Source organism: Nicotiana tomentosiformis, chromosome 2 (genome assembly GCF_000390325.3).
Source record: "Nicotiana tomentosiformis chromosome 2, ASM39032v3, whole genome shotgun sequence".
Lineage (NCBI taxonomy): Eukaryota > Viridiplantae > Streptophyta > Magnoliopsida > Solanales > Solanaceae > Nicotiana > Nicotiana tomentosiformis.
This window is the reverse complement of record NC_090813.1, coordinates 192,068,544-192,140,632: the sequence shown is the minus strand read 5'-3', so window position 1 is coordinate 192,140,632 and position 72,089 is coordinate 192,068,544. Positions and strand designations below refer to the sequence as shown.

Here is a 72,089-nt window from a genome sequence, read left to right as displayed (position 1 = left end):
TTACTTAGCTGTTTTTTTTTTTAATTATTATTTGTGAATATTACTGCACAGAATAGAAGGGATCTCTTGTCATTCATTCTTGGGCGATGCTCGAGCTATATAGGCTGCTAACACCAATGAACATTTATGGTTTTACTTAGCTGTTTTTTTTTTTAAATTATTATTTGTGAATATTACTGCACAGATTGAATATTGGAGAAACTCTTCTAGCCATTTTCATATTTTTATTTTACAGATTTTGACATAACACAGAATTCACATGCATGTTGCCTCTATATGAAAAAGTTCTAGTCCAAACATGTCGACAAATAGCTAATGCAAGGTGCAGTTTTTGACTAAAATTGCCGCTCCGTGATTTCGTTCCATTCGTCCGAACCATAAGTCGTGCTGATGGAATAGTTGAGTAGCATGAAAGTTTGCCCAAGCACAACAATTATTAAAAGAAAAATGCAGTTTATTTTAGTAAGATCTTGACCTCTTTCACCGGGCCATGAAAATAATAAAATCAAGACACACCCAATACCAATCCGAGAAGAATTACAATACACTGTATAAGAACTCGACGCTGAAGGTAAAACTAGAACTGGAGATGTGGTCAAGGCACTCTTGACCTTCTGAAAGCTCTCCTCACACTTATCCCACCACCTGAATGGAGCACCCTTATGGGTCAACCTGGTCAAAGGCGCTGCAATAGACGAGAAACCCTTCACGAAGCGACGATAATATCCGGCCAAGCCGAGAAAGCTCCGAATCTCAGTAGCTGAAAATGGCCTGGGCCAACTCTGAACCGCCTTTATCTTCTTTAATTCCACCTTAATCCCCTCGCTGGACACCACGTGCCCCAAGAATGCCCACCGAACTGAGCCAAAACTCATACTTGGAGAACTTGGCATAAAGCTTCTCCTCCCTCAACCTCTGTAGTACAATCCTCAAATGATGTGCATGCTCCTCCTGGCTACATGAGTACACCAGGATATCATCAATAAATACTATGACAAACGAATTAAGATATGGCTGGAATACATTGTTCATCAGATGCATGAATGTTGCTGGGGTGTTGGTTAGCCCAAAAGACATCACAAGGAACTCATAATGACCATAGCGGGTCCTGAATGCCGTCTTCAGAACATCCGAGTCCCGAATCTTCAACTGGTGATACCCAGACCTCAAATCAATCTTAGAGAATACTCTAGCTCCCTGAAGCTGGTCAAATAAATTATCAATGCGCGGCAAAGGATACTTGTTCTTAATTGTAACTTTGTTCAACTGCCTATAGTCGATGTACATCCGCATAGTACAGCCTTGAAGCACCACTTCTTCAGCCACAAACGTCCCCAATAATCGCAGCTTATACTAGCTGTGAAACCTGCCACCAACCATCCCATAACCCACCCCCAAAACACCCCTATTTCAGCTCTAAAACCTCACATTTTTGCACATGAAACCAGCCACCAAACAGTCCTGAATCAACTCCAAAACGCAGCTGAAATCTCTGTCCAAAACAGCTCCAAAACTCAGTCGTAAAGTCATCCCGAAACCACCGAAAATCAGCAGCAAATCTCTGCTCTTTTCCGCCCAGTTCCACCACCAAAATCCAACCAAAAGCACCTCAAAATCAGACCCAAACCCAGATTAAAATCACCTCAAAACAGTCCATCGAACACCACCTAAAACCCCAGCAAAGATCAACGCCAAACACCTTCGTGTTCCTTCGACAAACAGTCGCAAATAGCTCATCTTTCAGCTTCTCCGCTGCATAGTTTCGAGTTTATCAGCGAGTTTTTCCGGTTGAGGTTTCCGATTGGCTGCTTGAGTCTTTGGTCCTTGGTTCGAAAGTCCCTCAAGTTGGTTCGTATTGTCGTTGAGGAGTCGAAATCGAGGTTCTTTTCCTCCCTTTTTGTGTTCTTAAGTTTTTGTAAATATTCATGCCAATTGGTTTTTGATGAGTTTAATGCAATTTTGACGTCTTTGCCTTATATGATTGATCCCTGGATTCTTTACTATGACTCACTCGCTAAGACCCTTTCTAATCTTGAATATCCCTTGAAAAAATTAGTTGTTTCGTATTATTTTGAGGCCCGGCGACTAATGAGTGAATTTGATGTAAAAGGCTAAGTTGGACGAGGTGCTATGTTATTCTACTTCTAGTTTTATCTTGTTATCTTTGTTTATTTATAAATTACTTTTGTCTCGTTTTTGTTAGTCATGAGTATTACATAATTTGATCTCAATTTTGAAGTGTTGATCGGTAGTGTTAGAAACGCAAAGTTTGGATCCTCAAGTTATTTAGGACATTGGTTGTTGTTGGACACTTAAAGAATGAAATGAAACTTGGGTCTAAGGTTGAAAAAATGAATTCAGACTCGATTTTGGGGTTTAAAATGATTTGCACTCTCTGAGCCCTTTAGAAAATACTTCTGATCCATACTTTATATTCTTATCCTTACCAAGATAATCCACATAAAGAGTCATTAAATAATGTGGTTAAGCTATACCATGTCCTTCAATAATTTCATATCCATACCTCATGGCCTTGCAATAATCCTAAACTTAGGAAATAAGTAATTCACATCGTTAGTATGCTTCTAGGTATGCTCTTAATCAAATTATCGTGATTATGTATACGTTCGCGTGACAAAATTGTGATTTCCAAAATATATCAAGGTGCGCGTTCGCGCGACTTTGGCCAAACAACCTTAATAATAATGAAGTGTTATGATTTGTGTATACGTACGCGTGACATTATTCTTGACGCGCCAAACAAAAAGAGTACACGTACGCGTGACTCGTTTCAAGATAATTCCATAATCATGAATAATCAAGCAATTAAAAGCGATAAAAGGTAAAACGCACATATGTTCTAAAAATACGTAATAAAACAAATAATTAAGCCAGGTATATGATTGTAAAGCGACCGTGCTAAAATCACGGAATCCGGGAGTGCCTCGCACCTTCTCCCGGGTTAACAGAATTCCTTATCCGGTCTTCTGATTTTGCAGACTTTAGAACATAGTCAAATTTCCTTGATTTGGGATTTAAAATAAACCTGTGACTTGGGACACCATAAATTATTCCAAGTGGCGACTCTGAAATTGAATAAATTATCCCATTTCGATTAATGTCACTTTAATTGGAAAAACTCCCCTATCCCCTCGGGAAAAAAGAGGGGTGACAAATCCTTGTCCAACTAGACTGGGAGGATCGCCGTGAAACTTCTGGAGCATAGAAACATAGAATACTGGATGAACTCCTGCTAGACTGGGAGGCAAGGCAAGCTCATAAGCAACCTCCCCAACACGTCGCAATACCTTAAATGGACCGATAAACCTCAGGCTCAGCTTGACCTTCTTTCTGAACCTCATAACACCCTTCATGGGTGACACCCGAAGCAAGATGCGCTCTCCAACCATGAATGCAACATCGCGAACTTTCCAATCCGCATAACTCTTTTGTCTGGACTGTGCTGTGCGTAGTCTATCCCGAATCACCCTAACCTTCTCCAGAGCATCCTGAACCAAGTCTGTACCCAATAATCTAGCCTTGCCCTGCTCGAACCAACCCACTAGAGACCTGCACCGCCTACCATACAGAGCCTCATATAGTGCCATTTGGATGCTCGACTGATAACTATTATTGTAGGCAAACTCCGCTAGCGGCAAGAACTGATCCCACGAACCCCCAAACTTCATCACACGCACAAAGTATATCCTCTAATATCTGAATAGTGCACTCGGACTGTTCGCCCATCTGAGGGTAAAATGTTGTGCTCAACTCCACTCGAGTACCCAACTCATGTTGTACGACCCTCTAGAACTGTGATGTAAACTGCGTGCCCCGGTCAGAAATGATAGATACCGGTACGCCATAAAGCCTGACGATCTCGCGGATATACACTCGAGCCAACTGCTCGGAAGAATAGGTAGTCATCACAGGAATGAAATGAGCTGACTTGATTAGCCGGTCCACAATCACCCAAACTGCATCAAACTTTTGCTGAGTCCGTGGAAGCCCAACAACGAAATCCATAGTGATCTGCTCCTATTTCCACTCTGGAATCTCTAACTTCTGAAGCAACCCACCTGGTCGCTGATGCTCATACTTCACCTGCTGGCAGTTTAGGCACCGAGCTACATACTCCACTATGTCCTTCTTCATTCTCCTCCACCAGTAATGTTGTATCAAGTCTTGATACATCTTCGCAACACCCGGATGAATAGAATACCGCGAACTGTGAGCCTCTTGGAGAATCAACTCACGCAAACCATCTACATTGGGCACACATAGCATGCCCCGCATCCTCAATGCACCATCATCCCCAATAGTGACCTCTTTAGCATCACCGTGTTGGACCGTGTCCTTAAGGACAAGCAGATGGGGGTCATCATACTGACGCTCCCTGATACGATCATAAAGAGAAGACTGAGAGACCATACAAGCTAATACTCGACTCGTCTCAGAAACATCTAATCTAACAAACTGGGTAGCTAAGGCCTGAACACCCAATGCCAATGGTCTCTTTGCTGCTGGAAGATATGCTAAGCTTCCCAAACTCTCCGCCCGGCGACTCAAGGCATCAACCACCACATTGGCCTTCTCGGGATGGTACAAAATGGTGATATCATAGTCCTTAAGAAGCTCCAACCACCTCCGCTGATGCAAGTTAAGATCCTTCTGTTTCAGCAGATGCTGTAAACTCCGATGATTAGTGTAAATCTCACAACGGACCCCGTACAAATAGTGTCGCCAAATCTTCAAGGCGTGAACAATAGCTGCTAACTCAAGGTCGTGGACAGGATAGTTCTTCTCATGGGAATTCAACTGGTGCGAAGCATAAGCAATCACTCTAACCTCCTGCATCAAAACACACCTAATGCCGATCCGCGAGAGATCACAATACACTGTGTAAGAACCAGAAGCTGATGGTAGAACTGGAACTGGAGCCGTGGTCAAAGCAGTCTTGAGCTTCTGAAAGCTCCCCTCGCACTCCTCCGACCACCTGAAAGGATCACCTTTTTGGGCTAATTTAGTTAAGGGCGATGCAATGGATGAGAAGCCCTCCACAAAACGACGGTAATAACCAGCCAAACCGAGAAAACTCTGAATCTCTGTGGCTGAGGATGGTTTGGGCCAACTCTGAACTGCCTCTATCTTCTTCGGGTCTACCTTAATACCCTCACTGGACACCATGTGCCCCAAGAACGCCACAGAACTGAGCCAAAACTCACACTTGGAGAACTTTGCCTAAAGTTTCTCCTCCCTCAACCGCTGTAACATAATCCTCAGATGCTGGACATGCACCTCCTGGCTACGAGAGTACACCAGGATGTCATCAATGAATACACTAACGAACGAGTCAAGATAAGGCTGAAACACATTGTTCATCAGATGCATGAACTTTGCTGGGGCGTTGGTCAGTCCAAAAGACATCACAAGGAACTCATAATGGTCATATCGGGTCCTGAAAGTTGTCTTAAGAATATCTGAGTCCCGAATCTTCAGCTGGTGATACCCTGACCTCAAGTCAATCTTGTAGAACACCATCACTCCCTGAAGCTGGTCAAACAAATCATCAATACGCATCAAAGGATACTTATTCTTGATTGTGACCTTTCAACTGTCTGTAATCAATGCACATTCTCACAGTACCATCCTTATTCTTCACAAATATAATTGGTGCACCCCAAGGTGACACGTTAGGCCGAATAAACCCCTTATTAAGGAGTTCCTGAAGTTGCTCCTTCAACTCCGTCGGTGCCATATGGTACGGTGGAATAGAAATGGGCTGAGTGTCCAGCACCAAATCAATACCGAAATCAATATCCCTGTCGGGCGGCATGCCCGACAGGTCTGCAGGAAATATATCCGGGAAATCTCGCACCACCGGAACAGAATCAATAGTAGGGGTCTCTGCACTAACATCCCTCACAAAGGCCAGATAAGATAGACAACCCTTCTCAACCATCTGTTGAGCTTTCAAGTATGAAATCACTCTACTGGAAACATAGTCTATGGAGCCGCTCCACTCAACCCTCGGCAACCCCGGCATCGCCAACGTCACGGTCTTAGTGTGATAATCTAGAACAACATGACATGGAGACAACCAATCCATACCCAAAATCATGTCAAAATCAACCATACTAAGTAACAAGAGATCCACTCTTGTCTCCAGACTCCCAATAGTCACCACACATGACCGATATACATGGTCCACAATGATAGTATCGCCTACTAAAGTGGATACGTAAACAGATGCAACTAGAGACTCACGGGGCATAACCAGATAATGAGCGAAATACGAGGACACATATGAATAAGTGGAACCAGGGTCAAATACTACAGAGGCATCTCTATGGAAAACTAAGATAATACTTGTAATCACAACATCCAAAGCAATGACATCTGGTCTGGCAGGAAGAGCATAGAAACAGGCCTGGCCGCCCCCTGATCGGCTTCCCCCTCTCGGGTGACCCCTAGATGACAAGGCTCCACCCCGAGCTGGCTGAGCGGGTGGTGAAGAAACTAGTGTTGATGTCATAGACTGGCTCTTCTGCTGAGCCGGACCTCCCGTAAGGCGGGGACAATGTCTCCTGATGTGGCCAAACTCTCCACACTCATAGCAACTCCCCGGTGCTGGTGCTGGGAACTGAAGGGAGCCCTGAGCACCGGGATAACTGGTAGAAGGACCTGGCATAGACGAGCCCTGGCCCGATGGAGCACGGGATGAACTCTGAGCTGGGAGGGCACTGAGAGATGAATGGCCCTGCTGATAACTGTGTGAACCATGGTCAGATGATGCACCACGGTGAACTGGGCGAGCCGTCTGAGCATGTCTGAAAGGACGACCCCTACCGTGGTGGAACTGCCCCCAGAAGAAACACCGCTAAAATCAACCCTGTCCACGAGGCCTCTTGGCCTCTCTCTCAACCCGCTCCAGGCTACGAACCATCTCAATCTGACAAGAAATGTTGACAACCTCATCAAAAATAGCACCAGATACTCTCTCTCTCTAGTCATAAGCAATCACAGTTGAAAAGTGAGGCCATCTATGAACCTCTTGATCCTCTCTCTGTCTGTGGGAACCAACAAGATAGCATGACGGGCCAACTCAGAAAATCTCATCTCATACTGCATCACGGACATATCACCTTCACGAAGCTGCTCGAACTGCCTGCGCAGCTCTTCTCTAAGGGACTGAGGCACGAACTTCTCAAAGAAAAGAACAGAGAACTGCTGACATGTAAGGGGTGTTGCACCGACCGGCCTACGCCTCTCGTAAGCCTCCCACCAACTGAAGGCAGCCCCAGAGAATTGAAAAGTAGTAAATGAGACCCCACTGGTCTTCAGAATACCTGCCATACGGAGTATCCTCTGACACTTATCCAAGAAACCATGTGCATCATCTCCCTCTGCACCACTGAAAGATGAAGGCTGGAGCCTTCCAAACCTCTCCAATCTACGTTGCTCATCCTCAGGCATAGCACAAACCACATAATCCTGAGCAGCGGCAATCGGATGGGCTGGTGGTACCCCCGGTGTCTGGATTCTCTGTATCACCTGCTCTGGTGTGTGGGCAGCGGGAGTTTGAGTGCCTCCCCCGGCCTGAGAAGTGGATGCTGCGGCCGGAACAGAGATCGCCTGAGCAAGACTAGAACACGCGGCCAGAATCTGAGCTAAGGCTTCCTGAAGGCCTGGAATCACAAAAGGCACAGGTGGTGTCTGAGCTGGTCCCACATGCTCGTCCACAACTGTTGCCTGCTCCTGAACTGGGGCAACTGGTAGGTCTGCAGGTACTGCCCCAGCTGCTGTGCGGACTGCACCTCTGCCCCTACCGCAGCCTCTACCACGACCTCGGCCTCTCGCGGCCCTGGCTGGAGGTACTGGTGGATGTCCGTCCTGCGCCATAGTACAAGTCTTCACCATCTGTGAGAGAATGAAACAACAAAAGTTTAGTCACCGGAATCAATAGAGTCGCACCACAAGAATTCAAGAATGTGAAGTTTTTTTTTCCTAAGGTTTCTGCAGCCTCTTGAAGATAAGTACAGACGTCTCCGTACCGATCCGCAAGACTCTACTAACCATGCTCATGACTCGTGAGACCTATGTAACCTAGGCTCTGATACCAACTTGTCACGACCCAAAACCTAACCCATCGTGATAGTGCCTAACGTGATACTAGGTAAGCCGACATCTCCAAAACATTTTCAACATTTAACAGAAATGTATTAATATATTTAAAATGACCTGAGTCTTTCATAAAAACGGGGTAAAACCCAAAGCATAAGTGCGAAAAAATAGCCCGACATCTGGGTTTCACTTAGTCATGAGCATCTAGATATCCAGTCTAATACAAATTGTGTCTAAGTATCAATACAGAAAAGAAAGAAAACATAGAAGGAGAGACAAGGTCTGCGGACGCCGGCAGCTACCTTGTAGTCTCCGGTACTCGATCACGCACGAACTCAACGACCTCCGTGATCAAACAAACCTGGCTATGCACATGAAGTACATGGTGTAGCATGAGTACAACCAACTCAGCAAGTAACAGAAATAAATAAGGAATTGAGAAGGTAGTGACGAGCTATACAAATACAGTTCATTTTCAATAATTCCAGCAAAGAATAGACATGCTTTCAAATCCGGCAGTTCAAGTCAAATCAGTTTATACAGTTATAGTGCAGGTAATCCAGATATAGAATCTTTCAGAAACGTCACAACAATGACAGATAGCAACTAAGTGCATCGACAAATAAAAAACAAGTGCAGTCTCTCAGGGCAACAGACACTCAACTCATCACAACAGCTCAATCACTCTGCTCTCAGCCCTCAGTACTCACACTCAATAGGTACATGCGCTCACTAGGGGTGTGTAGACTCTGGAGGGGCTCTTTCAGCCCAAGCGTTATATCGTTGCGGCGTGTAGCCCGATCCCATATAAATAGCCATAAGGCTCGTTGCAGCGTGCAACTCGATCCATATATTTATACAGCCCTGAGGCTCGTTGCGGCGTGCAACCCGATCTATATATACAGCCCTAAGGATCATTACGACGTGCAACCCGATCCATATACACACATATAAATCACAGCTCGGAACTCAAGCCTTAACTCAGTCACCAACCTTTCTAGTCTCTCGGGCTCTCAGAAATCATAAAAATCAGCCCAAACAAAAATAACATAGTGTATCAATAAGAATCAAGAAGATACTGAGATGTGATACGCAAGTAAAATCATAACTGAGTACAAGACAACAATTAGCAAATAATTGAATAAGTACGCGACCTTTGCGGGTCCCAACAGTACCATCACATAGCCTAAGCATGATTTCTAACATGATTTGCAGTCAAATTTTTATAACACAGAGAGAACAGGTAATTAACAATAGGCTATTCGACTTTACAACCTCACGAGACGGACCAAATCACAATACCTCACGGTGCACGCCCACATGCCCATCACCTAGCATGTGCGTCACCTCCAAAATAGTCACATCATACCAAAAATCTGGGGTTTCATACCCTCAGGACCAGATTTAAAATTGTTACTTACCTCAACCCGCACAAAAATCCTACTCAGCAATGCCTTTACCCCTCGAATCAATCTCCAAACTCCCCGAATCTAGCCACAAGCAGTACGATATAATTAATATAGGCTAAAAGAATCAATTCCACAAGAAAAATACGAAACTATAAGCCAAAATTCGAAATAGGCTCAAATCGGGCCCCGGGCCCACGTCTCGAAATCCTAGAAAAGTCACAAAATATGAACACACATCCAATCACGAGTCCAATCATACAAGAATTACTCGAATCCAACCTCAAATAACCTTCCAAAACTCAAAATTTTAGCCTATGAAGTTTCTACCATTTTTTCCCAAATTTACAACTCAAATCCCTAATTAGATAATGAAAATAGCAATAGATTCATGAAATATAGTCCAATCCGAGTTAGAATCACTTACCCCAATAATCTTCTTGAAGAAACCTCAAAAAATCGCCTCACACCGAGCTCTCAAAATCCCAAAATCGAAATGGAAATCAAACCCTCGAAATCCCATTTTCTGCCCAGTTCTTCCGCATCCGCGGACACACTGTCGCACCTGCGACGCCGCTCCTGTGGAATTTCCCTCTCAGGTGCGGAAATGACTTAGAGGGTTGGGTCCGCATCTGCGATGAAGGGGTCGCACATGCGTGTGCGTGCCTGCAGACAATGGTCCGCTTCTGCGTTCACCCCTCTAGCTCACTCTCTGCATCTGTGGAACTTCAAGCACATATGCGGGTTCGTAGATGCGGAAATCCCCTCGCACATGCGACCCCTGACTATCTCCTCAACCCCCACTTCTGCGCTTGGCCTAACGCACGTGCGTGTCCGCATCTGCAGTTCCCCACTCACAGGTGCGAAACACCAGAGCACCAGAAACTCAGCAATTGCACAAGTCCAAATTTCGATCCGTTAAGCATCCGAAATACACCCGAGGCCCCCGGGACCTCAACCAAATATACCAACAAGTCCTAAAACACCATACAAACTTAGTCGAGCCCTCAAAATACGTCAGACAACAACACAAACACGAATCACACCCGGATTCAAGCCTAATGAACTTCTAAACTTTCAAATTTCACAAATGACGCTGCAACCTACCAAACTACGTCCGATTGACCTCAAATTTTGTACACATGTCATATTCAACATTACGGACCTACTCCAACTTCCGAAATTAGAATTTGACCCTGATATCAAAAAGTTAACTCCCCGGTCAAACTTTTCAAGAATTCGACTTTCGCTTATTTCAAGCCTAAATTAGATATAGACCTCAAATTCACAGTCCAGACACGCTCATATGTCCAAAATCACCCAACGGAGCTAATGAAATCAGCGAAACTCTATTCCGGAGTCGTCTTCACATAAGTCCCACTACAATCAAAATTCTAAGACTTAAGCTTCCGTTTTAGGGACTAAGTGTCCCAAATCACTCCGAAACCAAAAGCAAGACCTCCCGGCAATTCACATATGCAGAAACAGATACGGAAAAAATAGTAAATAGGGGATCGGGGCTAATACACTCAAAACGATCGTCTGAGTCATTACCGCTTGGGATAAGCCTAATATTCTCTCGCTTGCGATCTCGCATAAGCTTGATCCCAAGGATATGTGTCGCTTGTCCTAAATCTTTCATATCAAAATGCGAGGACAATCATTCCTTTACTGAATTCAACATGCTCACATTATTTCCTATGAGCAAGATATCATCTACGTACAAAACCAAAAATGTAACTTTATATCCATCCCACTTCTTATAAACACAATACTTGTTTTCACATTGATCAAAACCAAAAGTTTTAATCGATGTGCAAAAACAAGTATTCCATGATCTAGAAGCCTGTTTTAATCCATGAATTGATTTCTTTAATTTACACAACATGTTCTTATTGCCACTTTTTATGAAACCAACTGTTGTGTCATATAGATGCACTCATCAAGACTTCCATTAAGGAAAGTCGTCTTGACATCCATTTTCCAAATCTCATAATCGTAATGAGCAGGAATGGATAAGAGAATCCTAATGGATTTAATCATGGCTACTGGCGAAAAGGTTTCCTCATAATCGATCCCTTCTTTTTGGGTAAACCCTTTTGCAACAAGCTTAGCTTTGAAAGTTTGCACTTTTCCATCCAATCCTCTCTTTTTCTTATAGATCCATCTACAACCAATGGGTTTGACTCCAGTAGGTAGTTCTACAAGGTCCCAGACTTGATTGGAGTACATGGACTCTATTTCAGATTTCATAGCAACAACCTATTTATCAGTGTCTGTATCTTGTAGTAATTCATCGTAATTAAGAGGTTCTGTATTAGGCTCTTCAGGGATTCTATCATATGATTCTCCTAAGAGAGCAAGCCGGGGAGGTTTTCTAATAATTCTCCCTCTACGACTAGTCACTACGGGTGCAGTTTGATTTTATTGTTGAACTGTTATATCATTTCCCGGAACTGAAGCCTCAATGTTATCCTCCACACCTTGCGGTGCTGGGATATCATTAACTTCTTCCTGAAGTGCAGGCTACACAACAATTTCAGGTTGCTCAACAATCTGAGGTTGCTCAACATTACTCCTGCTACCTTGGATAGTGAGATGTCAGACAATTATTCTTATGCGTTCTGTTGCCTATTGATATTTCTCCCACTATGATAATGCAGTGGTATGTCAATACGGGCTTCCGGGATATGTTTCAGAGATGAGTCATTAGTTACTCCATTGCTTAATTCCTGTAAAATTAGTTTACTTCTATGAATATGGTTCATTAAATAATCCTCTTCAAAAAATTTGGCATTTGTCGCAACACTTACCTTCGTTTCTTTGGGATAATAAAATAAACCTCCTTTCGTTCCCTTTGGATATCTAATAAAAATGCACACTTCTGTCCGTGATTCTAATTTATCCGTTTTTCCTTTCAGCACATGTGTTGGACAACCCCAAATCCAAATGTGCCACAAACTGGGCTTGCGCCCAGTCCACAATTCTGCTGGGGTTGAAGGTACTGACTTTGAAGGAACCAAATTCAGAATATAATTTGTTGTTTCTAAAGCATATCCCCAAAAAGAAGAAGGCAACTCGGAATAACTTAACATTGATCTAACCATTTCCCTAAGGGTCTTATTTCTTCTTTCTGCCACACCATTTTATTTTGATGTTCTAGGGGCAGATAATTGAGATGTAATTCCACAATCTGATAAGTATTTAATGAATTTCACAGAAAGGTATTCACCACCACGATCATATCGCAATGATTTGATATGTCTATCATGTCGTTTTTCCGTTTCCGTCTTAAATTCTTTGAATTTCTCAAAGCATTCAGACTTACGGCGTAACAGATAAATGTATCCATATTTTGAGTGATCATCTGTGAAAGTCACAAAATGCTCAAAACTACCTTTTACTTGTATATTCATAGGGCTACACAAATCAGAGTGAATTAATTCTAACTTATCGCTAATCTTTATTTCCTTTTGAGGAAAACTGTCTCTTGGTCATTTTACCTTCTAAACAGGATTCGCATGTTGGCAGTGCCTCCACTTTCAATGAATTCAAAGGTCCATCTTAAACTAATCTTGAAATCCTATTTTGATTTATATGACCTAGATATAAGTGCCACAAATAAATTTGGCTCAATTTAGAAATATATTTTCTTTTATGTGGCTGATTAATGTTATTTAATTCTTTTGATTGTAGTACACGAGGATATATATCAAGAATAAAAAGGTCATGTACTCTAGCAGCAGTGTAGATAAAATGTTTATTAAACTTAATAACAACAGAGTTATTAGCAAAATAAACATTATAACCAGCATTCATTATTTTCGAAACCGAAATTAAATTCCTTCTAATAGAAGGTATATAGAGAACATCTTTTAAAACTAAAACTCTATCACTACTAAACAAAACTCTAATATTATTTAATGCTAAAGCTGGTGATGGCTCGCCATTGGCTTGAAAAATGCAAAGTTCATTCTCACTTAGCCGCCGCGTTTCCTGAAACCCCTGCAAAGTAGTGCAGATATGATTAGTGGCTCCTGAATCTACACACCAAAACATGGTAGAGACAGCTTTACCAGATAGGCAGGGCATTACTTTTTGTGATGCCTAGGTTGCTTGCAATGATATCACTTTCCTTTGGTCTTTTTCATACTAGTAGTCGCACCTCCAGGTGCCAAAACCTTGTGAGCCTTAGTCTTTTCTTATTGCCTATCGGCTTAGAAACCGAAGCTTTCTCAACATTCAGTGCCACAACAGGAGCTTGCTGTTTGATAATAGATTCTACCGCTTGCAGCTCATTCAACAATTTCACTAGTAACAAAACCATTTTGTTCATATTATAGTTCAAGCGAAATTGTTGAAAACTGTCAGTAAGGGTCTACAGGACCATCTCAACTTGAGATTCCTTATCAATCACAGCTCCAAGGACCTCCAGTTCATTCAGAAGACCCATCATCTTTAGAACATGGTCCCTATCCGATGATCCGTCAGCCATCTTGGTATTCAAAAGGCCTTTCATGGCTATCTGCTTAGCCGCACGATTATCTCTTTGAGACTTTCGAGCATGTCATAAGCAAACCCCATAGACTAATGTTGATATTGCAAAACATTCGTCAAAGAGGTAAGAATGTAACATCGCTCCATCTCATCATCCTTGACCCATTTATCATAGGCCTTAACCAGATCATCAGTAGCATCTTCATCAGGGTTTTTTGGGCACTCCTTAGTGATTACAAATTTGTAACCTTCAGAAGTTAGTACAATATCAAGGTTCCTTTTTCAGTCAACATAATTCGGTCCTTCTAACTTGTTTTAGTTCAAAATTGAGGTAAGTGGGTTGAATGAAGACATGGTTAATATGAGAGATATTTACATTAAATAGATCATTAGTTATGCAATTAGAGTAATAAAATTTATAATAACACATTACGCATATAGCCATGCTCACTGAACAATTAGATTCGATAGAGAAACTTAACTATTCATGTAAAATATATGAGTTATGTAAGATATTTATCCCATAAATTAAAACAGGATCAACTCAGATAAAGAGTAAACTGTCAATTTAAGATAGGTAAATATCACTTTTATAAACCTTAGTTTTATTGAATCAACATGTAACTCAGTTTGAGAGTTAATACAAGTTATCAAACAACTAAAGGCAAAACTATAGTAATCAACTATAATAAATTTATCTGATGTGGAAGAAGACCTATGTCAACATATAAATTCATTATATTACTGTAAAACATGAATGGAAACCATAGGGATTGAACCCTACCACCACCGTTTTCTTATAAAAATATTTAATAAAACAAATTTCCAAAAAATAGAAAAATGGCCAAAAACCCATCTAAACGATCTCGAATGCCTACTGAGTCGTTTCTGATGAACCTACCATATTTGAGGTCAATCGGAGTTTGACAGAATTTCAGAATTCCAAATTCATGACCTATTTGCAAAATCTATTTTTTGGCGTTTTTTTAGGGTACTGTTTATTTTGACTCAGTCATACCACATATCATACTTATGTATGTTATCCATGATTTCAAAACTCAAAATATTATTATAACAGTCTCATTTTTATAAAAGAAATATCACTGTTATCATGGGAAAACCGCAACAAACATGTGAAAAACAACATTATTTTCATGAAATAGAACACCACTGCTCATACTTATGTATTTTAATCCATGATTTCAGAACTAAAATACTACTTAAAATATTCACGTTTTTATAAATAAAAAAAACACCACCGTTTTTATAGAATAACCACATCAAACATGTATAAGTTAACAACATGTTTTAATGTTACTCTATTCATGTTGTATTACATTATCTAGTTAGATGTAAGATGACGTCTGATACCAATTATTAGAACATGCGCAGCGGAAACAAGCATATAACTGTCACACCTCCTTTTTACCGGGGGATGGTGCCAAAGGAGTTTTTTCAATTTAAGTGACATTATTTGAAAAGGGATTAATTTATTTTATTTTAAAGAGTCGCCACTTAAAAAAAATATTTACGGTGTCCCAAGTCACCATTTATTTTAAAATCCCAATTCAAGAAAAATGACTATGTTTAAGTCTGCGAAACACAGAAGACCGGGTAAGAAATTCTGTTAACCCGAGAGAAGGTGTGGGGCACTCCCGAGTTCCGTGGTTCTAGCATGGTCGCTTTAATAATTATACCTGACTTAACCAGTTCTGGATATTTTAGGTTCTAGGGAACTTTATGCACTTTTGTCTTAAATCACTTTTAATTGCTTGATTATTTGTAATTATGGAATTATCTTGAAATGAATCACGCGTACGTGTATTCGTTTTATTTGGTGTGTCAGGAATCATGTCACGCGTACGTGTACACAATTAATAACACTTTAATATTTTTAAGATTGTTTCGCCCAAAGTTGCGCGAACGCATACCTTAGTTTTAATTTTGGGAATCGTAATTATGTCATGCGAACGTATACATAATCACGATGATTCAATTAATTAAGAGCGCGCCTAAAAGCATACTAACGTATTCATTGAGTTATTGTCCTAAGCTAGTTTGAGATTATTGTAAAGCCTGCATTATGGAAAGAATATTATTATGGAAGAAATGTGTGATTTAACTATTAGGATTTACAAGTTATCAACACTTATAAAGCCAATTATAACGTAATTTGTCCTAACAATTAAAACTTGCTGCCAGCCAAATGTCGTGGCTAACTTGAACTTTCGAGGCCTGAATTATCCAATTCAACTAAGTGATTAATGGCCTTATAATGATGAAAAATCCAATAAGTAATTACATCCCCGTCAAATTCATACTTAACTATAAAGAAAATTCAGGAAGTAAAGATACAAATATAAATCAAAAATTCACGTTTAAAGCGAATACATTTAAAGCTAAATAAACAGAATGTTAATGAAAGAAATATTCTCCCAAAAGCATGATTGATTATTACTAGACTACCTTAGCAGGAACTAGAAGAGTAAAATAATATTAAATTTAAAAAAAGCCTACTCAACATTAGAATGAATCAGATTGACGAACCTTCATTTTAGACCCAAGCTAAACCTCATATGGTCCTACTCTCTTCATATTCATCCATTATACATCAAAAGATTTATTTTACTAACAAAAGAGAAAAATCACGGACATGGTATTACACATAAATTAATTTTATGACTTATATTCCTAGTTAAACTAAGCAAGACAGTGAATTCAAAAGATAAAGTTATACATATAAAGAAATATTATCGTAACTCTCACAAACAGACATAAAACTACTCCAATTTCAAAGATCTAAACTAAAGAAATGACTAAACTTAATAGCTGATACTTTATTTTAAATTCAATAAGGATAAACACCAACGAGAGAAAGACATGAAAAAACTTTAATCCTAACACAAAGAAGACAGAGAATCTGTTAAACTAAAATAGACTAAAATTATACTTTCAATCATACATAGTTATGAAGAGTAAATAACTCAAGCATTCAAAAATTAAAACTAATTTAAGAAATGGACCTTTAGGCGAAAATTTCCTTGTAAATTAATCCAGCAAAAATATAAAAATCAGCTACAGTAGAAACAATACTGGAACTTCAACAGAGAATCACAACCGGAACTTCGAACGGCAAAAAAGTGACGATTTGGGTCTGAATACCTCAACTGAGCTCCATTGCTTTGCTATGTATTGTCCTTTTTGAAAGATAAAAGTGAAGGAAAAGCAACTCTAATATTTTGTATGTTTTTTTTTTGTTTTTTTTGTAAAAGCTTAAACCTTTAAGATTTAGAGAAAGAAGATCCAAGAAAATTTCTATCCAAACTCTAAAATCACCCCATGATCGGCAGACTTCAAAACATCTTCCTCCCTTAAAATCTCCAAAGGATGATGTTTATGTGCATGTGATATTTTTCTTTTTGGTTAGATTGCCGAGTATTTTGTGGCTAAGTGTTGTATCTCTTTCTTTGCTCAGTATATGTATTTACTCGAAAAACGGATAGCAATTGAATTTATATATAGTTTTAAGGATACGTGGTATAACTTTGTACAAATTGGGAAAGATAAGTAAATGAATATCGAAATTAGCTATAAAAGAGATGAATGCAAATCAAATGAATTAGTTAGCCTGAGCCTTCAAGTTTTATCACCTTCAAATTGAATGGAGAGTGATTGATAGAAGAACAATATGACTAAATATCAAAGCCCAAAAAGGATAATATTTGCTTGATGTTCTATAAATCTTAATGAATCTGACCTGCTTTCTACAAATGATAACAACCCTTAATATAGTGGGGAAATCTTATTTTGGATATAATTAAAAATACATAGTGGGGATCCCATGATATATTAATTAATTAATCTCTCCTTGATTTGCGTCGTGATTTCCGCCGAGATTCTCCCCCAATTGCGGCTATAACGGCTTTTTTGTTTCTTGGCTCGATCTCGATCTTGGCCAATCTCAATCTTGATCGGTCTCTGGGTCTCGAGCTCGGTCTTCGCCGATCTCGATATTGATCGGTCTTTGGGTCTCGAGCTCGGTCTTGGCCGATCTCGATATTGATCGGTCTCTGGGTCTCGAACTAGGTCTTGGCCGATCTCGATATTGATCGGTCTTTAGGGCTCGAGCTCGACAACCTAACTTTGCATCATGGCTCGATATTACAATGATGAACCTCAGACCATCTTCTTTCCATCTCGATTAGTCATACGAAGAGCAAACTCGATTTTGACCATATACAGATAGTCCCCTCATTTCTCGGAAAGAAGATGACGAGAAACGATATGAATTTCCGAATTCCGACTTGGTGGATGATGATGTCAGCGACGAGCCAGATTATGACGTATGTAACAAATATCCCGTCGGTCCAGTTATCAAGGCATTAAATGCCTGTCAGTCGTTGGTCGGCCACTACCGGTTCTGAACCTTCATTACCAAGCTATAAATATTCAAACTTTCATCCTCATCCAAACTTTTTACTCAAAAGCTTCTTCTCTACTCTTGCATCTTCTTTAGAAAATCCCTTTGCTTCATACATTTTACATTGCATACAACCCTAATTCTCTTTTTCTTTGTTCATCAATGGCGAAAACCTCCAAAATGGTGTCGCAAAAAGAGGCCGCTTCTTCATCATGACCCGTCGGCGGCGAGGATGAACGAGGATGCGGCAGAGCCCCGCCCCGAAGAATTTTTTCTGGTAGGGTGCTCAACTGTCATCAATTTTAAGGTTGAAAAACCTTCTTCGGTACTGGGCCGATGTGAGCCGATCTCGAGGTAACAATGTACAATCACCGAGAAAATTCTTCACAAAGTAAAACAGGAATGCAACTGGGGCGACAAACACGTGGTAGTCCCATTGCATGAGGAATCAATTACTACCCACGTGGAAGGGTTCTTAAGCATTTATACTTATCCTTTCACGTTGGGTCCATTAGACCCTTTCATCGTCGCCTTTTGCAAAAGATTTGATGTGACCTTTGGCCAGATCCACTCTTATTTCTGGAGAATAGTGATTCTTCTCTGATTCTTCTCAAGCAAAATCTAGGGGTGTCTTTTCACCCTCGATCACCTTATGCGCCTTTATAGTCCCCGACTCTATCGAGGAGGGCTAATCAAGCTTGCTCGCTGAGCTACCAAAGTGCCGTTCTCGAGTATAGACGAGACTCGTGATCGAGGTTGGATGGGCCGATCAGTTCGAGTCAAAACCTCGGACCTGATCCCTGCTGATGACATGCCATTTCCTGAGAAATGGAATATGAATCGTGAGTACTATTTCCCTTCGAGCGTTTAATTTGTGACTCTACCTTTCATTTTCTTGATCAATTTTTTCTTTCTTGTTACAGCTGTGGCTCGGATGTCGGAACCGATTCCGAAACTTAAATAATAGGTTGAAGGTCTGGTGCTACAGAGACCGTACTCCGAGCGCGCTTGGATGGAACTATCAAAGGGTCGATGGGAGTCCCGCAGTCATGGTAAGTCTCTTTCTTAGTTTGATTATCGTTTGATCTTCTTCACTTGCTTACCCCATTTTTTCCTTTGTAGGACTTGGGAATGACGTTGCTATGAGGCGCTCATCTGGTGATGAAGAGGTCCCTGCCCCAAAGTAGGTTAAAGAGAAGAAGAGAAAAGATGCTCCGAGTTCCCCGGTCTCGGAAAAGAAAAAACCGGCGAAGAAATCTCACAAGCCCAAGGCAGGCTCCCGTATCATGCCCCCGGACTCGATCCGACGATTAAGGGATGAGCCCGAAGAAGGAAAAGAGGAATTAGCCTGTGTACGGGCTAATGTTGTGATACAACAATCCTCAGAATCGGCAGAGGTAGATAAGGGAGCCCTGGCCATAATTCCTGAACAAGGAAAAGCCGAGACTATTCCGTCTTGAGCTGAGATGGTTGAAGGAGAGACCTAGGGCAAGACTTCTCGGGCAGCAGAAGATATTTCGAGGGACGAGCTTGGGATAATCGATATTACTGGATCCCCTCAGTTTTTGGATGTTATGATCCGTGAGGCCAATATGTTGGAAGGTCGATCTTACGAGGGTATTCAGGAGTCGACTGATATCCATGGATTTTTGGATGGGCTCGAGTCCGCTACTTCGGAGGATATTACCAGGTTCGGTGGATTACCGGTATCGAAAAAAACATCATGGTCGGGTGCTGTTGGATCTTCATCGGGCCCAAAATTGGTGGACCGATTTTCGGCCCCGAGTGTTAATCCCGATCGTAGGTAGAAAATAGTACTCTCCGTTCCGGAGGATGCCCGAGTTTTCTCTCCCCCCCCCTCCCCCATGGGGATTGCTAGTTACCTTCGGTCCTTGGTGACCGAAGAGGATAGCCGTGATGAATGCGGTAGGACCCACTTGCCTTTTCAACGAGGCCCAACATGCTCTGAATCGGGTAACTTCGATGGTATCTCTGCCGTTTATTTTACACTTAGAGTTGTAGACAATTCTAACATCTTTTCCCATGTTTGTAGGCTTCGGTGCTGCATCACGAGGCTTTCCTCCGAATCCGGGAGGAGCATGAGGCTGAAGTTCGGAACCTCACTGAGAAGAGTGACTCCTACAAACTTCTTAGTGAGAAGCTTTGGGCAGATTTGGAAACGGCTCGGGAAGAACACGACGAGATGGCTGAGCAGGTATTCCGAATTCTTTATGATAGTAAAGATGAATTGGAGATAACCACTAACGATCCGATTCTACAGGTTCGGCAGAGGCTCGAACAGATCGGACGACTCAATTCGCAGGTAGATGAGCTACTGTCCGAGGCAAAAAAATTCAAAAAGAATATGGACATCCTCGCCTTGAAAAAGGAGGCCGTTCAAGCGCAATTGGAGTTGGCTGAGGCCTAACTTCTGGCTTCAAAAGAAAATTCCTTGGTGTAGATCGAGAAGATTAAGGAGCTTCAGCATTGGTTGGATTTCGCCACTTTTGATAAGGAAAGCATGGCCGATGAACTCGAAGTGGCCAGATCCAAGGTGGCCATAGCCAGATCTGAAGTGGTGGTAGCCAGATCTGAAGTGGCAGAGGCTAATAAAAGAGCTGATGCTAAAGTGGCCCAGTTCAGGATCGATGTTGAGGCCAACCAGGCAGAGGCCAAGAGCATAGTCGAACATGCTAAATGGCAGACATGGAGGGAAGCTCTCGAGGGGGTCAGTGCTCATGGCTTTGATGTTGTGGCCAAAATTGAAAATGCCAAGGCGGAGGAAGCCAGGGCCCAAAGGCTGGCCTTCCCTGAGGAAGACTCCGAGAGCTCGAGCGAATCTGAAGACGGAGAAAATCCCGAGGACGCAGCCTCCGATGAAGACCAAGCCACTTAGGACATTAAGTTTCTTGTTTTTCTTTTGTATTTTTTTGGGGGCCGATTCGACCTTTTGTAAAAACATTTGAATATAAATATAAGGCTTTTCTTGCCCTTTTGGTTCTAGTATTTTTCCTTTGCTTTTCTGTATTTTACAAAGGTCGAAAATGCCTTAGCATAAAATTGTGTTCGAGGGTGCGAACAAACCTTGCCTTTATTTCCTCTCTGCCTTATAAAATTATGAAGTTGTATTCTAAGTCCGAGGTTTAGACAATTTGATTGAAACCGAACTAGTATAGCCCTTAGGCTTTACGATCGAGTGAGTGCTTGCTCGAACTCAAAGTAAGGTAACCCTTAGGATTTTTATTTAAGTGAGGATAGTCTCTCGAACTCAAAGCAAAAAACATCCCTTAGGCTTTTGTAAAAATATTGTTTATGACTTTCTCCCCTTTTCGGCTTAAAAAAGTTTTTTATCATTTGTATTTGCAAAACTTGTAATGCCTTAGCATAAAATAAGAAATTGTTCGAGAGTTCGAACAATTTTGTACTCATTAGAGTTTTCGAGTCTTGATATTATCGAAGCCTTTTATGATTTTGCCGGGGGTAGCCTTTTTAACCGGTTTATGAAAGGATTCGAAGGCCTGTTTTGTTACGGAATTCGGACGTCTCCGACCCGTGTTAATTCGGCTGTAGCTTCTTTAGTTCGGGATTTTCCCCTTGGGCTTATTTTTCCGTTTTACTTCGAGCTTGCCTGAAGTGTCAGTCCCCTAGTGGGGTGGTCGTGGCCTATAAAAATCGAGGATTGCCTAAAAGGTCTTATGATCTCAGAGTTTTGATAATTCGATCTCGTTTATTTTTCGGACGGAAGTCCCCGAGCGTGGGGGTAATCATCCAAACTCTGGTCATGGTCGGCCCTTAAGCATGTTTACATAATAGATCGAGAGTATGAAATTGTAAAGTAGAAAAAACTTTCTAAGGCACGAGATATCGGTAAAGAAATATACTTCTCTTTATAAATGATTATACATGCATACATGTTCTGTGCCAGGGCTCGAGCAAACTACGCGGGCATAGTTCGTTTGACCGTTTGGCCCTTACAATTTTTTCCTATCGAGACCCTGCTGCCATGAAGTAACTTCCTCGCATCAAAGTTGACATTCGAGGGCAATGCCCCCAAGTATTCGAGGTTGATTGTAAAGAAGCCTCGGATACTGTTGAATTATTCCAAGTTAGCATGATCAATGGTTGCCTCATTAAAAATCTCGTCGGAAAACCTATTTGGGACAAAACCGGTCTAAGGAAAAAAAAGTGCAACGCATGCTTTCAGACCTAAAGGCTTCGTATCGAAGAATCCATCGTTGTTTCTGGTCGAACATCTGCAAGGGTTAGTTTAAAATATAAATAAAAATGGGAGGGGCCGTACCTTAGCAGTAGTATCGTTTTAGGTGCGATACGTTCCAATTGCTCGGCAGTTGTTTGTTGTTTATCATGCCGAGCTTGTAGGATTCTTTTTCGATGATTTCGAGAACCTGGTACGGTCCTTCTCAGTTTGGACCTAGTTTCCCTTCATTTGGATTTCGGGTGTTGAGGGTGACTTTTCTTAGCACCAAGTCACCGATGTTAAACTATCGAAGATTGGCTCTTCGATTGTAGTACCTTTCGATCCATTGTTTTTGGGCGGCCAATCAGACGAGAGCGGCTTCGCATCTTTCGTCCAACAATTCTAGGCTCGTATTCATGGTCTCATTATTCGACCCCTCTGTTGCATATTGAAACATGATGCTAGGTTCTCCGGCCTCGACCGGGATTAGATCTTCGGCGCCATAACTAACGAGAATGGTGTTGCTCCGATACTGGATTTCGATATTGTGCGGTATGCCCATAGAACCTCGGGTAGTATTTCTCTCCACTTTCCTTTGGCGTCGGTCAATATCTTCTTAAGATTTTGGATGATGGTTTTGTTGGTCGATTCAGCTTGTCCGTTCCCGTTGGGATGATAAGGTATTGATAGGATCCGTTTGATCTTGTGATCCTCGAGAAATTTAGTTACTTTGCTGCCGATGAATTGTTTTCCATTATCATATACAATCTCGGAGGGCATCCCGAATTGACATATGATGTGGTCCCAAATGAAGTCTATGACTTCCTTTTCTCTAACTTTCCCGAAAGCCTGTGCTTCAACCCATTTAGAGAAATAATCAGTCATAAATAAAATAAACTGAACCTTACCTGGGGCCGATGGGAGAGGGCCAACGATGTACATTCCCCATTTTATGAAGGGCCATGGGGACAAGACCGAGTGGAGTAGTTCCCCAGGTTGATGAATCATGGGCGCATGCCTTTGGCATTTGTCGTATTTTCGAATGAACTCCCTTGCATCCTTGCCCATATCAGTCCAATAGTACCCTGCTTTGATTACTTTTTGGACCAACGAATCGGTACCGGAATGATTTTCACAAGTGCCCTCATGAATTTCCCGTAGGATATAGTCGGTATCTCCCGGTCCCAAACATATTGCAAATGGTCCATCGAACATCCTTCTAAATAATGTTCTGTCTTCAGACAAAGTGAACCATGCTGCCTTTGTGCGCAGAGCTCTCGACGCCTTTGGATCTGATGGAAGCTTCCCGTTCTTTAAGTATTCTATGTATTTGTTTCTCGAATCCCAGGTTAAACTTGTGGAGTTTATCTCGGCGTGATCTTCTTCAATTATCGATCTCATGAGTTCGACGGTCCATGAGTTGAGTTGATGAACCTAAGTCTGCAAGAGCGTCGGCCTCGATGTTCTGTTCCCGAACAACATGTTACAAGGTCCATTCTTTAAATCGATGTAGAGTCACCTGTAGTTTATCCAAGTACCTCGGCATTCGGTCTTCTCGAACTTCAAAAGTCCCGTTAACTTGGTTTACCACGAGGAGGGAATCACACTTAGCCTCTATGATCTCCGCTCCCAAGCTTCTAGCTAGTTTGAGACCTGCAATCATTGCCTCATACTCGGCCTCATTGCTAGTCAATTTTGTAGTTCTGATAGACTGTCTAACTACATTACCTGTAGGTGATTTTAGTACGATGCCTAGTCCGTACCCCTTCGCGTTCGAAGCACCGTTCGTAAAGAGGGTCCAGACTCCTGAAGATGTACCCGATTTTATTAGTAGTTCTTTTTCAATCTCGGGTACGAAGGCCGGCGTAAAGTCAGCCACGAAGTCCGCCAAGATTTGAGACTTGATGGCAGTTCAGGGTCGATACTCAATATCATACCCACTAATTTCTACGGCCCATTTGGCCAATCGACCCGAAAGCTCGGGTTTGTGCAAAATATTTCGAAGAGGATAAGTTGTTACAACACATATTGGATGACATTGGAAATATAGTTTTAGTTTCCTAGAGGCGCTTATAAAAGCAAGCGATAATTTTTCTAAGTGTGGATATCTAGTTTTGGCCATTTACCGATATCTCTGAGACTGCCAAGTACAGTAAAGTTGTTCGTCCACTTTTGGGGTGTGAAGCAGCGGCAGGCTCGATAAATACCGCTTTATTCCTCCAAGGCCTGCTGGCATTCAATAGTCCATGCAAAATTGCTCTTCTTCTTAAGCAGTGAGAAAACTCGGTGGCTCCTATCTGAGGATCTCGAAATGAATCATCCTAGGGCGGCTATCCGTCCCATCAGCCTCTGCACGGCCTTTACATTATCCACTACCATGACATCCTTGATAGCTTTGATTTTATCGGAGTTGATCTCAATTCCCCGATTGGACACCATGAAACCAAGAAACTAGCCCGAGCCAACCCCGAATGCACACTTTTCGGGGTTGAGCTTCATATTATACTCCCTCAGTATATCGAAAGTCTCCTGCAAATGCTTTAAATGGTCCTCACCTCGCAGGGAATTGACTAACATGTCATCAATATAAACTTCCATTGATTTTCCTATTTGTTCGTCGAACATTCGGTTTACTAGGCGTTGATAAGTTGCACCAGCATTTTTTAGACCGAATGGCATTATATTATAACAGTAGGTACCATACTTAGTGATAAACTAGGTCTTTTCCTGATCCTCTGGGTTCATCTGTATCTGGTTGTACCCGGAGTAGGCATCGAGAAAACTGAGAGTCTCGTGGCCAGCCGTGGCATCGATCATGCTATCAATATTAGAAAAAGGAAAAGAATTCTTGGGGCATGCTTAATTCAGGTCTTTATAATGTATACACATTCTAAGTTTGTTTCCCTTCTTAGGGACTACCACCATGTTTGCTAACCATTCGGGGTACTTTACTTCCCGAATGGATCCTATTTTGAGAAGTTTGGTTATCTCGTCCTTGATGAAGGCATGTTTGACCTCGGACTGGGGCCTTCTTTTTTGCTTCACCGGATGGAATTTTGGATCCAAGCTTAGTCTATGAGTGGTGATTTCCGGTAGGATCCATGTCATGTTAAGATGGGACCAAGCGAAACAATCCATGTAAGCTATAAGAAATTGAATAAACTTTTTCCTGATCTCGGGATTTAACCCTGTGCCCAGGTATACCTTTCATTTGGGCAGATGTTCGATTAGTGTAATTTGCTCCAGTTCTTCGACTGTTGATTTGGTAGCGTCGGAATCATCGGGGACCATGAAGGATCGAGGGATCCCATAATCATCATCTTCGTCAGTCTCCTGCTTCTCTAGTTGGGTCAAGGCTGGTGTTTGTGATTGCTATTTGGTATCCTAATTTTCCTTTGAATTTGACCCCTTTGTCTATGAGAGTGATGATATCGGAATCACTTCGTCGACGGCAAATATTTCCTTTGTGGCTGGTTGCTCCCCGTAGATTGTTTTGATTCCCTCTGGTGGTGGGAATTTTAGAACCTGGTGAAGGGTCGAGGTTACTGCTCTCATGTTGTGGATCCACGTTCTCCCGAACAGGGCGTTATAATTCATGTCACCCTCGATCACGTGGAACTTTGTTTCTTGGATAGTCCCGGTCACGTTTACAAGCAGAGTTATCTTGCCCTTAGTAGTTTCACATTCCATGTTGAATCTATTTAGTACCAGGGCCACGGGCACGACCTGGTCCTGTAGAACGAGTTGCTCTACGACCTTCGATCGAATGATATTGGCCGAACTACCTGGATCAATTAACATACGCTTAACTTAAGTTTTATTCATGAGTACAGATATTACCAGTGCATCGTTATGGGGCTGCATAATTCCTTCTGCGTCTTCGTCGTTAAAGGACAAGCTTCCTTTTGGTATGTAATCCTGAGCTCGAGATCGCTTCTTTCTTACAATCGACACCTTAATGTGTTTAAACACTGGCTCTTGGGGGATATCGATCCCTCGGATAATCATGTAGATAATATGTTGCGGCTCTTCTTGTACATTTTGTCTATTGAACTCTCTATTTTTGAAGTGATTCTTGGCCCGATCACTTAAAAACTCTCAAAGGTACCCTTTATTGAATAACCGGGCTACCTATTCTCTCAACTGCCTGCAATTTTCCGTTCTGTGGCCATGGGTGCCATGATACTTGCACATTTGATTAGGATTTCTCTGGGCTGGATCGGTCTGCAGAGGTCGAGGCCATTTAGTATCTTTGATGTGTCCGATAGCCGATACGATGGCGGATGCATCAATGTTGAAGTTATACTCTGACAATCGCGGTGCTTCCTTAGGTCCGGTATGCCTGTCGAAACCATTCTTGCTCATCATCCCTAGAGACCCTTAGCCTCGATCACTTCTCATTTCACCTCATACGGAGTTGTTCCCTGGTCCGCTACCCTTACGATCTCTAATATACGGCTGTTATCGGTCCCTGTTCAACCTCGGTTCTCAGTCGATGTCCCTTTTGGTAACGAATCCAAAACGGGGGGACCAACTGGTCGTCTTTGACTCTAATTTTCAATTGATATTGATTATGTACATCAACCCAGGTAATAGCCGGGTACTCAATCAAGTTCTGCTTCAACTGCTGTGAAGCCACTAAGCTTCGTTCGTTTAGTCCTTGGGTGAAAGCTTGAACGGCCCAATCGTCTGTGACCGGTGGTAGATCCATTCCTTAAATTTGGAATTGAGATACAAACTCTCTTAGCATCTCGTTAGCTTTTTGCCTTACCTTAAAAAGGTCCGACTTCCTGTTCGACCTTTATGGCTCTGGCATGTGCTTTTACAAAAGAATCTGCAAGCATGGCAAAAGAATCGATAGAGTTAGGTGGTAAATTATGATACTATATCATTTCTCCCTTTGATAGGGTTTCCCCAAATTTCTTTAATAATACGGATTCGATCTCGTCGTCCTCTAGATCGTTCCCTTTAATGGCACACGTGTAAGAGATGACATGTTCATTGGGGTTGGTCGTTCCATTATGTTTAGGAATCTCGGGCATGCAGAACTTCTTGGGGATCAGTTTGGGAGTTGCGCTCGGGGGGAGGCTTTTGTACGAACTTTTGGAATCCAAACCCTTCAATATTGGTGGTGCCCCCGGGATTTGATCAACCCTGGAGTTATAAGTTTCTACTTTCTTGTCGTTTGCTTCAATCCTCTATTCTCCTGACTCTATCCGTTTTGTCAGTTCCTCGAGAATCTTTATAATTTTGGTGTTAGTCCCCGATTCTTGTTCATTTAACCTTACTACAGTTGGCCCCGTTCTGTGGGTCACTTTTTAGGGTGGATCGGGCTCAGGCCTGCTTGGTGCCTGGGTTTGGCTCTGCAACTGAGCTATTGCTACCTGTTGAGATTGCTACATTTCAAAAATCATACACAGGTTGATCCCGTCTTCCTAAATATTTTGGGTATTTCGAACTGCAGATCGAGTTCTACCATGAATGTTATTTTCGGGGCCGGAATGTTGGTTCGGTCCAATGGCCACATGCGAATTAACGTCAATTGGATCCACGGTTAGAGTCCCAACAAGGTCAATGGGTGGCCTTTCATCCCCGGATGTCACGTTGTTATTCTCACCTTGATGGCCACATTTGTTGTCGATAGGTAGGGCCACTAATTGAGAATTCGTCATTTTTAGCCTGAAATCAAAGATACTTCCAAGAGCAAGTGTAAAATAGTGTGTTTACAGAGATTCGTATCAAATAACCACTGTTATCCTTAGCCCCATGGTGGGCGCCAAACTGTTTACCCGAAAAACGGATAGCAATTGAATTTATACGTAGTTTTAAGGATACGTGGTATAACTTGGTACAAATTGGGAAAGATAAGTAAATGAATATCGAAATTAGCTATAAAAGAAATGAATGCAAACCAAATGAATTAGTTAGCCTGAGCTTTCAAGTTTTATTACCTTCAAATTGAATGGAGAGTGATTAATAGAAGAACAATATGACTAAATATCAAAGCCCAAAAAAGGATAGTATTTGTTTGATGTTCTATAAATCTTAATGAATCTGACCTTCTTTCTACAAATGATAACAACCCTTAATATAGTGAGGAAATCTTATTTTGGATATAATTAAAAATACATAGTGGGAATCCCATGATAGATTAATTAATTAGTCTTTCCTTGATTTGCGCCGTGATTTCCTCCGAGATTCTCCCCCCAATTGCGAATATAACGACTTTTTTTGTTTCTTGGCTCGATATCGATCTTGGTCGATCTCAATCTTAATCGGTCTCTAGGTCTCGAGCACGGTCTTGGCCGATCTCGATATTGATCGGTCTCTCGGTCTCGAGTTCGGTCTTGGCCGATCTCGATATTGATCGGTCCCTGGGGATCGAGCTCGACAAACTAACTTCGCATCATGGCTAGATATTACAATGATGAACCTCAGACCATCATGTTCCAATCTCGATTAGTCATATGAAGGGCAAACTCGATTTTGACCGTATATAATATTTTATCTCTTTATAGAGAAGAATATTCGTAGTTTTTTGCTCCTCGAATTTGGAATGGGAGAACGTGGGTTTTTGAAGTGAAGTTGAGGAATTGGGTTTGTGTGCTAGTGTGGAGTCCGTGAAAGACGTGAACAGTGGGGGAAAGTTAGGGAGTTAGGGAAATGAGGGATTGGGGTGAGCAGATCATGGGTGATTACTTAGGATAATATTTTTTGTATCTTTCAAGATTTACCCCTTTTTTTGTATTGTTTTCGTTAGTGTTTTTAGTATTTTTTTTTTAACTTTTTAATCACTCCTTTTATTAAATAAAAATGAAGGTAAAATACATACATATATATATATATATATATATATATATTAACCAACTTACTTTTAGACTTAAAGAAAACTATATAAGTAAGATAACTCAATATTTATACTATAGTTTAAATTACACTAAAAAAAATACCATAGCTTATTTATTAAAATTCCAATTAAAAGAAATCATATATTTTTTTTAAAATTTTATTTTCTCTTTACAAATAAAATATGTTCTATAGGTATTTATATATATCTAATTTTTCTCAAATGAAACCTATTAAAAGTAAGATAAAAGTTTAAAATATTAAGATTAGATCTTAAAGAAATATTTATACTAAAATAGTATAAAATTTCGATGTGGTCAAAAATTAATTATTCACATAACCCAGGTATCACAAACATGTAAACTGGATAATGATTAGATACGGAGATTAGAAGCACTAACCTCTCAAAACGTTGCATAGGTCCTCTACAGAGCAAGAATCCAGGGTTGCAGTCTTCTGTTGTGCTCCTTGTAAGACCTTGGACGAAATTTATTTGAGTGGGCAAATAATATAACTCTAAAGAGTGGGTTATTAGGTGAAACTGGTCTTTCTTTTGTAAACCCGAAATTAAGCCTAAAAAGGGGCTAAAAACATGTAGGATTCTGCTATGTGCAAGTAGAATCCTACTCTAACTCAACAGGATAACTTTTCTCCCAAGTCACTTTTCACCCAAGTCTGTCCAGATTTTTATTAGGTATAGCAGGGACAACATAATTAATAAGAGGCTACCAATTATATCATTAATTCAAAATTCGGATGAATTAAATCCTACTATAATTAATCGCAGTTTATTCCACTAAAATATTGCAATTGAACTCCTCAATATGAATTTCGAAATTCACTAACACTTATTTTAACTCCCCATGTTAAGATTACAAATACAAGTTAATTAAACTAAATCACTGATAATTTAATTTAATCAACTAATTAAATCATTTACAATTCTCCTTAAACCATTTTATGTGACGGTCGGGTTTTCACATAAAAACTTATAAGCTTACAAAAAGGGGTATCATCAAACTCAAAATCGAGTCACGGATTCTATCAACTAATTATTATTTCACAAATGTTATTCATTATTTGTAAGGCCACGTAAAACTTTTACCTAAAATTCGGGGTTTCGTGGTGCCGAAGTGGACTTATGTGTTGATCGGTTCAGATTTTTTGGGCTGAACAGTACGTTGGGGAGTTGAAGAAAATTTTTGGAAGTACAGAACGTTTCTGCGGTCGCAGAACTGATCTGCGGACCGCATATCTGCAGCAGACTGAAGCAGAAATTTGGGCAAAATTTTTGGACCATTATGCGGTCTATTATGTGGCCGCATAATCATTTTGCGGGCCGCATAACCTCTCGCAGATCCAGCACAAAAACAATTTCGGAGGGAAGTTCTGCGGCGCATTATGCGACCGCAGAATAGGTTTGCGGACCACAGACCGGTTGCAGAGTGAGGCAGGAGTGCCCAGTTCTGGAGGGCCATTATGCGGTCCATTTTGCGGACCGCAGATCTGCATCGGGGGTTCATTTTTTCTAATTTTTGACCCGATCCTATTTCGATATATTAAGGCAAAGGGCCACTTTTGAAGAAAAAATCTGATATTTCTAGAGAGGAGGATTGCCATAGAGTGAGAGGGGAAGTTTCTAAGCTTATTGATCATTAACTCTTGCTCCAAGTTGAAGAATTCACAAGAAAATTCACTAGGTGTTCATCCTAGAGGTAAGATTCTACTCCCTAGCCCTCAATTTCGTGATTTTACTGAAAATAGGTAATGAGAAAAGCGATTCTTGGGTGTGAGAGTTGTCCATTATGCATGCATGTACTATCAAGGGTTGGGGAAAGAATGTTGAGCTAAATTGGGTAGACTTTGGGTAGTGGAATGGAGGAACCCACCATAGGAGGACCTTGAAATCATAATACCCACCTAGTATTTGATAAAATGCTCAAATGAGCTGGAACCATAAACTCTCTCCTAATTTGTGTTCAATTTTGATATATTTCTAAATAGATCGAAGAGGCTAAGAATTCCAGAATATTATAGTAATTTTAAAAGCTCGATGCGAGGTATGTTGGCTAAACTCATCTGTTAGAATTGAACCCCACAATATCCTTGTAAGTTCCGAGTTGTTCATTATGAATTGATTATTCTGAATAAGCCTTGTGTTGAAATATATATGTTCAATATGTATTCCAATGTTCTTGTTATGTTATATTCTATTTGAAAATGTGCTCGAAGCATGGGTTGCATATCCAAATGTTATATCTTTAAGTCTTGATTCAAATGACGGCTATTATGCCAAATTATGTAAAAAATCTCAATGTGTTTAACATTCTTATTTGCTCAATATGTGGAGTTAAAGTTTTGAATAGAAATGCTCTGTTGTTGATGATATGTGATAATGTTTGAAAGTGAAAGAGATGAATATGAACTATGAAGTATGAAATACGTCCAACGTGGCAAGAGTGACATCGTGTTATGGCCATTGGTGCCAATGAAACGAATGGTATATAAACGATAATGAAATGAATTGTCAATCCTTTAAATAAATAAACACCCTGGGAATATCGTTAGTCACCGAGGAAGGGTAGGTTGAAATAACCTAAACCCGAAACTATACGTATCAGTGTATGAGCGAAGTATGATTGTATACGGGGATCAGATTGATATGATAAAAATATTCCCCTTTATTGGGATGAGATGATTGCTATAAAAGGGTGATGTCGATCCACATGGCATTGTGGTAAGACGGCCTAGCCGGTCGGGTCGTGATCGGATGCCATGCCACACACATGGTGGTGATTGTGCTTGAGATTACGATTAAAACAATGATTGAGATTGATATAATGATTGTGATTGTGGTTGATGTCTTTGGGTGAGACGACCTAGCCGACCGGGCCGTGATCGGACTCCGTGCTCAAGATCATGGTGGTATATCGGTACTAAGATCTCCCAAACTTAAAATATAAAAATTTACTTGAAAACTTGTCTTGCTCCTAATTTGATGTTTTAGTATTGTTTGAGGCTCCCATTGATTTTATGATTGTCCTTCCTTGTGTTATCATTCGTTCTATTGAGAGAGTGTTTAGTCATTCATACTAGTACTATTCCATATGTACTAATGTCCCTTTGCCGGGGGTGCTGCATCTTCAATGGGGGAGGAGGGGGGCTGCATCTTTATGGATGCAGGTGGTTCCGCAACAGGTGGCATTGATCATTGATAGCAGTACACCCTCTTCTCAGCAGATTTGGTGAGCCCCACTTCATTAGGGGTCGTGTATCTTTCGTCCCACGTGTATTATATTTTGAGGTATAGCTGGGGCCTTGTTGTCGGCATTATCTTAGTATTTTGTATCCGTAGAAGCTCCGTAGACATAGTGTGGGTTGTATATGGGTGTTGGAAAAGTCAAACTAGCCTTGTTGTATTTGAATCACTTGTGCACTTTAACTATGATTATGTATGTATTTTGAGACTATAAAATGAAGCGACTAATGGTAATGGAATTGGCATTGTTCACGGAATTCACTTAATGTTTAATTAATGATATAAATGTATCTTCTCTTTATTCATGGGCGAGTTGGGTAGAAGGCATTGTAAAGGCTTGGTTGACCGGGGTATCTTGGTTGAGTGCCGGTCGCGCTCCCTAAGGTCAGGGCGTGACATTATTTTCCAATCTATTAAGCATACACTAACTCTGAATAGAGTTGTACCTTTTGATAAATCAAAATAATAAGCAAATCACATTGATCATAATAACTATATCAAGATTAGGAGTATAATCTCATATAATAAATCAGAGAAAATATTTTATATATATTCAGTACAAAAATATCTTTTTTCTACTTGGTCCGTTCAATATACACTAAGTATACTAGCACAAGAAGTTGGAGTAAAACTACTCCCATAATCAAGATAAATTCTACTTAAATTTTGTACTACAATTATTAAGATATTTTGTCCAACATAGTTTCTTAATTATGAGAACCGATAATTTAATCTTATATGCATGAGCTAAGACTCCATACACTAAATTGTCTACTGCATAGCTAAAGGGTAAACATGTAACAAATGATCTATTTAAAATAATATTTTATTGAATTGAATAAATCAAATAAATAATTATTTCATAAAGAATAAAACACAATACTATAACTAAACCGCATGGTTAATAGTATATCCCAACAAAATAATGTTGTTCTACGCTTGTCTCATGGGCAACACTTTTAATATTTTACCTTGAAATTTTCTGCTCATTGTTTAAGATTTGCACCCATTTAAATAAGTTTTACAAAAAATAACTTGCGCATCAGAAAATACAAGCGCGAGTCAAAAGTTAAAGACCGCCTCGAAAAATATCATATTTAAGTAATTTTTTGTTCGTTTTTCTTCTTCGCATTTGGCCCACTATTGACCTATATAGGCCCAAAAATAAATGGGTATGGGATTGGACATATAAAACTTGGCCATTAACATATTGAGAAAATGATGATTAATATGCGTCCTCTAATTTCCTCAACTAATCCTTAACAAAGATTATTAACTTTAGCTTTTAACATATCATCGTGATTTAAAAGCACAAAAATTATTTTTCCAAGCTTCAAGAGGCCAAGGTCATGGGGATGAGTATTGATGGATGTTAAATTTTTCTACAACAATATTGCAAATAATTTGACCAGAAAAAAAAAAAGAACAGTATACATAACAACTAAAACAAACTTAATTAAATTCCACGAGTGAGGTATGGGGAGGGTAGTGTATACGCAGACCTTATCCCTGCATTGGGGAGATAGAGAGACTATTTCCGAGAGACCATCGGCTTGAGAGAAAGAATAGAAACAAGTGAATATCAACAATAAAGGCCAGAAAAATGATATCAACAATGTATGATACGAAAAAATAAATGGAAGAAAGTAATAGCAATAGCGATAGCAATAGTAACAAGCAGTAACAACGATAATGTACTAGAAAATCGAAGCGGAAGATAGTACGAAAATAACCATAATACAAGCAATCTAAGAACAACGACAAGATACAAACACATTAGCCCTAATAAACCCGGATCGGGTCAGAAAAGCACACAACTACCTACTACCCTTCTACACTAATTCTCAACCTCCATACCCTCCTATCAAGGTCATGTCCTCGATAAGCTGAAGTCGCGTCATGTCCTGCCTGATCACCTCTACCTAATACTTCTTAGGCCGCCATTTACCTCTTCTAATACCCGCCAAAGCTAACTCATTTACACATTCTTATAGGGGCATCCAAGTTTTTCCTTCTCACATGCCTGAACCATCTATATTATTGGTTTAAAAGCAGTATAGAACATTTTATATTATGAGGTTACTCATCAATCAACTACATGTAGTTGTCTATTATTATTTAAATTACTAGATAGGAAACATGTAATGATATAACCTGTTAAAGCTAGTTAAATTTACTGATAATTAAAATTCTTCACATCATAAATATGTAAAAATTAAATTCATTTAAATTTTAGAATAGGTTGATTGAATAATTCAAGAGTAAATTTTTGCTTAACCCTGTTAACCTCTTGAATTTGAAAAACTTTATTCCTACAATAAGATAATTATTTTCAAAATTTCAAAAGTTTAATAGTATACCACGGTTATACGATTATAACCGTTAAAATGGAATTTATTTTGTAACGACCCGACCGGTCGTTTTGAGTACTACAACCTCATTTCCCCATTTACTGCTCAAATTGGGCTTTACAGTTGTTGTGTAACTTGCCGGGGCAATTGGTTCGGGTCCGGTGAGGTTTTAGAATAAATTGGAACACTTAGTTCCAAGGTTTAAAGCTTAAGTTAAAATAGTATCCGGATGTCGACTTATATGTAAACGACCTCAGAATTTAATTTTGATGATTCTAATAGCTCCGTATGGTGATTTTTGACTTAGAAGCGTATCCGAAAAATTATTTGGAGGTCCGTAGTAGAATTAGGCTTGAAATGTTAAAAGTTGAAGTTTTGGGAAGTTTGACCAGGGGTTGACTTTTTGATATCGGGGTCGGAATCTAATTCTGAAAATTTGAATACCTCCATTATGTCATTTATGATTTGTATGCAAAATTTGAGGTCAATCAGACGTGAATTGATAGGTTCCGGAGTCGTTTGTAGAAACTAGAAATTGCAAAGTTCATTAGACTTGAATAGGGGTGTAATTCATGATTTTAGTATTGTTTGAGGAGACTTGAGGGTACAACTAAGTCCTTATGATATTTTAGGACTTGTCAGTATATTTAGTTGAGGTCCCGAGGGGCTCGGGTGAGTTCCGGGGGTGGGGGGTTAACGAATAATTTTTGGCCTTGGTGAGATTGCTGATATCTGTTGCTGCATTTTTCTGATTTTCTCTCTCGCGTTCGCGAAGAGTGTTTTCTGAGTGTGAGGTTTTGTTCTTCGCGTTCGAGAAGGGGAGGACGCAAACGCGAAAGTATGGTCTGTGTGTGCATCGCGAATGCATAAGAGGTGTCACGTTCGCGAAGATGGCGATTGGGGACCCCGGGTTCTTGTTATATGCGTTCGCGAGGTGGCAGTCGTGTTCGCGAAGGTCCGAGCCGGTAAAGCTTCGCATTCGCGAAGCCGTGGTCGCGTTTGCGTTCGCGAAGGGTAATATTTGCAAAGCTTCGCGTTCGCGAAGCCACGGTCGCGTTCGCGAAGAGTTAAATTTATGGGCAGTCGAGTTGTGCTTCGCGAACGCGGCGTACCTGTCACATTCGCGAAGAAGAGAGGCCTGGATAGAAAGTTTAAGTTCAGAAAATTCTATTTTTAATGATTTGGAGCTCGGATTGAGGCGATTTTTGGGCGATTTTCAGAGGAAACAACAGGGTAAGTGTTCTTAACTCAATATTGGTTAAATTACCCGAATCCATGATTATTTTTATCATTTAATTGGTGAATGAAGTTGGAAAAGTTTGAAAACCCTCTTAGTTTAAATTGAGGATTTGAAGGCCGAGTTATGGTCGGATTTGAGTAATTTTGGTATGGTTGGACTTGTGATTAAATGGGGGTTCAAATTTTGTGATTTTTACCGGATTGCGAGACATGGGCCCCACGGGTAATTTTTGGGGCGCAATTTCGAATTTTTGGAAAATATTAGTATTTTGATATGGAATTAATTCCTATAATTTTTGTGAGCTGAATCAAATTATTTTGACTAGATTCAAGTCGTTTGGAAGTTGATACGCGCATAATGGGATTTCTGGAGCATTGTTTAGCTTGCTCGGCATTGGATTTGGCTTGTTCGAGGTAAGTAACGCTTCTAATCTTGGAGTTGAGGGTATGAACCCTGAATATATATATTTTGTGAATTGTTGGGAAGTGACGTACATGCTAGGTGACGGGCGTGTGGGCATGCACTATAGAAATTGTGACATAATTGTTTCTGTGAAATTTTGTAGTTAAATGATCTTGGCATTTTCCAAGTGATTTTATGAATTAAAGAAATTGAGCTGAAAAGCATATTAAAAATCATGTTGAGGCTATGTGCCAGTATTATTGGGACCCACAGAGGTCATATTGTTGTGAAATATTTATTTTAAATTGACAATTCATACCCAGTCATATTCATTTCATTGCATATCATATCTTAATCTCTTTTGTTATTTATTGATACATCATATCATTATTTTGGGCTATTTTCATTGCATTGTGAGCCCATGAAAGAGAGACTAGAGAGATTGATGTCTGAGGGAGGACGAGAGCCTTGTTGTGAGGATATTTTTTGGGATCGGGCTGCACACCGTAGCAGGCCATGTTGGCATTATATATATTATACTATTGCACGTGAGTTGGCCGTACAGATCTATATATTATACTATTACACGTGAGTTGGCCGTGCGGATCTATATATTATGCTATTGCACGTGAGTTGGCCGTGCGGATCCAGATATTATTATAGCACGTGAGTTGGCCGTACGGATCCAGATATTATTATAGCACGTGAGTTGGCCGTGCGGATCCAGATATTATTATAGCACGTGAGTTATCCGTGCAGCACGTGAGTTATCCGTGCTTATAGCGCTTGGGCTGTAGGAGCCCCTCATGAGTCTGTACACCCCCAGTGAGTGCAGTCGACTATAAATAGGGATCGAGCTGCACGCCGTAACAGGTATTGTATAGCGCTGAGTGATTGAGTGTGCTGAGCACAGTGAGAGAGAATGTGAGACAATGAGATTGAGTACTCTGAGAGCGTGAGTACATGAGTGCAATCTCTGAGATACATTGCATTGACATGCACACATGACATATATGCATAGAGATGTGTTTTCCTCATGCTGTACGGTATCACATTATTCATGATTTCTCTCACATGTTGACAGATGGGCATAGTGATGCATTTGTTTTACACTGGTTATCTGGGAAAGAAAATGAGATATTTTATTTATTATTGAAAGGATTTTGGAAAAATTTCTGTTTTCAAACTTATTCATATTTTTGGTAACTTCGGTATACGTTTCGGGTTTTCATTAATGTACTTGAAAGGCAGAACTATTTTCAGAAGTCATGATTTAGCTGAGCATTTATTCTTGAGTTACTTCTGGTATTACTTATTTAATATTGTTATGAACTATTGTTGGTTATGGAAGTTGGACTCTGACCTTGGTAGAATCTCGTCACTACTTTCAACCTACGGCTAGGTTTGTTACTTACTCAGTACATGGGGTCGGTTGTACTGATACTACACTTCTGCACATTACGTGCAGATGTTGGCTGTTGTTGTTGATGTGCTCGATGGTTGCGGGACTTGAAGATGTACCTGCGTTCCTGTTGTAGCTGCCTCTTCTTCAGGGTAGCCTTAGATTCATAAAATCTCTGTTTATGTATTATTCAAACAGACTATGTATTTATTTCATTTCTGCTTTGTATACTCTATTCTTAGAAGCTCATGATTTGTACTACCAGTTCTTGGAGAATGTATAAGATTAAGATGTTTATTCACTTAAATTACTTTAATAATTATTATTGGAATTGGATAATTAAAGTTGGCTTACCTAACGGGTTGGGTTAGGTGCCATCACGACTAGTTAGATTTTGGGTCATGACAAGGTGGTATCAGAACTCTAGGTTCATAGGTTCTACAAGTCATAAGCAAGTGTCTAGTAGAATCTTGCGGATCGGTATGATGACGTCCATACTTATCTTCGAGAGGCTATAGGGCATTTAGGATATATACTTCCCATTTTCTTTCCTTATCGTGCGGGATTGATTCAGCTTGGGACATAACTCTTTGAATTCCTTCCACGTATTCGTATGCGCACATGAGCGCTCGGTATCAGTTGTGTATCGTCGGGTAGTGATTTCAGGGATGATGTGTGAGATGTTAATTCTATGTTTTGGTGATGGGCCAGTTTGGAGGACTTGAGTCCATGGTTAGACCGCAGTTTAAGCTCGGTAGCTTCTGTTATAACTTGTACAATTGGACTCATGTGTCCGGTAATGACCCTACAGTGAAATTTGTGGCTCGATGAGCGGTGGAATGGCAGTATGATGGGTATGATGTGACCGCGGGATGTGTTAAGATGATTTGAATGTGACGAGAAGTGTTTCCCTGAAATGTAAAGAAATGGCCATTGGATGCTTGATTTTCGTTTTAATGTGACGTACAGTCTCGAGTATGAATATTTTGAAGGATCTTTCATATTGTTAAATTTTGGGGTAAATTAAATTCTCATGTCTGGGTAATGAGTTTGGACTCAGATTGACTAAGTGATTGCATAGAAATTATGACTGCGAAAAGATATAACAAGATGCCAATTTGAGGCTAGGGAGGTGGGTTATCTCCTGGGGAGTAATCTACGTAGGTGTGTTCCTTATATGTGAGCGGAGGGTTATGTTTCCGCCAGCAGGGCATATATGTGGAGATTTGAATTTGAATCTGGCTGAGAAAGTCGACTTGAGTGTCAAGAGAATGATTGCGAGCTTAGCAGATGATTTGGGGTACTTTTATGGTTAGCGTTGTATGAGCTTGGGAAGATTTGTTCGTTGAACTGACGGAAGTATTAGGGCAGTAGTAGAATATGGATATTGTGAGTTATGGAGTGTTTAAATTTATGGCTTTGAGCCAAGTGGGGGAGCCTGCTGCAGACGGCTTAATTTCATGGTTATATATTAAATTTTAGTTTTGGTCTGAGGCATACTTATGGATTAGTTATAACTTGCAGAGATGGAGTTTGAGAATGACTTGAGTAAACGAATTCTTGGATACGGGTTATATTGTACTTTATGAGTATGTGAAAATCATGGGATCAGTGAGTTGTTATTTTCAAAATACGTAGTACGCATGGAGTATGAATTTGATTGGGGATATTAAAATAGAGTTACTTCTTTGAGTATTTTTGTACTAATGGGGCACGTGTCTTTTGACCCATTTGGGCGGTGCAAATAGATTTGAGCAAAGTGGTGACTCCTGAGAAAATTCTAGTGGGTTTGAGAATTTTATATAGCAATTGAGAATTTCTCTAGACTTGTGTACGGATAAAACCTAGGATTTGTATTTGATGGTGCCTGGACTTACGAAAGTTCTGTATGACTAGGAATTCTACATTTTAGTATAAGGAAGGTAAGAAGAACAATTTCAAATTCACATAAGGTATTCTCAGAGTGAGTGTTATAGTTGTGGTATTTTTGAAGGTGCTTAAGAAAAATACAGTTGCTTATGGGCCGTAGGGCATTGTGGTTCTATGCTAAGGTTTGTAGGGTGAGTTGTGGTTAAAGATCATGGTATTTTAGCTAGAAGAAGTATCAATTTGAAGACAAATTCGTAAGGGACTCGGAGAAAATAGGACAACTGGGTAATAGGTTGGATCAATATGGTAATGAATATGATCAGTTCTTTGGGGTGCTTATGATGTGGGGGTTTTCTACATGTGCTTTGTGGAAATATACCTGGACTTGGAGACCTACGTGGCTTGGTCGAGTTAGAGGAATTTAGTTTTAAGGGCTTGATTATGTACAAATGGATTCCAAAGTATTCTTGATGGTTTCTACCGGTGTGGAGAACGTGTTGTGTATTGTGATTTCCTCCTGAAAAGAAGCAAGAGAAAGGTTTCTAACTAAATGGTATGTAAATTATTGGTGACTCAAAGTTGATAATAAGATTCTTGTGCTTTTCACATGATGGCAAGATAGATGTTATGTGTTGTACGAAAGCTAGATTTTCATGTACAAGGTGGCAGTACAGTCTTGAAGAGAAGGTAACGAATGTTGGACAACATGGATGGTTTCAAATAACTAGATGAATACTATTATTACTTTATGCTGTATGAGAAAGGGGCGGACTCCAGAAGATGCATTGTATTTTGACTTACGGATGTATAAGTTAATATTGCGGTACTCACATGGTTGATAGACTGCTCATATTCAAATTTTGTCAAGTGGCACGGAAGAACTTTTAAAGTATTTCTCGTGGGATGATCGTGTATGAGAGAGGTATTAGGCATTCGGGCGGTGGAGATGGAATCAAATATGGTGATTCGCGTGTTCTATAGGTTTGGAGATTGGGAGTTCCCAGGAGCAGATTGTTTCATGGTTGTGGACTGTAAAGTTGTGGCCGGAGCTAGCCAGATGATAAATTGTGTTATGATTTAGTCATTATGGATTTTTGGAGGGATATTTTTATCTATTTATGGGTAACCCGAGTTGATTTGGGGGTCCATAGGTAGGCCCAATTAAGATGTGTATTCTACACCGAGCCGGAATGGTTGGCTCCATACTGCAATTATTGAGGGATGTGTCATTCAGATGATGTTGAACATATTCGTGTTCTCAATGATCTGTGAGTTACTCCTTTATGCCACGAGGAGTTGTGATCCATTGGTTATGTGCACAGATGATGTGTTTCTATTTGAGCTTTATAGCGGAATTTGAGCGTGATGAGTATTTGGGTATTGCATGATCGATAGCGTAATGGTTATGTCCTTTCAGGTTTTGTGTGGTATTTTTGTCATTTGCCTCTCCGTCGTTATTAATTTGGAGTAGGGTGGCTCGGAGTAATTGGGGTGTAATTTATGATTTTAGCATTGTTTGAGGTGACTTGACGGTTCGACTAAGTCCTTATGATATTTTAGGACTTGTCAGTATATTTAGTTGAGGTCCCGAGGGGCTCGGGTGAGTTCCGGGGGTGGGGGGTTAACTAACGGATCATTTTTGGCCTTGGTAAGATTGCTGATATCTGTTGATGCATTTTTTTGATTTTCTCTTTCGCGTTCGCGAGTGGGCCCTCGCGTTCGTGAAGAGTGTTTTCTGAGTGTGAGGTTTTGTTCTACGCGTTCGCGAAGGGGAGGACACGAACACGAAGGTATGGTCTGTGTGTGCATCACGAACACGTGAGAGATGTCGCGTTCGCGAAGATGAGTGAGGCGATTGGGAACCCCGGGTTCTTGTGGTTCTTGTTCTACATGTTCGCGAGGTGGCAGTCGTATTCGCGAAGGTCTGAGCTGGTAAAGTTTCGCGTTCACGAAGCCGTGGTCGTGTTCGCGAAGGGTAATATTTGCAAAGCTTCACGTTCGCGAAGCCACGGTCGCATTCACGAAGAGTTAAATTTGGGCAGTCGAGTTGTGCTTCGCGAACGCGAGGGACTTGTCACGTTCGCGAAGAAGAGAGGCATGGACAGAAAGTTTAAGTTCAGAAAATGGGACTTTTCCATTTTTAACGATTTGGAGCTCGTATTGAGGTGATTTTTGGGCGATTTCAGAGGAAACAACGGGGTAAGTGTTCTTAACTCAATATTGGTTAAATTACCCGAATCCATGATTATTTTTATCATTTAATTGGTATTAAGTTGGAAAAGTTTAAAAACCCTCTTAGTTTAAATTGAGGATTTGAAGGCCGAGTTGTGGTTGGATTTGAGTAATTTTTGCATGGTTGGACTTATGGTTGAATGGGGGTTCGGATTTTGTGATTTTTATCAGATTCCGAGACGTGGACCCCACAGGTGATTCTTGGGGCGCAATTTTGAATTTTTGGAAAATATTAGTATTTTGATATGAAATTAATTCCTATAATTTTTGTAGGCTGAATCAAATTATTTTGACTAGATTCGAGCCGTTTGGAAGTTGATACGCGCATAATGGGATTTCTAGAGCATTGTTTAGCTTGCTCGGCATTGGATTTGGCTTGTTCGAGGTAAGTAACTCTTCTAATCTTGGAGTTGAGGGTATGAACCCTGAATATATATATTTCGTGAATTGTTGGGAAGTGACGTACATGTTAGGTGACGGGCGTGTGGGCGTGCACTATAGAAATTGTAATATAATTGTTTCTGTGGAATTTTATAGTTAAATGATCTTGGCATTTTCCATGCGATTTTATGAGTTAAAGAAATTGAGCTGAAAAGCATATTAAAAATCATGTTGAGGCTATGTGCCAGTATTATTGGGACCCACAGAGGTCATATTGTTCTGAAATATATATTTTAAATTGACAATTCATACTCAGTCATATTCATTTCATTGCATATCATATCCCAGTCTCTGTTGTTATTTATTGAAACATCATATCATTATTTTGGGCTATTCTTATGACATTGTGAGCCCATGAAAGAGAGACTAGAGAGATTGATGACTGAGGGAGGCCGGGGGCCTGGTTGTGAGGATATTTTTTGGGATCGGGTTGCACGCCGCAACAGGCCATGTTGGCTTTATATATATTATACTATTGCACGTGAGTTGGATGTGTGGATCTATATATTATACTATTACACGTGAGTTGGTCGTGCGGATCCAGATATTATTATAGCACGTGAGTTGGGCATGCAGATCCAGATATTATTATAGCACGTGAGTTGGCCGTGCAGATCCAGATATAATTATAGCACGTGAATTATCCGTGCAACACGTGAGTTGTCCGTGCTTATAGCGCTTGGGCTGTAGGAGCCCCTCATGAGTCTTTACACCCCCAGAGAGCGCAGTCGATTATAAACAGAGATCGGGCTGCACGCCACAGCAGGTATTGTATAGTGCTGAGTGATTGAGTGTGCTGAGCACAGTGAGAGAGAATGCGAGACAATGAGATTGAGTACTCTGAGAGTGTGAGTACATGAGTGCAATCTCTGAGATACATTGCATTGACATGCACACATGACATATATGCATAGAGATGTGTTTTCCTCATGCTGTACGGTATCACATTATTCATGATTTCTCTCACATGTTGACAGATGGGCATAGTGACGCATTTGTTTTACACTGGTTATCTGAGAAAGAAAATGAGATATTTATTTATTATTGAAAGGATTTTGGAAAAATTTCTATTTTCAAACTTATTCATATTTTTGGTAACTTCGGTATACGATTCGGGTTTTCATTGATGTACTTGAAAGGCAAAACTATTTTCAGAAGTCATGATTTAGCTGAGCATTTATTCTTGAGTTACTTCTGGTATTACTTGTTTAATATTGTTATGAACTATAGTTGGTCATGGAAGTTGGACTCTGACCTTGGTAGAAGCTCGTCACTACTTTCAACCTACGGCTAGGTTTGTTACTTACTCAGTATATGGGGTCGGTTATACTGATACTATACTTCTGCACATTGCGTGCAGATGTTGGTTGTTGTTATTGTTGTGCTCGATAGTTGCGGGACTTGAAGATGTACTTGCGTTCCTGTTGTAGCTGCCTCTTCTTCAGGGTAGCCTTATATTCATAAAATCTCTGTTTATGTATTATTCAAACATACTATGTATTTATTTCATTTCCGCTTTGTATACTCTATTCTTTGAAGCTCATGATTTGTACTACCAGTTCTTGGGGAATGTATAAGATTAAGATGTTTATTCACTTAAATTACTTTAATAATTATTATTAGAATTGGATAATTGAAAGTTGGCTTACCTAACGGGTTGTGTTCGGTGCCATCACTACTAGTTAGATTCTGGGTCGTGACAAGGTGGTATCACAGCTCTAGGTTCATAGGTTCTACAAGTCATGAGCAAGTGTCTAGTAGAGTCTTGCGGATCGGTATGATGACGTCCATACTTATCTTCGAGAGGCTATAGGGCATTTAGGATATATACTTCCCATCTTTCTTTCCTTATCGTGCGGGATTGATTCAGCTTGGGACAAAACTCTTTGAATTCCTTCCACGTATTCGTATGGGCACATGAGCACTCGGTATCAGTTGTGTATCGCCGGGTAATGATTTCAGGGATGATGTGCGAGATGTGAATTCTATGTTTTGGTGATGGGCCAGTTTGGAGGACTTGAGTCCATGGTTAGACCGCAGTTTAAGCTCGGTAGCTTCTGTTATAACTTGTACAATTGGACTCATGTGTCCAGTAATGACCCGACAGTGAAATTTGTGGCTCGATGAGCGGTGGAATGGCGGTATGATGGGTATGATGTGACCGCGGGATGTGTTAAGACAATTTGAATGTGACGAGAAGTGTTTCCCTGAAATGTAAAGAAATGGCCATTGGGTGCTTGATTTTCGTTTTAATGTGACGTACAGTCTCGAGTATGAATATTTTGAAGGATCTTTCATATTGTTAAATTTTGGGGTAAAGTAAATTCTCATGTCTGGGTAATGAGTTTAGACTCAGATTGACTAAGTGATTGCATAGTAATTATGGCTGCGAAAAGATATAACAAGATGCCAATTTGAGGCTAGGGAGGTGGGTTATCTCCTGGGGAGTAATCTACGTAGGTGTGTTCCTTATATGTGAGTGGAGGGTTACTTTTCCGCCAGCACGGCATATGTGTGGAGATTTGAATTTTAATCTAGCTGAGAAAGTTGACTTGAGTGTCAAGAGAATGATTGCGAGCTTAGCAGATAATTTAGGGTACTTTTATGGTTGGCGTTGTATGAGCTTGGGAAGATTTTTTCGTTGAACTGACGGAAGTATTAGGGCAGTAGTAGAATATGGATATTATGAGTTATGGAGTGTTTAAATTTATGGCTTTGAGCCAAGTGGGGGAGCCTGCTGCAGACGGCTTAATTTCATGGTTATATATTAAATTTTAGTTTTGGTCTGAGGCATACTTGTGGATTAGTTATAACTTGCAGAGATGGAGTTTGAGAATGACTTGAGTAAACGAATTCTTGGATACGGGTTATATTGTACTTTATGAGTATGTGAAAATCATGGGATCAGTGAGTTGTTATTTTCAAAATACGTAGTACGCATGGAGTATGTATTTGATTGGGGTATTAAAGTAGAGTTACTTCTTTGAGTGTTGTTGTACTAATGGGGCACGTGTCTTTTGACCCATTTGGGCGGTGCAATTAGATTTTAGTAAAGTGGGTGACTCCCGAGAAAATTCTAGTGGGTTTGAGAATTTTATATAGCAATTGAGAATTTCTCCAGACTTGTGTATGAATAAAACCTGGGATTTGTATTTGATGGTGCCTGGACTTACGAAAGTTCTGTATGACTAGGAATTCTACATTTTAGTATAAGGAAGGTAAGAAGAAGAATTTCAAATTCACATAAGGTATTCTCAGAGTGAGTGTTATAGTTGTGGTATTTTTGAAGGTGCTTAAGAAAAATACAGTTGCTTATGGGCCGTAGGGCATTGTGGTTCTATGCTAAGGTTTGTAGGGTGAGTTGTGGTTAAAGATCATGGTATTTTAACTAGAAGAAGTATCAATCTGAAGACAAATTCGTAAGGGACTCGGAGAAAATAGGACAACTGGGTAGTAGGTTGGATCAATATGGTAATGAATATGATCAGTTCTTTGGGGAGCTTATGATGTGGGGGTTTTCTACAGGTGCTTTGTGGCAATACACCTGGACTTGGCGACCTGTGTGGCTTGGTCGAGTTAGAGGAATTTAGTTTTAAGGGCTTGATTATGTGCAAATGGATTCCAAAGTATTCTTGATGGTTTCTACCGGTGTGGAGAACGTGTTGTGTATTGTGATTTTCTCCTGAAAAGAAGCAAGAGAAAGGTTTCTAACTGAATGGTATGTAAATTATTGGTGACTCAAAGTTGATAATAAGATTCTTGTGCTTTTCACATGATGGCAAGATAGATGTTATGTGTTGTACAAAAGCTAGATTTTCATGTACAAGGTGGCAGTACAGTCTTGAAGAGAAGGTAACGAATGTTAGACAACATGGACGGTTTCAAATAACTAGATGAATACTATTATTACTTGGTGTTGTATGAGAAAGGGGTGGACTCTAGAAGACGCATTGTATTTTGACTTACGGATGTATAAGTTAGTATTGCGGTACTCACATGATTGATAGACTGCTGATATTCAAATTTTGTCAAGTGGCACGGAAGAACTTTTAAAGTATTCCTCGTGAGATAATCGTGTATGAGAGAGGTGTTAGGCATTCGGGCGGTGGAGATGGAATCAAATATGGTGATTCACGTGTTCTATGGATTTGGAGATTGGGAGTTCCCAGGAGCAGATTGTTTCATGGTTGTGGACTGTGAAGTTGTGGCCGGAGCTAGCCAGATGATAAAATGTGTTATGATTCAGTCATTATGGATTTTCAGAGGGATTTTTTTATCTATTTGTGGGTAACCCGAGTTGATTTGGGGGTCCATAGGTAGGCCCAATTAAGATGTGTATTCTACACCGAGCCGGAATGGTTGGCTCCATACTGCTATTATTGAGGGATGTGTCATTCGGTTGATGTTGAACTTATTCTTGTTCTCAATGATCTGTGAGTTACTCTTTTATGCCACGAGGAGTTGTGATTCATTAGTTATGTGCATAGATGGTGCATTTCTATTTGAGCTTTATAGCGGAATTTGAGTGTGATGAGTATTTGGGTATTGCAAGATCGATAGCGTAATGGTTATGTCCTTTCAGGTTTTGTGTGGTATTTTTATCATTTGCCTCTCCGTCGTTATTAATTTGGAGCAGGGTGGCTCGGAGTATATAATATGAACCTCGTGTTAGAATCGGGTGATAGTTCTACGGTGTATGATGAATTTTCAGCGTTTCGTTGTGGCGGTACTTGTTAATCTGGTGGGGCAGTTCTCTCATTTGAGTCATTTCCATGACTGTGTACATTTGAATGTTGTGTATTGGTGCATGGATGGCACAAGTTATGGCTCCGAGTTATATTGGTGCGGTATGTCTATGGAATAGTTATGTTTAGTAATACAAGGTCATTGGACCTGGAATGGGTACTATCAGGTGTAATTTTGGTATATTCGGGAGTATAATATTGAAAGTCGACTCAGAAAGTGATTATGGTTCTGGTTGGGGCGAGAGAGCTCCATGACTCTTTGATTTGATAAGGGAATCTGAGATTTCTGCGTGTTTCGTTTATTATCAACAGTGTACGAAGGTTTTGGGATGAAGTTTGGTTCGATATGGGGTTTAATACTAGTACTTGGTTGGTTTTGGAGTAGTTACTGTGATCAGGAATAGTGCTACGAGCATGCGAGTTATGTAATATGCTGGGTGATTATATCTGTGGTTATAGTTATAGCTCAATGCAGCTTGTTCGGACTTATACAGTGTATAGATGTGAGATTCAGGTCTTGAAAAAAAAAATTTAGATGTTAGAAATTTTGCTCCATGGTTTTTGGGCTAAGTTAAATTAACGATTTTCAGTTATATTGTGTGGTCAGGCCTATATAGAATAGAGTGACTGTGAGATCACCCCGAGTACATGTGTGGTAAGATGGAACCGTGATTTGATGGCTTGGAAACAACTCTTGGCACGTTCGAGGACGAACGTATGTTTAAGTAGGGGAGAATATAACGACCCGACCGGTCATTTTGAGTACTACAACCTTGTTTCTACAGTTGTTGTGTGACTTGCCGTGGCAATTGGTTCTGGTCCGGTGAGGTTTTGGAATGAATTGGAACACTTAGTTCCAAGGTTTAAAGGTTAAGTTAAAATAGTGATCGGATGTCGACTTATATGTAAACTACCTCGGAATTTAATTCTGATGATTCTAATAGCTCCGTATGGTGATTTTGGACTTAGAACCGTATCCGAAAAATTATTTAGAGGTCCGTAGTGGAATTAGGCTTGAAATGTTGAAAGTTGAATTTTTGGGAAGTTTGACCGGGGGGTTGACTTTTTGATATCGGGGTCGGAATCTAATTCTAAAAATTTGAATACCTCCGTTATGTTATTTATGACTTGTGTGCAAAATTTGAGGTCATTCGGACGTGAATTGATAGGTTCCGGAGTCGTTTGTAGAAACTAGATATTGCAAAGTTCATTAGGCTTGAATTGGGGTGTAATTCAGGGTTTTAGCATTGTTTGAGGTGATTTGAGGGTTCGACTAAGTCCTTATGATGTTTTAGGACTTGTCGATATATTTAGTTGAGGTCCCGAGGGGCTGGGTGAGTTCCGGGGGGGGGGGGGGGTTAACGGATCATTTTTTGCCTTAGTGAGATTGCTGATATTTGTTGCTGCATTTTTCTGATTTTCTCTTTCGCGTTCGTGAAGAGTGTTTTCTGAGTGTGAAGTTTGGTTCTTCGCATTCGCGAAGGGGAGGATGCGAACACGAAGGTATGGTCTGTGTGTGCATCACGAATGCGTGAGAGGTGTCGCGTTCGCGAAGATGAGTGAGGCGATTGGGGACCCCGGGTTCTTATTCTACGCGTTCGCGAGGTGGCGGTCGCGTTCGCGAATGTCTGAACTGGTAAAGCTTCGCATTCGCGACGCCATGGTCGCATTCGTGAAGGGTAATATTTGAAAAGCTTCACGTTCGCGAAGCCACGGTCGCGTTCGCGAAGAGTTAAATTTGTGGGCAGTCGTTTTAACGATTTGGAGCTCGAATTGAGGTGATATTTGGGCGATTTTCAGAGAAAACAATGGGGTAAGTGTTCTTAACTTAATATTGGTTAAATTACCCGAATCCATGGTTTTTTTTTTTTATTTAATTGGTGAATTAAGTTGGAAAAGTTTGAAAACCCTCTTAGTTTAAATTGAGGATTTGAAGGCCGAGTTATGCTCGGATTTGAGTAATTTTGGTATGGTTTGACTTGTGGTTAAATGGGGGTTCGGATTTTGTGATTTTTACCGGATTCCGAGATGTGGACCCCACGGGTAATTTTTGGGGCGCAATTTCGAATTTTTAGAAAATATTAGTATTTTGATATGGAATTAATTCTTATAAATTTTGTAGGCTGAATCAAATTATTTCAACTAGATTCGAGCAGTTTGAAAGTTGATACGCGCATAATGGTATTTCTGGAGCATTGTTTAGCTTGCTCGGCATTGGATTTGGCTTGTTCGAGGTAAGTAACTCTTCTAATCTTGGTGTTGAGGGTATGAACCCTGAATATATGTATTTCGTGAATTGTTGGGAGGTGACGTACATACTAGGTGACGGGCGTGTGAGCGTGCACTATAGAAATTGTGACATAATTATTTCTGTGAAATTTTATAGTTAAATGATCTTGGCATTTTCCATGCAATTTTATGAGTTAAAGAAATTGAGCTGAAAAGCATATTAAAAATCATGTTGAGGTTATGTGCCAGTATTATTGGGACCCACACAGGTCATATTATTGTGAAATATTTATTTTAAACTGACAATTCATACTCAGTCATATTCATTTCATTGCATATCATATCTCAGTCTTTGTTGTTATTTATTGATACATCATATCATCATTTTGGGCTATTCTCATGACATTGTGAGCCCATGAAAGAGAGACTAGAGAGATTGGTGATTGAGGGAGGCCGAGGGCCTAGTTGTGAGGATATGTTTTAGGATCGGGTTGCATGCCGCAGCAGGCCATGTTGGCTTTATATATATTATACTATTGCACGTGAGTTGGCCGTGCGGATCTATATATTATACTATTGCACGTGAGTTGGCCGTGCAGCACGTGAGTTGGCCATGCGGATCTAGATATTATTATAGCATGTGAGTTGGCCGTGCGGATCCAGATATTATTATAGCACGTAAGTTGTCCGTGCGGATCCAGATATTATTATAGCACGTGAGTTGGTCGTACGAATCCAGATATTATTATAGCATGTGAGTTGTCCGTGCATCACGTGAGTTGTTATTGAAGCAAGTGAGTTGTCCGTGCTTATAGCACTTGGGCTGTACGAGCCCCTCATGAGTCTGTACACCCCCAGTGAGCGCAGTCGACTATAAATAGGGATCGGGCTGCACACCGCAGCAGGTATTGTATAGCGCTGAGTGATTGAGTGTGCTGAGCACAGTAAGAGAGAATGCGAGATAATGAGATTGAGTACTCTGAGAGTGTGAGTATATGAGTGCAATCTCTGAGATACATTACATTGACATGCACACATGACATATATGCATAGAGATGTGTTTTCCTCATACTGTACGGTATCACATTATTCATGATTTCTCTCACATGTTGACATATGGGCATAATGATGCATTTGTTTTACACTGGTTATCTGGGAAAGAAAATGAGATATTTTATTTATTTTTGAAAGGATTTTGGAAAAATTTCTGTTTTCAAACTTATTCATATTTTTGGTAACTTCGGTATATGATTCGGGTTTTAATTGATGTACTTGAAAGGCTGAACTATTTTCAAAAGTCATGATTTAGCTGAGCATTTATTCTTGAGTTACTTCTGGTATTACTTGTTTAATATTGTTATGAACTATTGTTGGTCATGGAAGTTGGACTCTGACCTTGGTAGAAGCTCGTCACTACTTTCAACCTACGGCTAGGTTTGTTACTTACTCAGTACATGGGGTCGGTTGTACTGATACTATACTTCTGCACATTGCGTGCAGATGTTGGTTGTTGTTGTTGCTGTGCTCGATGGTTGCGGGACTTGAAGATGTACATGCATTTCTGTTGTAGCTGCCACTTCTTCAGGGTAGCCTTAGATTCATAAAATCTCTGTTTATGTATTATTCAAACAGACTATGTATTTATTTTATTTCCGCTTTGTATACTCTATTCTTAGAAGCCCATGATTTGTACTACCAGTTCTTGGAAAATGTATAAGATTAAGATGTTTATTCACTTAAATTACTTTAATAATTGTTATTAAAATTGGATAATTGAAAGTTGGCTTACCTAACAGGTTGGGTTAGGTGCCATCACAACTAGTTGAATTTTGGGTCGTGACATATTTCTGATTATAAATCTCACAATTATAATTCTGAAATATCTCGATTTTGAACCAAGCGATTCCTTAGTACACGAAAGAGTGAAGTGGCCAAAATATATACTATTATACTCCCTCCGTTTCAATTTATATGAACCTATTTCTATTTTAGTTTGCGCCAAAAAGAATGACTACTTTCCATATTTGGATACAATTTACCTTTATGCAATGATTTATAGCTACAGAAAATAAATGTGTCTCATCTTACACCAAAAGTTCAAAAGTTTCTCTCTTTTCTTAAACTCTGTGCCCAATCAAATGGGTTTACATAAATTAAAACAGATGGAGTATTTGTTTTGAAGCAAACTGGGGCACATGAAGGACTTAGTGCCGGCTCTAGGGGGACGCCACAAAAGCAATTGCTTTAGGCCCCGTAGAATTGAGGGCCCCAAAAATTTTAAATTGTATACTACGTATTACATATTACAAAATTATTAATAAAAGATACTAGCTAGATTTTATACTTTTTTGTTTGGGATGTGATAGAGGTTATTCAAATGAATAACTTGAGTTAATGAATATGTAATATATGAAAATAAATAATTTGATGACGACTTTGATAATTAAAGAACGAATTCTTTTATAGTATCTTTTAGAGTTAATTATTTCTTATAAAGAATGGATTAGGCATTTGTTTTTTCGAAATAGACTTGAACTATTTTAAATATATGAAATTATATTGGCCTCTATCTAGTGGTATAAAATTAAGATTATTAGATTACAAGAATTTATAAAATATTATCTTAATCGTCATTATATGTTTCTTATAAAATATTATGTTAGTCTTAGTGAGTAGAATTACCAAATATTTACAATGAAAATAAATAAATGATCAATTTACGTACAAGATGATGGGTATACCATTTGTTTGCAATAATTTTTTGTAGAAAAATAAAACTGCAATCACAAACAACAATAAAGAAAAAAAGAATTTTATTGATAAACATTGCGGGTTACAACTCTATTTATCCCTTGATTCTTGCCTCTGATTTATTCTACGTGATTCGAGGGCCTTAGCAGTGTATTTCTCGAACGTAGGACTTTGAGCAAGACATATTTGATATGTCTTTGGTTTCTTAATGAATATTCCAAGAGTTTCATGGAAGTTCGAAGATCTCTTATTTGATCTCTTTGTGCATATTCCGAGAGTTTATAGAATTACTGAGATCGTCTTTGAAGGACATATGTAGGCTTATTTATAGGCATGAATTAGGGTTTGGGTGGAGTGGCCACCAAATAACCCTAATAGACTCCTAATATTTCAAAGTCGTCTTAAATTTATGATTTATCTTGACCTGTTAAAATTTCAACATCTATAAATGCCCCCCTACTTCAAGGTTTGTCGAAGTTAGGCTTACTAAAACTTGAAGACGAGACTTGAAGTATCCGAACATCACAACAGATAATCTTGAAACTTGTAATTTTCGATTTGCAGGAGGAAGAGATGAAGGGCAGAACTTGTCACACTGTGCGTGCCAATTTATTTGCAATAATTTTTTGTAGAAAAATAAAACTGCAATCACAAACAAAAATAATGAAAAAAAGATTTTATTGATAAACATTGCGGGTTACAACTCTGTTTATCCCTTGATTCTTCCCTCCGATTTATTCTACGTGATTCGAGGGACTTAGTAGCGTATTTCTCGAACGTAGGACTTAGTTGAACAAGACATATTTGACATGTCCTTAGTCTCTTAATGAATATTCCAAGAGTTTCATGAAATTTCGGAGATCGCTTATTTGATTTCTTTGTGCATATTCCGAGAATTTATCGAATTGCTGAGATCATCTTTGAAGGACATATGTAGCCTTATTTATAGACATGAATTAGGGTTTGGGTGGAGTAACCACCAAGTAACCCTAATAGCTTCTTAATATTTCAAGAGTCGTCTTGAGTTTAGGATTTATCTTGACCTGTTAAAATTTCAGTGTCTACAAATACCCCATGCTTCAAGGTTTGTCGAAGTGTAGGCTTGATGAAACTTGAAGACGAGACTTGAAATACTCGAATATCACAACAGATAATCTTGAAACTTGTAGTTTTCGATGTGGAGGAGGAAGAGATGAAGGGCAGAACTGGTCCCACTGGGAGTGCCAATTTATTTACAATAAATTTTTGTAGAAAAATAAAACTGCAATCACATACAACAATAAAGAAAAAAGGATTTTATTGATAAATATTGCGGGTTACAACTCTGTTTATCCCTTGATTCTTCCCTCCGATTTGTTCTACGTGATTCGAGGGCCTTAGCAGCGTATTTCTCGAACGTAGGACTTAGTTAAACAAGACATATTTGACATGTCCTTGGTCTCTTAATGAATATTTCAAGAGTTTCATGGAATTTCGGAGATCTCTTATTTGATCTCTTTGTGCATATTCCGAGAATTTATGAAATTGCTGAGATCGTCTTTGAAGGATATATGTAACCTTATTTATAGGCATGAATTAAGGTTTGGGTGGAGTAGCCACCAAATAACCCTAATAGACTCCTAATATTTGAAGAGTCGTATTGAATTTAGATTTATCTTGACATGTTAAAATTTCAGTGTCTACACCATCATTACAAAAAATAAAAATAAAATAATATATTAAATTTTACTCCTTCTGTTTCAATTTATGTGAACATATTTTCTTTTTAGTCCGTGCCAAAAAGAATGACCTAATTCCCTATTTGAAAACAATTTACCTTTATGCAATGATTTATAGCCATACAAAATATATGTGTCTCATTTTACATCATATATTTAAAAGTTCTCTCTTTTTTTAAATTACATACCCAGTTAAATGAGTTCAAATAAATTAAAATTGAGGGAGTATTATATAAATTTAGGACCTTTAATTGAGGTTTTACTTTAGACCACCGATTTCATTGAGCGGCGCCATAAGAGACTTGCTCCAATTATACGATTGCAACGTGCAAAAGATACACAATATAAGAAAATGCCTACTTGTAGATCAACTTTTATCCAGCGACGTGGTCACTACATGAAGAAGATTTATTGTTCTTTTTTGTTTGTTTATAAATTACTACTAGGACATTTTATATTAGACTATTCCAGATTGATTGTGAAACACTATTAATATTATTTAATCGGTTACTAGCAAAGTTATTACTTTATTTTCTAGGTTAGTATATCAGATTCGTTATGAAAAGTTTCTTGTTATCTTAAGTCAATTTAATATACGATAGTATAAAAATTTATATACTATCATTGCATAAAACTTAAGCTCATATATATATATATATATATATATATATATATATATATATATATATATATATATATATTTTATTTTTATTTTTTTCTTGCACACATATGGTCCGGTGTAAAGCAGTATATTTGATGGTAAAAATAATTTTGCCTTTGAAATTTCTTTTACATGAGATCCAAGGGAAAAAAAATAGAAGAAAAAAAGCTCTGTCAACTATTTTCTTTTAATTTGCTTCTAGGTCTTTGGCTCTTTGCGTAAGTCGTCACAGTTGAGAACTTTGAGATCCACAATTTGTGATTTAGCATATTATTATCACTTTATATCTTTGGACGTAGTGAATGACATATTTGGGCAAGTTAGGCGTTTGACTTATCGGTCAAAAATAATTATATTCATTAGTCAATATTCAAAAAATATATATTTAATATATATAAATTATGTATACTATGCATACTAGATATTAATATAATATAATAATATATATATTGCCGACTGTTATTCTTAAAAACAATTATACGGTATAGCTTTTCCGACATCTTTTTGTGATATATGGCCATGCGTAATATTCTTCGTAATATCCTGGAAATTTGCTGGCCCACTGACCACCTACTCCTAATAATTTATACGAACGCAAAATTATTGACTTTGTACGCTTTGCTTAACCAAAGTTTATTTAATACTCTCTGCGTGTGAAAGGCTTAGAAAAGTCTTTGCAAATTGAACACAACTTCTCTTTTTCTTTTTCTTCTTCAACTATCTTGTATTTAAGTTTGAAAGTGAAATGGATGATATCTCTTTATTCTTAAACATGAATCCGAATTAATTATGTCAATAAATTTCAAATACTAAATAATTATACTAAAAAAAAAGTAACTTAATTAGTCTGAACCAGTCGACCAGTAAATTCTAAGTACTAAAGTACTTATACCAGAAAACTTGACCTAATTAATTTGATCTCTACCAAAAAAATCTTTATTTTCAAAATACGAATTTGAAGTCTCTATTCAAATTAATTGAATCAGTAAATTTTGAATATCAAATAACTATATCAAAAAAATTGGTCAAGTTAATTAAATATCTATCGATTTATTATTTTATTTTAATAAGTGTACTATTCCTCTAATGCATAATTTCTCATAAAAAAAAAGTAATAAGTGTACTATCTCACCACACTTGTCGGGAAAATACAACTTTCAACTACCACTACTTTCCAATAGGTCATTCTAGAAGGAGGAAATAAACTCTATATATACAACACACACACATGCCTTCTACTCACCATTCTCTTTCTAAAACAAAGTTTTCCCCACTATTATTTTTTCTCACTATTCTCTTTCTTTATCAATTAGCAATAACAAATTAACAATGGCAATCAAAGTTCATGGCCCTGTTATGTCACCTGCTGTAATGAGAGTCGTTGCTACCCTCAAAGAAAAGGAGCTTGATTTTGAGCTTCTTCCAGTTAATATGCAAACTGGTGATCACAAAAAAGAACCTTTTATTTCTCTCAATGTAAGTGTAAATCTTAATTATTAGCCTTGTATTTTCATGTCTTTTTTATTTTAATTCAGAGACAATTACTGTCAAATTTCACTATAACAATCAATCATGTCTCTATAATAACACTTTCTCAAAGTAAATATCTTTTTTGGGACCTATCTTTCACATCATGTTATAATATATGTTCCAAACTTCTAGTGGCCTAAAAATGTCAGGAAGAAACGAGGCTGTTACATAGGTTCGACTATTGTGGGTTTAGAGTAGATCTAAGGATGGATTTAGAATTTTAAGTTCATGAGTTCTGGATACCAGAAAAGTTTGGTTATTGGTTCTGGATAATTATTTATGCATGTGAATTTTATAACACAAACACAAAAAATTTAGCCGAAGCTACGGGGTTTTGTCGAACTCATAGCTAAAAGCAGAAATATCCAATGGAAAAAGCCTGTGCAGATAACCTAAATCTGCTCTAATTAAGAGTACCTATACTTAATTTATTTTTTTTATTCATGCAGCCATTTGGTCAAGTTCCAGCTTTTGAAGATGGAGATCTCAAGCTTTTTGGTAAGTAACAATTGCACGTTTGATCCCTCAGTTTTTTATGGTTTTTAATTTTGGTCCTTTTGATATTTCATCAAGTATACTTAACTTTGAATTTAATTTAATTATATGTTATTGGTCCCTCTACGTAGAAAATATGCTATTTTTATATCATTTTCAGAACTATATATCCCTCAAATATATAGCAATAGTGCAACTTTAACATTGACAGATGAGTAATTTAGATAGTTTAGCCGATAATAATTCGTTAAATTTGTGAAGACTCACAAGTAAAAGGATCAAAAGGGTTCATATTAATTAATTGAAGGTTGAATATGTTTAACCGATATCATGAGGATCAAAAATCACAATGTATTAATATTTCAAGGACTAAAAGTGCAAATTCTTCTTTTGATAATATAGCTTTCCTTTGCCACAATAGCACTACATTATCTTCTTATATTAATTTGTCATGTTGATATACCCAACATGATTTACTTAGAAATTTCATTGATATTTCACATATGTATTTATGTTTTGCGTCGAAAATATATTGGATTCATTAGAACCCATTCAACATGATCAAACGCCTCTGAAATAGACTAATTCAAATTTGCTATCGCACAGAGCCTAGTAACGAAAAATTGCTCCACCATCTTCTTTCTTGTTTTGTCATGTTCATGATATATGAAATATTGCTAATTATTCAGAGTCGAGCAATTACCCAATACAAAGCACACACATTATTTGTACTGTGTATATTGATGAGAAGAAAAAAATTATTATGTAAATTTATTAAGTTGTTGAATCCCTTGAACTCATAGAGAGTTTCTTTTATAAAAAAAAAAGAATTTGATGAAATTTCTGCCTCCGCCACTACACACTAAAGAGGAAGTGATCCAATCATTTATTTCCTGACTTATATATTGATATATGAAATATTGCTAATTATGCAGAGTCAAGAGCCATTACCCAATACATAGCACACACATATGCAGACAAAGGAAACCAACTATTAGCCAATGAGACCAAAAAAATGGCAATAATGTCAGTATGGATGGAAGTAGAATCAACAAAATTTGACCCTATTGCTTCAAAGTTAAGCTTTGAGTTAGTTGTTAAGCCAATGTTGGGAATGGTAACAGATGATGCAGCAGTTACAGAGAATGAAGAAAAATTGGGCAAAATTCTTGATGTGTATGAATCAAGACTTAAAGATTCAAAATATTTGGGTGGTGAGAGTTTTACACTTGCAGATTTGCACCATGCCCCTGTTGTGCATTATTTAATGGGGACTAAAGTTAAGAGTTTGTTTGATGCTAGACCTCATGTGAAGGATTGGTGTGCTGATATTTTGGCTAGGCCTGCTTGGTCTAAGGCACTTGAGTTGCACAAACAGTAAAACTGATTCCAGACTCGTTTGGGATTGAGGCGTAATAGTTGTTATGGCCAATGAATCACCAGGTTAATAAAATTGGAACTGATCCTAACATGTTGTTTGGGAATGAGACGTAATAGTAGTTGTTGTTGTTGGAAAACTCTTGTTATTGTGTTTGGTTTGAGTGTTATTGTACTGTAAACGTTTCGTTTTTTGAAGAAGAAATCTCCCATTTCATCTGTTGTTTTTTGTTACAGTTATGACTGTTGAATTACATGAAATGACGACGTATTTTTTTTTAACTAGTGTTTTGTACTAAAAATGATTTTTTCTTTTAACTTGTTCGTTTTATTAAATCATTAGAGATTTATTATTTTCTTTCAATTTTAAGTTTTGTTCCATTGAGTTGTTGGCCGACTACAGATTTTGAAAAACCAAATTTCTAAATAATCTTTTCCAATTTCAACCACTCGTTTTTCTGTCAACGTCAGCAAATATTGCCCAAATCTCAAAAAGTGAAAAGCTTTATAAAATTAAAAAGTAGATAGCAGTATAGCACTGGGGGACTGAACCTTTAGAAATTAAATGTCTCATTCGTTAAATTTAAACTTACTCCCTCATTTCCACTTTAATTAACTTTTAGTAATTTTTATACATATTAAAAAATTTATCTTTTAATATTAATTAATAATAAAATTGATCATATTAATCTTTTTTATCACTTTAATTTGTTCACTAAAAATATAACAAATACTCCGAGACTCTTACCCCAAAAGACAACTTTAGTAAAAAAAAAAAAAAAAAGTTTGATTTCTTTTTAATATCTAGAATAAAAAAATATCAAAAAATTAATTAAAGTGGAGCAAAAGAGTATAAAAATCCTAGTTGTGACTTGTTTATTCTATAGTAAAGTAGCCACTTGCTATTGTTTTAGAAAGTTACATGAATTTGTTCGCTCTCATCATTAACTCCTATTTTAGATTAGATGCATAATTTTGGTACTTATTCGTCAAAAATATAAAGGAAAGGTCTGAAATTTTGATAGAACTTGTTGAAGTCTATTACCAACCTCATATATAAAATTTAGCAAATGAAGGTAATTGTCTCAACCTTATTGAGGAAGTTAGAGATTAACATCATATCGTGTTCATTCAATTATTTTGACAAAATAAACAATTCTTAAAGAAAGAATCAATACATTATGTTGGCCCCAATCAACATTTGCACCACTCAATAACATGACATGAACCTTTCTTAGCTTACTTTTTCCCTTTATAATTTTTTTTATACACGTATTATACTCCAATAAAATAGCCAAACAATTTCTCAATGGTCAATATTAGTAACAGCAGGTGAGAAGCTCCTGTAAAGTTTAACTAAAACATTAAATGACGCTTAACTGATGAGTAGGGGCGGCAAATGGACGGTTCAGGTCGGATATGGGTGGATCGAAAACGGGTAATGCAAAAAACGAATAAATTATCTGATCCGATCCATATTTAATGCTGATAGAAAATGGGTTAGCCGGCGGATAATATGGATATTCATATTATTCAGGATTTCTTGAATATGATCGCTTTTTGGAGAATTTCTAATCTCTCAAACTTGAGCAATTCCCAATTTGAGTCTTTACAAATGTAAAAGCTATACCCATCAATTATCCATTGGTTATTTATTTTTTAAGTGGATAGTATGAATCTTATCCATATTCGACCTATTTCTAAAAAGTTTATTATTCAATCCATTTTGCCACCAATGAAGTGTAAACTAGCAACCTAAATGGACAAATCCATTTGTAGCCAAAAAAAAAACACCAACCATCTATTTAGTGGAGTTTTGAGGACTATACTAATCCAGTTGCAAAGTAAAATTGTTTAAATATACTTCCTTAAGTGGCCAAAACAGACAATTCATGCGCATCCGGGGAATCGAACCCCGGTCAGTACCGTGGGAGGGTACTATGATACCACTACACCAGATGCGCTACTTGATAGTGATTGCGTATAAGAAAACGTATTCCAAACGTCCTCATTCTTTAGCTAGTCCAATTAATAGTAACTACTTATTCGACTTACTGGGTCCCCACTTTTGGAATTTTCATTATCAGTAACAGCAAAACAGAAAGGAAAAATATGTAAGATGCACCCGTACTTGTTCAGGAAAATCAATTTCACACTCAATTTTTACGGGTGTCTTAATACCTCCCTATCCTTATTCAAACTGAATTTAATACCACTTTCACGTTATAAGTGCATTACACGCGCATGCCACATCAGCACCACGTTAGCATCATGTGTTTTTAACTTCTTCTTTTTTCTTTTTTTATTCACACATTTTTTTTGTCTTCTTCCACACCCACCACCAAACCTCCATTATCACCAATAACACCACCATCAAAAACCCAATCACCACCAATTTTACTAGTCACCACCAAATCTACACCACCGATTTCACTATCAAATTCATCATCATCAACTCCATCAACCATCATCAAACTCGTTAAATTGTATATTAAATTGACGAATTTCTGTTGCAAGTTAACGATATGCTCAAAATCGATTTCAAACGAACCCATTTACATCAAACACCACAAACCCATTATACTGTATGTCAAATTGACCAATAGATGGTGGTGGATTTCCAAATCACCACCAATTTCATAAATATATTACACTTCAAGAGATTATATATTAAACAGAATCTTTATTTCTCTTTTATCACTTCTATTAAAATGATTAATATTTTTTTCTTTTGTTGTTGCAGGTTCTTTAAGGAGAATAATATTTTGAGGTGAGTCAAAATAAAAAAAATAGGTAATTGAAGAAGAAATAAGTGTGCAGTGAAGACAAAGGTTAAAGGGGAAGAGACAAGGAAATCTGGATTATAGGTGTGAAAATGGAGAAGAGATAGGGCGTTAAGGAGAAGAGGGGTTTGGGGACGTGAAAGACGAAAAGGGGCAAGAAAATCTGTCTTTTGTATAAAAAAGAAAAAGAAAAAGAAAAAGAAAAATTTGTGATTTAATTTTAGTAATACACGCCCATTTTTTATTTATTTGTTATTATTTTGCCACATCAGCTTTTTGGTGGTATTAAATTCAATTTGAATAAGAATAAAAAGGTAATAGAACGCCAGTAAAGGTTGAGGGTGAAACGGATTTTCTTGCACAAGTATAGGATGCATCTTAGGTATTTTCCCAAATGGAAATGTAAAGAATAAGCCAAAATCATGAAAGATTTTAAGCCTCAAAGTCCTAGATTCTACGAAGCAAAGTAGGCATCTTTTCGATTGAAAATCCAGACTATTTTATTCACAAAAGTAACGTCACCAAAGATGAACATAAAATATCATCGTTATAAAATGTTGCGACCTTTCTATACTTATTCTTTTGGTAAGTAGCAAGTACTATACTTTTTAGGCAGATTGTACCTTTGGCATCAAAGTGCCTGCATTAAGATTTGTATACCTCTGGCTATCTGTACAAGAAATACTCTTTTTCCCACTACCACAAAATGTGTAAAAAAGGAGCTTTATTTGTTTAGATTATTTTCTATACAGAGTTAATTACATCTATGGCGATATACTGTTTTCTATTCTTCCAATCCCACATTTTAAACAGACCAAACACCATTTCAGTAACTTCAGCAATTAGTACAAGCCCCACAACTCAAGCACAGAAACATAGTTCCTGACTCAAGTGGATAAAAATTATATATGTCCGCTCACGTGAAACTTTAATGCTCAATAACCCTATCTACTTTTAGAAAACCGAAAGTACAAACTTATAATAGTGCAAATATTTAGGCTAACAGATAATTGCAATTAGCACTACTTATGCACTCATGAGCTAGGCGTTGCTTCTGCTTTTCCCTCTGCAGCTTCACCTCCTACCTTACTGTTTTGTTCTTTAGGTTCTCCCTCCGCCGTCTCTGAAGGCTTTGTGACTTCTTCCTCTGATAAAAGAGAAAAGATCATATTATAAGCACAATGAAGAAGGAACTCTCAAAACTAGGATGAGCAATCCTTTTCTCTATTGCAGGACAAGGCAGGGAAAAGCAAGGCAGAGTCTTCTGGTTCTCACATTTCAACAACTTTAGGAAAAACAAATATCACCTTTAGTTACTGAATAATATACTTAATCGATGACTGTAACTCTAATATCATAATTTTTTTTCTTTTTTTTTTTGGTGGGGTTGGAGTGGTGTGTCATTACCTAAACAGGTGAACAAACAATTTGGTTTAAGGACTCTAAGCCTAGTGGAAAATAATAAGCGGTTGCATATCATTATGGCATTGTAAGATCAACCAAGTATTCCCCATTGAACTAAAGCATATCCACAAGCAAGAGGAGGACGATCATCATTATTTTCGCATAATAAAATAGTAAAGTATAGAAATTCTTATAAAATCATATCAAAGGTGGTAAAAAGATTTCTTAAAGTTATATCTTTGTGACAAATCCAATAACTTCAGGCAAGGCAGTGGTGCACTACCATCCAAAGCAAAATTGCAAGTGTAAGCATTGGCTGTCATTCTTGGTACGAGGATTATTCATGCAAAACATGAAAATTCCTGCAAGTGTTTCTACATTTTTAAACATTGATAAACTTAAAGCTACATGCTTGAATAGGTTTACAATCTAAATCCACCCACCCCACATTCTAAAAGGGGCAAGGAACAAAAATTGGAAGAAACGGGAATAGAGAAGGAAAAAAGAAACGGTGCAAATAATCTATACTTTGAGAAAGAGTTATCAGCGATTCAATGAAAAAAGCCTAAAATTTAATCACTGTGCATGAAAACATACAGAGTCTATCCATGCCAAAGAGATGCCATGAAATTGATTACCTTCATCATCACTGTCATCGAGATCATCCCCCATTGCATCATCTCCAAGTCCCATGCCACCCATGTCCCCGAATTTCTACAAATTATCAAAGTGGAATCCTCAGAAGACATCAAATTAAATGCAGAACAGCAGATTATAACTGAGCAGGTTCTTACCGAGAAATCCATCGAATTCATGTCGAAATCACCAGGAGCAGCTTAAAAAGTACGAGGCAACAACAATGTTAGATTTCTTCTTCAGTGTATGTTGCTAAGACTCTTCAATAATGTTGCCAGTGCGTGTCTTATCCTCCAAAAATAGTGCAGTTTTGGAGGACCCGACATGGGCGGCGGCATTTTTGGAGAGTTCGAGCAACATAAATAAATATGGTTGAGGAGGGATTTAGAAAAAACATGAGATAAGTTGTACCAGTGTCATTGTCATCATCTTCGTCCACCCACTTATCCCAATCTACTTTCACGTAATGTGGTGCTTTCTCATCTCCACGCAACAATTTATTCCACCATTTCTTCTCTGATTTTTCCAAAACGCAGAAGATATTTCTCACGCCAATATTTATTTTGCTCTCCTTCAATATAAAATTGCAAATTACAAAGCAATGCTAAATAATACGGGAGAACAGCATAGCAATTATACTAAGAAAACGCGCAAAACTAGTAAGTAAATCCTCCCACTTCCTACATGTTACTCTCTTAATCACAACTAAATTGTCTAAACTGTTGTTTTGGTTGGTTATATTTTTCTTTTCATTCGACTTCTATTAGTACAAATCAAATATCACTTTCCATGAGTTATCCTTTTGATCCAACTTCACCATCAAGATTACTCGAGAAACTGCCTTATCCAAAAGAAACCATTTTTTTTGAAAGTACGAGGACACTCAGTCCTTTGATCAATAAAGAGGGACATCAGGAAAACTTTACAGGCAACACGTCTCACAAATAAATCAGTCCATGAAATTGTTTTGACAAAGGAGTTCAAACAGGCAAGAAGTAAGGGTTGCTCTTTGGTAAGAGAGCTCAACCAAGACATTAGGACTCAAGTCACGCCAAGGGAGCAAAGTGGGAAAGGGCTACTGTTGACCCCTGGGGTAAGGAAATTCAGGGGGTAGGATTCGCCATATTAAAAAAAGGCACTCAATCCAGCTTTGACTATCTACAGATTACAGAACTCAAACCACGCAAATACACTTCTCTTTTTACCTCTGTTATATTGATGTGTAGGCAGGCACAGGTTTCAAGATATTTTGGATATGCGGAATACCTTTTTAACATTGCAACTAATGATCATATTTTTATGGGTGGAATTTTGCTTTGTAAAGCATCAACAGCAGGCTCTCACTTTATCTCAGATTTCAATCTACCAATCTCTTTAACCAAGAAAATAATAACAGAATGAACATCATTATGCAGTTCAGCTTATCAAGCCTCCAGACTAACTTTGATTTGCTTAATAAGTAAGCAATAAACTCATTAGCCGTTGAAATTTCTTCTGCTTCTTTGAGCTAATTTTTGCAGTTAATACTTCGTCTATCCATTTTGGTACTTTCATGGGTTGAGCACTGAAGAATGGGTGACACACAAAAAAGCCCAATCCCAACTATCTAATAGATTAGATGCAACTACGGAACTAATGGAACCTAAGTTATAAATCCTCTTTGTTGGAAATTTAGGTTCAAGAAACTAATGTACACCAGTTTCACTAGATAAACTCACACTAAACATGATTTGCTACATTTCTGTCATAAAATTATCTAAACATGCCTCATTTCAAAAAAATATCATGCATAAGTAAGGTGTCCGTAAAATTCAAACCACAGTAATATATAACATCCAGCAGCCATATCGAAAAAAATCTCTTACCTCAACGTTAATTTTATCAAAAAGCTCAAGTTTCAACTCGTATGCATGGCTTTCCGGCCCAGCTGTAGCAGAGAAGGTAAAAATTCCTTCAGGGTCCAGATTTACCTTTGAACTTTTAGCATCAGGTAATTGCACAGTGAGATACACCACATCTGGTCTCTGGGCCCACTTCACTTGTGGATGGCGGCTATGAATTCATAAAGAAGAGGGGAAAAGAAGAAGCAATTTTTAGCCAATAGCTCATCCCAAAAGTGAAAAAAAATGTGAAACAAAATTGTCTGCTGTGTCAATGAATGTCCCTTCCAAGAGGTAGTGTTTAGATGCACTCAACAAGCCTATTGATTGAACAATGATATAAATGAGCAGATACAAAAATGCAAAGGCATTTGTGCACATTATAAAATTAACAAAATATTTCCTATCGAGCAGAGGTTACAAGGAAAATAAAGATGCAGAAAAGTAGCATCACCGAAGTCATGCGAGTATTACGAGGGAACCCTTATGGGATTTTTGCATTCGTCAAAGGGATTTTTTTCCTAACATTGTATATACCAAAATAACCTTACTTAGTTTAAACTATTAAGTAATATATAATGACTTTCGAGGTGAACTTTCATATTTGTTGAATGATTTTGTGATATATTTAAATCATCTTGAAAGAATAAAGTACTTTCGAATTTTATCTTTATATTTTACTTAAATAAAAGAGTTAATACCCTAAAAAACCCTTAAACTATCACATTTTTGTCAGTTTTCTACTTAAACTATTCGGTGTCCCCAACCCCCCTCCCTCCCCTCCCCCGAACTATATTGCCGCTCGTATTAAAAAACCCTCGTCGCTGACCTGGCATAACATATGTAGATACTCGCTTGGGAGCGCGTGATAGTTGAAAAAAGCCATCAAAATGGCCCACCTAACAGAAAATAATGGCTAATTAGCCTAATCCTCTTTCAAATGTATTTTTTAAAATAAATATTCTCCTTATTTCAATTATATCCATTTTTCTTCATCATTTTTTCACCATTCTTTCTTATGTTTTCACCTTTCTTCTTCATTTTTTAACCTTTTTTCTTCCGTTCTCCATATGGGTTTCCTCTGGAAAAATTTCTCCCTCTATTGTTTCCTCTGAAATTATTTATTCTCTTTCTTGTTTTAGTCTTCTTTCATGTCTTACACATATTGTTGCAAGAATACCAATTTAAATCTTCTTATTAATCTCAACACCTTGTAAAGAATAAAGTTGAATCTCTTGAATCTTCTTTATGTAATCTGGAATTAGAGAATGTAATTGCTGGGCAATTGATTTTTTATTTGCGAAATTTTATTTTGTGTAATCTTTTTTATGTAATACAAGATGACTTTTAAGAAATACAACAATATATGCCTTTATTTATATTTTAACTGTGCTACAAAGTGAATATAAATAAGGACTTATCAATTGGAGTCTAGCATAAAGCACAATCACAATTAAACCTAAAATTAACACAGTATTTAGATATTATTTTGGCCAAAACTCCTAGAATTAATCAATCATTCGAGAGTAATACATCATGAGTAAACTATATAAAAATAATTGTATAAACCATAAGTTTATATAGTTAGACAGACGTACCTTTAAAAGTCCATACATGGGGTTTTAATATATAGGGGAATATAGTTCGGGGGGGGGGGGGGGGGGGGTTTTGGGACACCAGATAGTTTAAGTAGGTAAATGATAAAAAAGTGATAGTTTAGTCGGGTTTTAGGCTGAGTTAAATAGCCACGTGTAGTGCTAGATGGCACGTTTTTTAGACAATTAGGAGCGTGTACTAGATGCACCTCTAAGAATGCAATGATGGGGTTTTAATATGAAAGGCAATATAGTTCAGGGGGATTTTGGGGATACCGAATAGTTCAAGTAGGAAACTGAAAAAAACTTGATAGTTTAGGGGGATTTTAGGGTATTAACTCTAAATAAAATAAAAATCTTGATTTTGTCCTTCATAATAAATATTGGTAAATATTTATATACTTATATAATATTAACTATTAATTAAATCCCTTTATGTCCTTACTCATATTTTGATACTTGAAAACACTTTTTGAAAAACTTGGCCAAACACAAATTATTGCTCAAAAGTACTTTTCAAATTGATAAGCCAAACACAAACTAATTTTCTCCGACAGTACTTTTTTTGAAAGCACTTTTGGAAAAAACACTTCTCAAAAAAAAGCTAATCTTTTCAGTTTGGCCAAGCAGGATATAAGGCAGATGGAAATAAACTTGCCAAACTCCTAATTTAATTTTTTATTATGAACGGACAAGGCAACTCTACTGACCAAGAGTTATAAAGCATATGTCAAAAAACAGTCCAAACTCCTAATATTTCATCTGTAACAGATCATTTTTGAGTATTATTCAAAATAAAAATTTACATGAATCAAAATTCTCATCAAAGAAACAAAAACACTTAATGAATTAATAATCAGACCTCCGAAGGAAATATCAATCAATTACAACTTAAATCTCAAACTAGTTAGAATATTCTAGCCCCGGTATCACCGTTATTGAAAAGGAAAAAAAAAAAAAAAAAAAAACTATACGAACACTCTGTATTAAATCAAATATGCATTTTGAAATGGTATAATAAAATGCAGTAAAGTACATATTACCTCATCGTTGTAGTTTAAGCGCTGAAGAAGGAGAAGTGAAAAACCTAGAAAGGCAGAAACTGTAGAGGCACAGCTGGTAGTAATTTGCAAAAGTGATGAGTACCTACCAACTGTACCAAAGTATTCTAGTTTTTTCTTAAACATCCGAGGTTTTGCTTGCGTGTGAGACTCGAATAACAGTACGATGGGCTTCGAGGTTCGGCCCAGTAGTATTTGGGCCCTTAGCAGACTGATGGATCAGTTTTCTCGTCTAGCCCAAGAGGTTTGTGTTAATAGTAGTAATGACACCAGGTAGCCACTTTAAGCACCTTTATTTAAAATATATCCAATCCTTAAAAATTATTTATGTAATGAGGTTGGTGTTAATGGTATAATTCAGGCACTTCTTTGGTTTTTTATAAGGACACATTTTCATGAATTTTTATATATGTAATGAGGGCGTTTTAACATATTATTTATAGTTAGTTTAGGATTTAATGAACATCTACCGTCAATGTAATTTATTTTTAGACTATTAGTAAATTTTAACTTGTTACATTTGTGTAATGTAGGGATCTTTACACAAATAGTAGGCTCGATTTACTGTATATTTTTCCTAGTCCGTATACATAGATTATACACTTATTATATATATATATATATATATATATATTTAATTAAAGTGATTGGGTGGGAGGCAAAGTACTTAATGGAGTATGCATGTTGTTGATATACACATCAAAGTAACAGTTTCTGTCCTTTTCTGGCATCTTATTCCAGCGAATTCTATTCTCTATAATCTTTTAACTATCTAACCAGACATTGAATTGGATTCCACTACGATAAGAATAAAACAAGATTGCCAAACCTTTATCTTTCGTGTTGATCAAATAACCATTTGCTTTGCCTTTTTCATTAAATATCTTTTCAGTTTATTCAGAAGGGAAGAAAATATTATTATTATCAACAAAAAAAAACAGAGATTTTTTTTTAATTTATTGAATTCAAGAATGACAACAACAGAGGAGAAATCAGTTATGGTTGTGGGAATAGAAGACAATCAACACAGTTTTTATGCATTGGAATGGACTTTGGATCATTTTTTTGGAACTTCACCTTCTCTTTTCAAACTTGTCATTGTTCATGCCAAGCCTTCTCCTGCTTCTGTCATCGGCCTCACTGGTCTAGGTGCGTATTGTTAAATTTCCTCCGTTCTATTTTATACGACGATGTTTGACTAGACAAAAAGAAAAATTCTCGACACGCATCAAAAATATTCTTAGAACTAGTAGTTTATAGATGTCCTGACACCTTTATGTTTATAAGAGTATGTCAAACTTGACACCTTTATGTTAAGAGCAAAGTAAAATGTTTTTTAATTGAAGAGTTTTTTGACGATCTAGAAAGATGTCATATTTTATCAAACTAAAAGAAAGTGCCATGTAAAATGAAATGGATTGAGTATTTTTTACATGATGAAGTTTGATTGGATCGTTGGAGGCATTAATTTGACTGCTGAATTTTATGGTTGAATTATAATAAGCCAGATAATTCTGTGTTCTCTCTAACAACAGTTTAATCTTTTAAAATATAAAAGTTTTACGTGCTTGATCCATGTGCCCGCGTGTGAGGGACATTTGAGACATGTGATCAAAATTCAAAAGTATAATCTTTCCTGGGGCATATCTATAGCCAATAATATGGGGCACGTGAACTCATGGTCCATCCGTCAAATTAGGTATTTTATGTACGTATTTTTTAAAATTTGTCTAGTATTATGTATTGACATTCATGCTCCATAAAGGTTGAATGATGCACTTGATTCAATACTAATTATTTCTCCTCCTTTTTTAGTGGTGCACTCATGTTCTCGAAATCCTAGATCCGCCTCTGAATCTATCTAACCGTTATTCAGATGAGATTGTCATACAATTCAATTTTACTGATAATAGAAGAAAATATTATGATGATGGTTGAAAAGTTAGTTAGATTTTGAATAAATAAAGTAATTAGTTTTGAAGTTCCGAAATTAGTACTATATGATAATTAATGTTACTACTGAAATAGTGTCAAACAGGAAAAGTTTCATATATACTAAAAAAACATAGGGAAAATATATATATATATATTATTTAGACTATCTGCAGCATCTAAGTTGGCAGTATCTATGTTGGTGTTCGTCGCTTTCTAGACACCTCAGAAGAGGTTCAAAAGAGAATAGAGAGATCGAGTGGCTGATTTGGTCAAATAATAGGGTTTGGTTATTCCTCAGCTTGTTATTCATATTTGGACCGGGTTTTGATTTTGAACTGTGGAGAAGATCTGGGCCTCACTTGTGTTGGGCTGCCTTATTTACTTTGGGCTAAAATAATTAAGGCAGCCCAAAGCCAGCTGTTCTGGAAGATCAAATTTACACCCTGTAATTAACATTTTATATTCTCTGTATTTATCTGACAGTTAGTTATAGGGTAGGAATTTTTCAGTTATAGTATAGCCATTAGGAGCATGCCACTTGGCATTTCTGTTTTACCCTAGATTCCTTTTTTTCTTGTATTTATACCTTAGCCTTGTACAGCAGAAAATATACAGAAAAAGGAAAATTTCATACGTTTGTCTTCTTCATTTCCACAATCTATTGGTCCGACCATATAGTAGTCATCATCAGCTCGGAATTTTTAAAGAACTTCTAGTGCTAGTGAGGCGGATGTAGCATAAAAGCGGCAGGGTCATCTGAATTCATACTTTTGACGCAAAGTATAAATTTATATGTATATATTCGCTAAAATTGCAACAAGTAATAGATATGAACCCATAATTTTAAAATATAATGGTTCAACGTTAAAAACTTTAAAAGTTGAACTTATTAAGATTAAATCCAGGATCCGCCTATGGTGAGGAATATTGACTAGAAATTGGGCGTCTCGTGATGTCTTGATTTCTTTTTGATGAATTGTAGGCAGTGTGGAAATCTTGCCGTCGTTAGAAACGGATTTGAAGAAGATTGCTGCAAGGGTTGTGGAGAAAGCTAAGGAGATCTGCACTGCAAAATCCGTAATTGGACTCTTCCTTCCTTTTATTTAAAGACTTTAAGTTATATATATTTTCATCATCTATCTGTTGAAAAATATATTTTTATACGTCCCTTATAATCCACTAATAGTGGTTGTATTATTAATTTTTTGCAGGTGAATGATGTTATAGTTGAGGTCGAGGAAGGTGATGCCAGGAATGTCCTATGTGAAGCTGTAGAGAAGCATCATGCCTCTATTTTAGTTGTTGGTAGTCATGGTTATGGAGTTTTAAGGAGGTAAATATTCTTCATGATCTTTACACAAATAGCCTCCCGGGTTCACTATTTACTTCTTTTTGTCGGTATACATAAATTATATATTAATTATATACGGTTGGGCAGCTATTTAGGTTAATTCTTCCTATTTTCTTTTCTCTAATAAAATGAAACGAAGAACGATTTTCTCTGTTTCCTTAGGATGGATAACAATTGAACAAGGACTTAAGTTAATATACAAGGATAGTATAAAAATATTTTACCAACCAATATGTATGTCAGGCAAAGCACGAAAAATGATTGATCAAATTCGTGGATGTTACTACGACGAAACGATTAGAGCTCATGCCTTTTCCAGCATGTTATCCCATTTAAAAATTGGTGTATTATGCAGTAGCAAATATTAGTTACATATATATATATATATATATATATATATTTACTTTATACGTGATCCGATTATAAATATATATTTGCCACGGTTACTGCGTAGAACTTAAAATCCTTGTGCAATTAATTGTGCAGGACTGTTTTGGGCAGTGTAAGTGACTACTGCGCTCATCATGCCCACTGCAGTGTTATGATTGTGAAGAAGCCAAAGCATAAATCCTAAGGTATTTCTACTTAGTATCCGATTCTATTTGAGTGAACAAGTTTTAAAGGTTACAAACATGTCATCATTTTCTCCAATTTGTGGAGGAGAACTCAGTTCACTGTGTGTATTTATCCAATTACTTGACTCTCAATTTCAATATTTAGCTATTTTAAGGTTGTAGTTGTTGTGTAACATACTGGTGGCAAAAATTCGTACTCTGTAATAATTCACAATGTTATGTATGAAATAAGAGACAGTATATGAAGCCAACTTTAATAGTGAGTGTGCTGTAACATTTAAACTCATCTAAATCTGATATTTTATAAAATAAAAAGAAAAAAAAACACTAAATGTTCTATATATTTTTTATCAGTATATAAATTTCCAATATGATTAAAAGACTCTTTAGGAACGTTGGATTAAATTGTTAGATATGAAACAACTAAGATTAAGGGAAAAATGATTTACTGCTAAATTTAAATAAAATAGAAGATTGCAAATAAATTGAATAGAAGATTACCAAAAAAAAAAAAAAAAGTCAATACACTTGAATACTCAAAAATAAATCTTATATTCAACATTATTTACACCATAAAGCAATTCTAGTACTATTCCACTCAGAAAGATTTGACACCTTTATCACCAAATGCCTTTACAAAACCAATACTGATATATGAATGTATTGAGAAAATATG

General features: G+C 37.9%; 3 protein-coding genes and 1 non-coding gene across 4 annotated transcripts; 2 read left to right on the top strand and 2 right to left on the bottom strand.

Annotated features, from left to right (window-relative positions):
- Positions 1-56,025: 56,025 nt before the first annotated feature.
- On the top strand, positions 56,026-58,475 carry LOC104084589 (glutathione S-transferase). The gene is made up of 3 exons (XM_009588489.4): positions 56,026-56,267; positions 56,771-56,819; positions 57,752-58,475. The coding sequence occupies exons 1-3, from the start codon at positions 56,121-56,123 to the stop codon at positions 58,195-58,197; spliced, it is 642 nt and encodes a 213-aa protein (XP_009586784.1). The 5' UTR covers positions 56,026-56,120; the 3' UTR covers positions 58,198-58,475.
- Positions 58,476-60,086: 1,611 nt separating this feature from the next.
- Positions 60,087-60,157, bottom strand: TRNAG-CCC (transfer RNA glycine (anticodon CCC)). Its single transcript has one exon. It is a non-coding gene; the product is annotated as a tRNA-Gly (tRNA).
- A 1,526-nt stretch (positions 60,158-61,683) lies between these two features.
- On the bottom strand, positions 61,684-67,680 carry LOC104084591 (uncharacterized protein OsI_027940-like). Its single transcript, XM_009588490.4, has 6 exons — positions 67,535-67,680; positions 64,882-65,068; positions 63,428-63,587; positions 63,175-63,215; positions 63,019-63,094; positions 61,684-62,123 (listed from the first exon to the last, which is right to left on the bottom strand). The coding sequence occupies exons 1-6, from the start codon at positions 67,537-67,539 to the stop codon at positions 62,011-62,013; spliced, it is 582 nt and encodes a 193-aa protein (XP_009586785.1). The 5' UTR covers positions 67,540-67,680; the 3' UTR covers positions 61,684-62,010.
- A 588-nt stretch (positions 67,681-68,268) lies between these two features.
- LOC104084592 (universal stress protein A-like protein) lies at positions 68,269-71,664 on the top strand. The gene is made up of 4 exons (XM_009588491.4): positions 68,269-68,701; positions 70,470-70,564; positions 70,699-70,820; positions 71,325-71,664. Exons 1-4 carry the CDS (start codon positions 68,524-68,526, stop codon positions 71,410-71,412), a joined length of 483 nt encoding a protein of 160 aa, XP_009586786.1. The 5' UTR covers positions 68,269-68,523; the 3' UTR covers positions 71,413-71,664.
- The last annotated feature ends 425 nt before the right edge of the window (positions 71,665-72,089 follow it).

What these genes read in the sequence shown, in the direction of transcription:
- LOC104084589 (XM_009588489.4), top strand. Translation starts at nt 56,121, where the DNA reads ATGGCAATCAAAGTTCATGGCCCTGTTATGTCACCTGCTGTAATGAGA. An exon ending in AACCTTTTATTTCTCTCAAT is followed by an intron (nt 56,268 to 56,770) that starts GTAAGTGTAAAT and finishes TTATTCATGCAG; the next exon opens with CCATTTGGTCAAGTTCCAGC. An exon ending in TGGAGATCTCAAGCTTTTTG is followed by an intron (nt 56,820 to 57,751) that starts GTAAGTAACAAT and finishes CTAATTATGCAG; the next exon opens with AGTCAAGAGCCATTACCCAA.
- LOC104084591 (XM_009588490.4), bottom strand. An exon ending in TGAATTCGATGGATTTCTCG is followed by an intron (nt 63,095 to 63,174) that starts GTAAGAACCTGC and finishes GATAATTTGTAG; the next exon opens with AAATTCGGGGACATGGGTGG. An exon ending in CGATGACAGTGATGATGAAG is followed by an intron (nt 62,124 to 63,018) that starts GTAATCAATTTC and finishes CTCTTTTATCAG; the next exon opens with AGGAAGAAGTCACAAAGCCT.
- LOC104084592 (XM_009588491.4), top strand. Translation starts at nt 68,524, where the DNA reads ATGACAACAACAGAGGAGAAATCAGTTATGGTTGTGGGAATAGAAGAC. An exon ending in AGATCTGCACTGCAAAATCC is followed by an intron (nt 70,565 to 70,698) that starts GTAATTGGACTC and finishes AATTTTTTGCAG; the next exon opens with GTGAATGATGTTATAGTTGA. An exon ending in GGTTATGGAGTTTTAAGGAG is followed by an intron (nt 70,821 to 71,324) that starts GTAAATATTCTT and finishes TTAATTGTGCAG; the next exon opens with GACTGTTTTGGGCAGTGTAA.